Below are 72,089 nucleotides of genomic sequence, written 5' to 3' on the forward strand. Positions count from 1 at the left end.
ACAGTCACCAGATCTCAATCCAATAGAGCACCTTTGGGATGTGGTGGACCGGGAGATTCGCATCATGGATGTGCAGCCGACAAATCTGCAGCAACTGCGTGATGCTATCATGTCAATATGGACCAAACTCTCTGAGGAATGTTTCCAGTACCTTGTTGAATCTATGCCACGAAGGATTAAGGCAGTTCTGAAGGCAAAAGGGGGTCCAACCCGGTACTAGCAAGGTGTACCTAATAAAGTGGCCAGTGAGTGTACATCCGTGAAGACGTTTCGCCTCTCATCCAAGAGGCTTCATCAGTTCGTGCCTTTCTGACTAGACCAAGCTAGTCTGACTGGCTGGTGATGAGACTCAGATATTTAGCCTCTTTGGAGTCGTTATCAGAGCTATTGATGTCAATGGCTCTTTTGTGCTCCGATGTTTAGCAACGACAGTCGTTGGAGGTGTTAGTTTCGACTTCGTTAGTGCTCCATTCAGTGGTCATGACTCGTTGGAGCGGTTAGTGACTGACTGTTGTTCTTGGAGGCTAAGCTTTTTAGTCTCCTGGGTAGAGATGAAAGGACGGCATTGTAAGTGGGAGATAGGTGGTGTCGCAAACACCATAGTCCACGGAGACTCCTGCCTGATCTCGTCCGTCAACCTGTCCATCACCACTGCAAACAAGAAAGGGCTCAGAGCCGATCCCTGATGTAATCCCACCTCCACCTTGAACCCATCTGTCATTCCAACTGCACACCTCACCACTGTCACACTTCCCTCATACATATCCTGCACCACTCCAACATACTTCCCTGCAACTACCGTCTTCCTCATACAATACCACACCTCCTCTCTCAGCACCCTGTCATATGCTTTCTCTAAATCCACAAAGACACAACGTAACTCCTTCTGGCCCTCTCTATACTTCTCTGTCAACATTCCCAAAGCAAACACCGCATCTGCAGTGCTCTTTCATGGCATGAAACCATTGTATGGGGGACTAGGGTTGGCTAATCAGAATCTAACTTGCACACAAACATCAGGATACAGCCTAGGTTTAATATTTTCAAAATAAATATTCTGTATGTTGGTTAAAACAGGGAATGAAATTAGCGCCTGCCAAATAAAGGGTGACGTTAAATGTCTATGTCAAGTAAAAATTTCAGGTCACCTGCCTGACAATGCTTAAGTTAAGAATAGTTGGTGATAGTCAGATTCTGAAAACTGGAGAAAAAAACGTGGTGTAAACAAAGCTAGCACACTAGTCGACATCACATTAACTTACCTGTTGTTGTAACATGATGAGTCCTGATGAGTCGGCGTCTCTTCTTCTCAGGTGGACTCTCTTAACCCAGAAAGAGTGTTAGGTAAGGGTTATCCGGGGTTGGCTTCTTATCAACAAAGTGAAACGAGCAAACATAAAGAGTTTGAGGGGGCTTTTTTAAGTTTAAATTCTTTAGCCAATTTCTTTTCGCCTCTTCGTCTTGTAGGAGGTGGTGGAAAGTGTACCGTCGCTGACAGGAACAGTCTGGTTTGGTTTTAGGCTTATGGTCGAAGCACTCCCGTTTAAGCCACTCATTAAGTTTCGTCTGGTTGTACGTACAACCACGAATAGCATATGTTGTCCCCGAGCTCCGTAACGACATTTTATATGAAGGTTAGCAACTTTTATCGTCTTTTTTAAAACACGAACAGCAATAGCTGACGCTTCTTCAGCCAAATCTGCCGCTGTCGAGCACCGGAAGTATTACCTATAATAGTTTCCGCAGTGACCCCCCCCCCCCCTCAGGAAACTCGTGGATAGATTGGCTAACGGTCACGGTGTTTGGGCATAGAGTTCAGGGGACTTACATTATACAGATTCACGATCCGTTTTCTTAAACCAAATCAAGGTTAAAAACAGCGGAATTAACTTTTACCCGACCCACTATCGGTTAGGTTGTATCAGTGAGAAGTGCGCGGGGGAAATTGCCAAGCAGGAGGACCGTTCAAGATGGCGGCCTGAACGGACCGTCGTTGCATCGCTGTGCGCCAGACTTTTGAAAGACTCGTGGAAAGCCTGCTATTTTTCAAGTTTAGCTGCTTGTTTATTGTTCAAGGGAGACTCTTCACTCAGCGCACAAAGATTTTATCCTGAAATGGGGGGGAGGGGGAACCGTGTGATCTCGTCTCTTTCAAGTGACGACGATAAAGCTAGCTTAGCGTGTGCGCTAGCTAGCGGTGACCGTGATTATGCACGAGACGGAGGTGATTTGGAGGTCCGTTGCGTAACGGAGGAGGTGCCGTCTCTGCCAGCTACTGCAAGTTAATCCCCGGCGGTGAAGAAAAAAGCAGGATTCTACGATCCTGTCACCTCGTCCCTGGTCAGTGATATCCACTCTCAACTTGACAGCTTAACAAAGCTTACCAACAACAGATCCGACATGGCTGAGGGCAAAATCTCCGACCTGAACAACAAGGTAGATTGTGTGGTTGCTGACCTTAAGGCTGTCACCGCGAAGATGTCTAAACTTGAGCAGCGTGTCGATATGGTGGAGCGGCACGTCAGGTTTATGCAGAAGAGAATGGGTGACCTAGAATCCGACTCGAGAAGGAGTAACTTAAGGCTAATGGGAGTCCCCGAATCTGCCCAAGAAAACGTTCGCCTTGAAGCAATAAAGATTCACCAAGTTTAAGCTTGTGGATGCCATTGACACTGTTCATCGCCTTGGGAAGAAGCGACAGTCCACTGATGATACCAGACCCAGAGGTATCATTCTCCAGTTTGTGGCTGTGGCCTGAAGTGCGGAGGGCTGGTGCAGCGGGGAAGACGGCGTTCTTCGTTGGGGTCAGAGCTTTCATTGACGAAGGCGAGATCACCCTAACTGGATGACTACGTGTGAGGTTCAGTTTCTACCTCCTGTGAAGCTCCCTCCTAATAAGGTGATTCACTCTCTCACTTTACAAATATGGAGGGAAAATTGCTACGATCAGATTCATTTTAGTTAATGTTGACAGTTTATCACTTTGATATATGGATCTACTTGTATGTTGTTGCAATAAGGAGCATTTTATTGTAGAAGATCTAATTACCTTACCCACATTAAGAGTATAACTTGGTTTATACACTTATTTTCAAAGAGGTATTTTTCACATAATTTGAAACAGGTGCTGCGTTAGCTACTGACCTATTTTCCAAGTTTTTAAGCCTTTTCTACATCTACACAAAAGAGATTATAATCAACTTTTGTTCCCTTTTTATATAGTTTTTTTTTTGTTCATGTCCATTTCTATTCTCTCTTTAAATGCCAGGGGGTTAAGAAATTATGTAAAACGTAAGGCCTTGTTTTTATTTGCCAAACAGCTAAAAACGGATTTTGTATTTTTTTCAAGAAGTGCACTCACTTGCCAAAGAGTGTAATTTTTGGAGATCACAATGGGGAAATGACATTTGGCTGTCCCATGGATCAGAGCATTCTGTGGGGGTATCTTGTTTAAAAAAAAGTTTTGGAGAAGACATTTTGCATTCCGACTGACACTTATGGTCACTTTGTCTGTTTGGTTGTCAAGGTTGATAGCATAATTTTGATTGTTGCCAATATCTATGGTTTGAATTCTAAAGCGGGCAAGGATCCGCTACTTGAGTCTTTGGAAGGTAGACTGGCTTATTGGTTAATTAAATTTCCTGATGCTTACTTACGGATAGGGGGTGACTTCAGTGTCGTTATGGATGAAGGTTAGTGATAGCTGGCCCCAGGTCATCTCTCAAACTCCAATTCTACATTAAAGCTACTATGAGCAGGTTTGACTTAACTGATATATGATGGGATACATTTCCGAATAGTAGGATGTACACATGGAGCAATAAAGACTGCTCCTGATGGTCACGTACACAGTAAAAAACTGAGTGTTAATTTAACATTGAGAGTGTACAAATGGACCTGAAAGGATCTATTTGTACACTCTCAGAGTGAAATTAACACTCAGGATTTTACTGTGTATAGACTTCTGTCTTGTCTCTAAAACTTTGAATAAAGACAGTATTGCAGTCAATATTTCAATAACACCATTAACAGATCACAGAGCTGTAACCATTAGTATTAACTTTTTCTCTGGTGAATATGGATTAAAAAATTCTCCTGGAAAATTAATAGTTCCCTATTAAATCACAGCAGTGTAAAACAAGAGCTTGAAAATCTTATTACTCTCTACTGCAACAAAGCTCAAAGAGAAGGATTTTTTGGAACTAATTGGGAGCTCCTTAAATTTAAAATTTGTAATACTTGAGGAATTGTGGCAGCCTGCTAGCTAAATCCAGGCGAATCTCAGAAGACAAAGTTATTTCAGAAATCACATCCCTGTCTAATGTCCCACTAGAACATTTATCTGAAGAGGAGAGATTAAGATTAGCTGAGTTACAAGGCAAATTAGATGACCTGTATAAAATGAAAGCAGAGGGAGATTTTGTAAGATCTAGGCAGAAATGGCTAGAGCAAGGTGAGCAAATGTCTGCATATTTCTTTAATTTAGAAAAATCACAAGCCAAGTAATTCTGTCCTGCAGTTGAATATTGCAGGAATGGTTACTTATAATAAGAAGCATATCTCAAAGTTTTGTTATGAATATTTTTCTTCTTTATACAAATCTATGTACAATGGGGATATGTCAACATTTTCTAAATATTTAGATGGTGTAAATTCAATTACCCAGGAGGATAAGTTAATTTGTGATTCTGCAATTACTGTTGGAGATGTTATAGATGCCATAAATCATCTAAAAAATAATAAGTCACCAGAGGAATGATGGAATTAGTTCTGAATTTTACAAGCTTTTTTCTGAGTTGCTAGCTCCATTCCTTTTGAATGTATTTTTAGAGAGCATTGCAAAATCTACACTTCCTACCAGCATGACACATGGTGTAATTTGTCTAATACGTAAAAAAAAGAAAAAAGATTTGCTTATAATTGACAACTAGAGGCTCATTAGTTTACTCAATAATGATTATAAACTGTTTGCTATTGTGTTTGCCAAGAGTTTAAAGGTGTTCTGGACTCCGTTATATATGAAAATCAATTTGGATTTATGAGTAACAGACACATTTCCAATAACATAATACTGGTTTTTGATCTTACTGATTGTTCTGAACTGATTGCTGATGATAGTTTTATACTTTTTCTTGACTTTTATAACGCTTTTGACACAGTTGAGCACCCCTTCATTTTTTATTGTCTTGAAAAATTTGGATTTGGTACATACTTTTGCAATGCAATGAAAACCCTCTATGCAAATTGGAACAGCTCTGTAAAATTAAGTGATGGTACTACTCAAAGATTCTGTCTAGAAAGAGGCTTACGCCAAGGCTGTCCGGTCTCTGTTTACCTCTTCCTTATTGTTGCACAAGCCTTTGGTCACTATATAAAATCAAGTAACTTAGAAGGTGTCTCTATTGCAGGTAGAAATATTTTATTAAGCCAATTGGCAGATGATACAGCTTCATTCTTGAAAAATGCTCTGCAGGTAAAGCCTGCAATCAAAATTATTGAGGTATTTTCAAAAGCTTCAGGTCTCTGTCTGAATTTAAATGAATTACATTGCCGTCATTCAGGCGACGCTTTTATCCAAAGCGACTTACAATAAGTGCATTTAACGTAGGAAATCAGGAGAACTACTAGTCATCAGCGGTCATAAGTGTATCTTCTCTCTAACCAAGCATCTAAGAGCAAAACCAGTGCTAAAGTAAAAGCGCGAGAAAGATTTTTTTTTTTAATGAGTGAATACAATAAGTACTACGAGCAAGTAACAGGGTAGCAGTTCTTGAAGAGGTGAGTTTTCAACCTGCGCCGAAAGATGGGCAGCGACTCCGCTGTCTTGACATGAATGGGGAGTTCATTCCACCACTGTGGGGCCAGGACAGAAAAGAGCCGTGACCGGGTCGATTGGCAGCAGGGGCCTCTGAGTGACGGGGCAACCAGGCGTCCTGAGGCAGCAGAGCGAAATGGTCGAACGGGGGTGTAGGGCTTGACCATGGGCTGGAGATGGGAAGGAGCTTTCCCTTTCACTGCCCTGTAGGCTAGCACCAGAGTCTTAAACTGGATGCGAGCAGCTACTGGGAGCCAGTGTAGGGACATGAGAAGGGGAGTTGTGTGGGAGAACGTAGGGCAGTTGAACACCAGACGAGCTGCAGCTTTCTGAACAAGCTCCAGAGGTCTGATGGTCGACGCCGGGGCGCCAGCAAGGAGGGAGTTGCTGTAGTCCAGTCGGGAGATGACCAGAGCCTGGATGAGCAACTGTGTCGTCTCATCGGTGAGAAATGGGCGAATCCTCCTGATATTATAGAGGAGAAATCTGCAGGAGCGAGCTACCGATGCAACGTTTACAGCAAACGACAGTTGGTCGTCCAGAATCACACCCAGATTCCTCGCAGTCCGAGTTGGCGTCGCCACGGTGTTGTCAATGGTGATGGCCAGGTCTCGGTGCGGGCAACCTTTCCCCAGGAGGAACATCAGCTCTGTCTAGTCCAGATTGAGCTTCAGCTGTGACGTAACCTCTCTTGATGATATACCAGTCAAAGAAAATGTTAATTATTAAGGCATTCTTATAACCAAGGATCAACTAGACAGATGCACTCTTAATTTTAGTTCAATGATTAAAAAAATGGAAAATAAATTAAGTCGCTGGTTACAAAGAGATCTGTCCTTGAAGGGACGTGTCCTATCAAAAGCTGAAGGTATTTCTTGGCTTGTTTATGTTGCATCCTCTCTTTTCCTTGATAACAAAACTGCTGAAAAAATTGACCAGTTGCCATTTAATTTTTTGTTGAAAAATCATATACATTACATCAGAAAATCTGTAGTTATCAATTCTTGCAAAAATGGTGGTCTTGACTTTTTGGACTTCTCTACCTTGAACAACGTGTTTAAGATTAACTGGTTAAAGCATTTTTTGAAAAATGACTCCTCCATGTGGAACGTATTTCTCAAATTAGTTTTTAACCAAATTAGAGGGCTCCCCTTCCTATTGGTATGCAATTATAAAATGAATAAAATACCAGTTAAACTCTACAATTTTCACAAATAGGCTTTACTGGTGTGGAAATTAATTTACAAGCACAATTTCTCACCACAACGTTATTTTATCTGTAATAATGGGGATATCTTATATAAAAATAGGAGTATATTTCTGAAGAATTGGTTTGACAGAAACATTTTTTTGGTGAGTCAGCTGATTACCCCAGAAGGCCATCTTATGAACTACAATGAATTCATCTCTCATTTCAATTTTTCTGTCACAATGAAGGAATTTGCTCTGATAATGGGGGCTATTCCTAATGGTTCTGTAATTTTGTGCAAGGGTTTAGTTCAAGAAGATGTTTCATTGGTTAATCCTGCTGATTCTTCTTGTGGGAAAATGTGTTTCTCACCATTCTGCACGAATAATAACCAAGCTATTCGCTCTTTGTTTCAGAGTGAGGTTGTCACGAAGCCTTATGTCACTAATTATTGGAGCAACTTTACTAATAATATTCCTTGGTCAAAAGTGTGGTCATTGACTCACAAATACTTTATTACTAAATAAGATAAGAGAGGTTTCCTTTAAGGCGGCACGCAGGATCACCTCACAGCACGAAGGTCCTGGGTTCGAGCCCCAGGGTAGTCCAACCTTGGTGGGTAATCCCGGGTCATCCTCTTTGTGGAGTTTGCATGTTCTCCCCGTGTCTGCGTGGGTTTCCTCCGGGGGCTCCGGTTTCCTCCCACATTCCAAAGGCATGTAAGTCAGGTGAATTGGCCATACTAAATTGTCCCTAGGAATGAGTGTGTGTGTGTGTGTGTGTGTGTGTGTGTGTGTGTGTGTGTGTGTGTGTGTGTGTGTGTGTGTGTGTGTGTGTGTGTGTGTGTGTGTGTGTGTGTGTGTGTGTGTGTGTGTGTGTGTGTGTGGTCGCTGTGATGGCCTGGCGGCCTGTCCAGGGTGTCTCCTCACCTGCTGCCCAATGACTGCTGGAATAGGCTTCAGCTTCCCTGAGAGCAGGATAAGCGGTTAAGATAATGGATGGATGGAGGTTTCCTTTAAAATTTTACATAAATTTTACCCTGCAAAGCATTTTCTCAAGAAATTTAAGGCTGATATAAATACAAATTGTTCTTTTTGCTCAGCTCATTCAGAAACTGTGCCCCATCTTTTTGGCATTGTCAATATTCTAGGACCCTACTGAAAGATGTTACGAAATGTATTAGTGACTCCTTATACATGAATTTTGCATTGTTTTGTGAGTATATTATTTTTGGATTCTTTGACTATGACAATAAATTTGAGGAAAGAGCATGTATCATAAATCTATTGATCATTCTAGCTAAATTCTATATACATAAGTGCAAGTTTACAAACCAAATACCCCTTTTTATTGATTTTTATAAAGGTTTTGAACAGTACATAGAAAGTTTTAATTCCAGTGCCAATAAAAAGGCCCAAAAACTGTAATGGCATGTGTTCGCTGTAAAATATGTATGTAAATGAATTGCGATCTTAGCTGTTATGTCTTAAATGTTGTTTTCTTTTCCTTTTTATTATTTGTATTTTTTTATCTGGCCTACCCCCCTGGCATGTTTGTTTGTACTGTAGTCATTTGTGTTGTAAAAATGTAACCTGTGTACAACTCGTTGTTAAAGTCAATAAAGGGGGGGGGGTGGGAATTGCCAAGCAGCAGAAAATGGACAGTGTTAACCAAAAACCCAGCGGGGCTGTGAAAAGAAAGGAAAAATAAGTGAAAGAAGCGGCAACAATTAAAAAAAATGTCCCACTAATAAGTAGGGGTTTTTTGTTTGTTTGTTTGTTTGTTTGTTCATTTTAGCTAAACAAAGTGAAGAAGAGGGCATTCTAATGGAGGATGTCGAGCGCCTAACATCGGTTGCAGCAATGCACAGCCTCAGCTGGCTAGCAACGAAAATGTTAACCTGGAAGTCTTTGCTCCAGCAGCGACACACTGCCTCTGCTAGGGAAAAGGACGAAAAACGGGAGAAGAAACGGACAAAGACAGGAATGACCAAAGAGTGGAAAGTAACGTTACTTCAAGCTCATTTGCAGTGGCAGGTCCCATCGTTTGTGAATTACGTTGCATCACTACATGGGCAATTTGCTGTCTTCGAGACATTTGCCTGGGCTGTCACGGTTGTGACACAGACCTACCAGTACGAGATTCACCACGTGAGTAAAAGAAGAGCCTTCAATGATGAAGCAGTCGACAACAAAGTCGTTCTCACTGGGAGTAAAAGTTCTAAGTTGAGACATTCAATGTGATTGTTGACAGTTTGCTCCCAGGACTGAACAAACGGCTGGATGCATACAGACATAAATAGTCACTTTGGTATCCTATTTGACATGGACTGTGATGACACTGATCTCCACAAACAGGCTGATGCTCTCTCCTCTTCATATCCAGCTGACTTGGACAAGACCTTAGCTGATGAGCTGAACCAGTTTAGGTCTTTTGTCAGCACTGAGCAAGATAAGACTCCTGCAAACCTATTGCAAGTTGTGTTGAGGAATGGACTCCAGACAACCTTCCCCAACGTTTTTGTTGCACTCATGCTTTTTTCACACTGCCTTTATCCAAAGACGAGAGAGAGAGGACATTTTCACAACTGAAACGGATAAAAAATGAACTCAGAACAACCATGGGTCAGAAAAGGCGTTCAGTGCTCTCTTTGATGGCCATCGAGTCTGAGCTTGTGAGGGAGCTGGATTTTGAGGACTTGATAAAGTTTGCAAAAAAAAAACGTCAAGAAAGAAGAACTTCTAAAGGTAAGAATCGTTTGATTATGTTGTCTGTGCATTGAGCAGCATTATCTGTTGTGGTTGTGTGTTGCTGTATATTTTGTGGATGAATTTATTTGATATACTGTTTGCACAACATGTGTATTGCATCACTGTGGTGTAATGCCGCTATATTAATTTGGAGTCAGTTTGTCAAGATCATTATATTGTAGCGAATTCAGGGGGTAGCCAGGAACCGCCGCAGCCAGAATGTGAACCCAGGTCACCCGCACTACGGGCGACTACGTTAACCGGTCGACTAAAGGGTCCTACCCATTAGCCAACCAGCTAGTGAGTCTACACATCTATGGTCATTACACTACCCACCTCCTTCGGGAAGCGCGTCCCCGCGCTTCAGCATATCAGCTCCCTTGCACCTCTGGGCGCACTCGCTTAGGATGGCCTCACGGGCTCACCATCCCACTTCTGACACCAGTGTAGTGAATTCAGGGGGTAGCCAGGAACCGCCACAGCCGGGATGCGAAGCCAGGTCGTCCGACTACGTTAACACGACGACTAAAGGGTCTGACCCGCTAGCCAAGGGCTAGCGAGTCTAGTCATCTGTGGTCGTTACAATATGTTGTTTTTTTTTCTTTTTTTTTTCAGTTTTGTGTGAAGTTTCCTAGCTCACTTAGTGAGCCTTATTTTGAAACCTGCATTCAGCTGTGCTGTGTGATTACCTTAGGATTGCATTATTGTAAGCCTATTCCTAGTCAGTCACATTATTATGTATCAGTAATAACTGGTGGTGTAACTGGTGAGAAAGAGTAATAGAAGCAAGGTTGAGAGGAGAGGTGACGATTAGCAAGCAGCAGTATGGTTTCATGCCAGGAAAGAGCACTACGGATGCGATGTTTGCTTGAGAATGTTGATTGAGAAGTATAGAGAAGGCCAGAAGCAGTTACATTGTGTCTTTGTGGATTTAGAGAAAGCATATGGCAGGGTGCCAAGAGAGGAGGTGTGGTGTTGTATGAGGAGGTCGGGAGTTGCAGAGATGTAGGAGTGGTGCAGGACATGTATGAGGGAAGTGTGACAGTGGTGAGGTGTGCAGTTAGAATGACAGATGGGTTCAAGGTGGAGGTGGGATTACATCAAGGATCAGCTCTGAGCCCTTTCTTGTTTGCAATGGTGATGGACAGGTTGACGGACGAGATCAGGCAAGAGTCTCCGTGGACTATGATGTTTGCGGATGACATTGTGATCTGTAGCGAGAGTAAGGTGCAGGTTGAGGAAAGCCTTGAGAGGTGGAGGTATGCACTGGAGAGAAGAATGAAGGTCAGTAGGCGCAAGATGGAATACAAATGCATGAATGAGAGGGAGGACAGTGGAATGGTGAGCAAGGAGTGAGGTGACGAAGGCATATGAGTTTAAATACTTGGGGTCAACTTTCCAAAGTAATGGGGAGTGCAGAAGAGAGGTGAAAAAGAGAGTGCAGACAGGGTGGAGTGGGTGGGGAAGAGTGTCAAGAATGATTTGCAACAGAAAGGTACCAGCAAGAGTTAAAGGGAAGGTTTACAAGATGGTTGTGAGACCAGCTATGTTATATGTTTTGGAGACAGTGGCACTGATAAAAAGACAGGAGGCGGAGCAGGAGGTGACAGAGTTGAAGATGCTAAGATTTTCACTAGGAATGACAAAGAAGGACAGGATTAGGAATGAGTATATTAGAAGGACAGCTCAGGTTAGATGGTTTGGAGACAAAGCAAGAGAGGCAAGATTGAGATGGGTTGGACATGTGTGGAGGAGAGATGCTGGGTATATTGGGAGAAGGATGCTGAATATGGAGCTGCCAGGGAAGAGGAAAAGAAGCAGGTGGCCAGAGAGCAGATTTATGGATGTGGTGAGGAAGGACATGCAGGTGGCTTGTGTGACAGAGGAGGATGCAGAGGACAGGAAGAAATGGAAACAGATGATCCGCTGTGGCGACCCCTAACAGGAGTAGCCAAAAGTAGTAGTAGTAATAACTGGTGTGCTGTGTGCTTGGGTGGTTTTCCATGAACACAAATATTGCCATAGTCTAGAGCAGTGTTTCTCAACCGGGGGTCCGCGGACCCCTAGTGGTCCGTGATGTAATTGCAAGGGGTCCGTGAAAATAAAATATCTTTAAAAAAAAGATCCTATGACATTTATAGAAATAGGATTATTTTACTCAAATGTGACTGAGACCTTTATCTACCTAAACTATAAAGGGTAACAGGACTTTTTTCTCTAATTACATCTGTTTCACAAGTGTAATTTATTGTATTTTAATAAGAGATCTCGCTCCCGTTTGCATTGTTAAAAGTTACTGCTTAAAAATTCTGTTGTTACATATATCTGAAAGTTACTGAATACATATTCTGTTTTGTTACATATATCTGAAAGTTACTGCATAAGAATTCTGTTTTGTTAACTATATCTAAGTTACAACTGAAAGCTCTTATTTTTGCCCCAAAGAGTGAATAAATGCTATAATGCAATTTAAAATGCAGTTTCTACTGTTTCTATCAAATTGCAACCCCCCTCCCCCAAGATCAGGTGGAGGGGTCCTCAGGGTAGATCAAAAATACGCAGGGGGTCCAGGACCCCAAAAAGGTTGCGAACCACTGGTCTAGAGTCATACTCTGCTTTGAGATGATTTAATCCATTGTTTCCTTGTTTTGTAATTTGTGAATGAAATGGCAGTACTTGGTCTATTGAACTGTATAGGCATACCTGCTCAGCTGTACTGTTTATTCAGCCTTTGACCAATAGGTGTATGATTATGGTCTGGTGGATTTGACGTGCCAGCTTGACTGGAAGCTCAAAATAATTAAGATGGGATTTAATTGCTGGGGCGTGGGATGAGCGTGGTGTGTGTGTGTGTGGGGGGGGGGGTATGAGCTTTAGTGCCCAGGGAACCCTGAGGTTACTAATCCAGCCTTTACCAAGGGTTTTGAATTTTAGGCTATTGCCAGTGGCCAGATCCCAGGCAAACTTGGTTGGCTGTCAAGGTAAATTCAAGTTCAATTTTATTATCATGTGTATTGGAATACAATGAAATTCTTATGCTTTGTTTCTCTCTGCCTCAACACAAAGGACACAAGGGCACACCATCCCTACACAACACATATTACATGTAATACAAAAATTTCAGCCAGACGGAATATACGTATCTTTCTGCAAACTTTGATTAGCCCTCTGGTATATAATTATGTAATAACTGTGTGACAGTGTGAACACACTGTAACATCGCAGTGATAAAGTGTCCTCTGGGGTGACCTTCCAGTGGACAAAACCTGGACTTTCTGTGTGCTGGTGCCCCACCGCATACAGCTAGTGCCCCTTTTATTTTTTCGGTGCTTGCCCCTAACACAGCCTGGTTCTCTACCTGTGCTTGTGGCTCATTACCACACCCGAGCAACCTCCACAACGCTACATGCTAAGCTTTTAACTGAGTTACAGCCATTCTCACACAAGAGGGCCGAGAAAACAGGCACTAGACAACATAAACAAACGGTGGTGCCTTTGCAGAGGCCCTGAGGACCAGGATGACATGGTGGCTTGTGACAGCCAAAAACTGTGCATTCCAGTGGTTCCACCTCAGGTGGGACTCAGTTGGGCACCTTCAGCAAGTGAGCCGTGGTGCTGTGCCACATGCACACAGACAAACTGAAACAGTAGAGCTTAAATGTGTTTTTGTATTTATAGCTTCATTATTTATTGCTAAACACAGACACTTTTTTTGTTCAATCGTTGTCTTTAATTTGTATCTTGACATTGTTTTTATATTTGGGTTTTTTATTTTAATTGACATTTTGCACACTTGTGCAGAAGAAACAGTTGCTATGTGGGCTTTTCAGTTCATTAGATTTTCTGTCAGTATATGATTTATATTTGCCTTTCGTATTTTAATTGAAATGTTGCAGACTGAGGCTATGGTCACACATACACGAATGCAGGCGAATGACCATCGCCTGCCGAGGTGAAATTCCTATCCTGTGCTTGAACGTGGGAATTGCAGGATGTGACGCACACGGAAATCAGTTTGCTGGTTTGTCGTCCGTTTGAGTAGTTGTGGTTTTCGGTCACACATGAGTGGTTGCTGGTTTTGTGATGGGAAACTGTACACTGACGTCCATAGAAAGATAAATGTTTTCACTCAATTTTCCCACTTGTGCATGTTGTGCATGTTTCATAGATAAATACTGAGGAAGAACATTGATGTACAAGTTATATTGGTATACTGCGAAATATAAACTGATGTTATTAATAAAATTTCCATTTAATTTACGTTCAGTGCCTGTCTCCCGACACTGCCAGCCAGGTAGCATCTCTCTTGTGGGGCTGTTTGTAGTTTTCATGGGCAATGTCATACAATACCGGCTGGTTAGACACAGCAACAATCAAAGTCTCCTCCATCCTGGCTCACTATGAAAACTACAGCCAATTACAGCCAAGTGGGATCAACCACACACACTTCTTTGCTAATGGATTCCCCGGTCAAAGTTCACCAAAGCTGAACACGCGACACGAAGATGTGAATTTCTCTCGCCACCGGAAGTTAATGTTCTATTTGCCCCTTTGCTTGCATAGAATGGAAGTGAACGGGAGGTGAATATTCATCAATGTTAATTTCGCACATGTGTGACCGTACCCTTAACAGAAGACAGTCGCTATCTAGACTTTTCAGAGCAATAGCTGTATGTCAAGTTTTTATCTTTATGTTTTTGTTTTTGTCCTTTTTATTCCAATTGTACTTGAAATGTCAGTACTTGAAGGTTACACTGCCACTTAACTTCTTTTAGCTGTTGTATTTGCACTACATTGGTACTGTGAACTTTACACATGTACTTCAATATTACACTAATACATATTATGTTATACAAATAACGATTCAGAATTGAAGTAATTTCTCATCGTTTGTTATGGTAACACTTGGCATGCAACATATGAATAACACTGCAGTCTACATCACAAGAGGGTTTATATCAAAAGTATACAGTTTAACCAGATAGTTTCATAAAAACACTGGGGCACATATTAGTCAAGACACAGCACACAATCTTGTCAAGGAAAATCATGTCCTCGCCTAAACATGGGAGCACCATGTTCACTGGTATGGTCTCACTGAGTATGGTGTACACATCCAATCAACCTCTCCTCATGGACCCTGCGGTGAGCTATCTGCCGTGTCTCCCCCACATATTTTGCATCCAGCTGGCAGCGTCCTCTTGTGAATGCAGGGATTCTCACTTCTGCGCACATTAGTCTGACACTGTCCCTGATGTCAAATCCACGAACCGACAACACCAAGTCTCCAGGCAATAGTCTATGAAGAAGGCCACTGTTCTCAGTCACATGCTTGTCACTGACACAACCTCCCCACCCTTTGGAAATGAAAGAGATAGCTCCCTGTGGTGTAATGCCAATGCGATACTTTATGGTGTGTTTGCAGTGAGAAAGCGTCTGTGCTCTTGCTTTCAGATTTGATGCTTTCTCAATGTTAATTTTAAAGCAGTCCCCAATAACTGCAACATGATTACCAAAAGCCTCCACAAACTGATGTGGCATGTTTCCTTTCAAGAAATGTCTCTCTGGCCAGTGCACCAAAGGCTGAGGTGTGTAAACAGTGTACCTATGGTGTATCTGAACGTGGTGGACACAGTCTTTTGGTCTATGCAGAAGAGGTCTGCAATGTGCTGGATTGGCAGATTCGGCTTTAGGCGCATAAGAATTAAGAGGAGCATCTGACAAGGAGAATGTTTTTGGAATGTCAACTGTCTGTGGTGGGCAAGAATCAGCACGCCCATCAGAAGAGCAAAACATGGAAGCCCAGTGTAGTACTTGACCTTCATGTCATCATCTTTCAAAAAAATAGTCATCCATCTTCTATTGGAAGAGCTCTTCCTTCGGTATCCAGTTCTCCTCCAATAAGTGGTTAATTTCATCCATCTCTGACCTCTCTCCAGCTGCATCCTGTGATGCTGCTTCATCCGTTTGTGCTGCAGGTGCAGTGTTGTTCCGTGTGGGAACCTGATGTCTCTTTGTCTTCCAGTTAAACCGCTCAGTGTGTGTTGCTTTGACTTCTGTGTGCCCGAAGTGTAATGAAGGTACCCAGTCAGGGTGACACTGTACCATTTCATAGGCTGGTTTGCCTGAAAAAGACACAGAATTTCTTTGATTAGCTGTGTAGCTATGCAGCCAGCTAGTTGTGCAAAGTTAGCTGTGTAGCTACAACCCAACAACACATGCCATATATACGAAGCTAACAGTTAAATGTGTTTTGATTATAACTTAGCTGTGTGAGACTAATGTGAACAAACTAACGTGTGTCGGGAAATAAACTTAATTTTCCCTAAAAGTGAAAAATTCAGCTTTAGCTTCCACCCATGCAGCAGCCATAGAAAGCAAACATTCCACATACAAAAACATACAAAGGTGTTACTTAATAAAAACATACAGCAAGGGTTACAGCTGCTACCCATGCCATGCGACGCCTTTTTTGTTAACTCGGCTGAGTTCCATTGTTTTGCTTCCAAGCTGGAAAGCTGTCTTTGGAGTCCCTGGGCTCCAAAAGACGCGTTCCCAGGGGCCTCATAGGATCATGACGTGGCCCTGGGTCCCGGGATATATTCAAAGACTAGCAGAGGTACCCGGCGTTGCCCCGGGAAAATGTTCTCACCAAAACAACCAACACCATTTGATCTTTACAATATAATCAACGATGAAATATAGGATAATTTATGATATGATACATGTGATAAACGAACCCTGGCATCGAGGCCTGAAAAATTCCTTCGATTGATATGACGTAACAGCGTATATAGCATCGAATGTCCAAAAGACGCCACATGTTGCCACAAAATAAACTCAATTTTGCAAATAAATCAAATTTTTCACTTGGTTTTTGAAATATTTTTCGAGCTGTGTCTTTTGTTCTACAGTGAATATTTCTGGAGTTTTAAGTGTACATACAAACATACAGTCTTGCTTTATATATACAAAGATAATATAAAATATAGCCGCAAGCGGTGATTAATGGAGTCCAAGCAGTATTGCAGCTGCCAACCAACACAATTTCACTGTTACTTTCACTTTCGTTTTTTGTGAAAATGGCGGGACAATTTTGCAGGTGGAAATGGGCGGGAATGGATGTGTTAGATTCGGGAGCTTTCACGGAATCAGAGGAGAAAATAATTTTTTTTAAATTCCGTGCAGAGCCTGAGATATGACCCAAAACGTAAATGTGCTTATTGTAGCGCCCCCATGTGTCCGATCTGTTTCATATTTGGTACATGGCTTCTATGTGCAACAAAGAATAGGAGGGTTTCCGTGCAACGTCATCACAGAGATGCGTGCGCAACTAGGGGGCAGAAAGCAGCTACAGCGCAGGGATTTTAACCAAGATAGAGCTCAGATACAGCAGAGATGACACGCAGTTGTGCAATAAACTGCACAAACCACTAAAAGGATGGATGGAAAATGTTCAATATTCTGGAATCTTAAACATTTTCATTGTTGAACCGCTTTGGTAGCTCTCAGAAGATTATGCCCTGGCTGCGCACGCACCCAGTAATGTTTGTAAACAGGAAACCTGTCTATAGAGGCGAGTGTGAATCTGGGATAGGCATTCACCCGCTGGCGAGCACTGTAGGAGAGGATGGCAATGAAGAGCGACGCAGATTTGGCCTGTGCACTGGGATGTTTTCTGGCAACTGCGGTCAGGGGCCTGTTCTTCTGGTGACGTTGCGGAAATCTTCTATCTATCTATCTATCTATCTATCTATCTATCTATCTATCTATCTATCTATCTATCTATCTATCTATCTATCTATCTATCTATCTATCTATCTATCTATCTATCTATCTATAAAGCAAGAGTGTATGTTTGTATGTTCGCTTAAAACTCCAGAAATGCTCATTGTAGAACAAAAAGAAAGGTATCTTTAGAATCAGCACTTTCCCAGGGCTGCACAGTTCCAAAAAATATTTCAAAAAACAAGTAAAAATTTTGATTTATTTGCGAAATTTAGATTATTTTGTGGCGATTTGTGGTGGCGGCAGCAGAATAGTAAGACATGCAATGTGGTTTACCCTGAGGTGCTTGAGCATTGAGCGATTAATACACATATTGGCAAAGAAGCTTGATGAATGGAATGAAAATTATGACATTTGATAATTTTCGTTAATAACGTTCATTTATTCGACAATCGTTTATCACATGTATCATATCATAAATTATTGTATATTTCATAATCGATTATATCGTAAAGATCAAATCGTGTTGGTTGTTTTGGTGAGAACATTTTCCCTGGGCAACGCCGGGTACCTCTGCTAGTATATATATAGACGGGTTTCCTGTTTACAAACATTACTGGGTGCGTGCGCAGCCAGGGGGCAAAACCGCTTTGGTAGCTCTCAAAAGATTGAGATGCATAATCTTTTGAGAGCTACCAAAGCGATTCAACAACGAAAATGTTCAACATTTTCATTGTTGAACATTTTCCACCAAATCCTTTCGGTGGTTTGTGCAGTTTGTTGCACAACAGCTGCGCGTCATCGCTGCTGTATCTGAGCTCTATCTTGGTTAAGATCTCTGTGCTGTGGTTGCTTTCTGCCCCCTAGTTGCGCACGCGTCTCTGTGATGACGTTGCACAGAAGCCCTCCTATAAAGCAAGAGTGTAGGTTTGTATGTTAGCTTTAAACTCCAGAAATACTCATTGTAGAACAAAAAGAAAGGTATCTTTAGAATCAGCGCTTTCCAATGATTGCACAGTTTGAAAATTTTTTCAAAAACCAAGTAAAAAAATTTTGATTTATTTGCGAAATTGCGTTTCTTTTGTAGCAAGTGCTAGCTCTTTCTTTCCGGTCCTCTAAGCCTCTCTCTTCTCTCTCGATTACCCAGGTGCACTATAACTCATGAACCACAGAGACACCGACAAGTCGATGATGTATATATATCTTTCTTATTAGGCGTTCAAGCAGCGATAGCTGCGGAACCCTGTTATTTTTCTGAGGATTATTATCAGGGGTCCAAGCAGCGATAGCTGCGGGAACCCTGTAGACAGGGTTCCTGTTTACAAACATTACTGGGTGCGTGTGCAGCCAGGGGGCAAAACCGCTTTGGTAGCTATCAAAAGATTATGAGAAGCATAATCGTTTAAGAGCTACCAAAGCGGTTCAACAATGAAAATGTTTTCCACCCATCCTTTTGGCGGTTTGTGCAGTTTATTGCACATCAACTGCGCGTCATCTCTGCTGTGTCTGAGCTCTATCTTGGTTAAAATCTCTGCGCTGTAGCGGCTTTCTGCCCCCTAGTTACGCACGCATCTCTGTGATGACGTTGCACGGAAACCCTCCTATATTTGCCTCCTTTCGGCGCTGTGTCCGCCATTGTCGTAGCTTCTTGGACGCGTGCTTACGATCTCGATCTGGCACCTAGGGAGTTGTTCCTTATCCGATGAGAGGGTCTAAGGACAGGATGTTGTGTTGCTGTTAAGCCCACTGAGGCATTTGTAATTTGTGATATTGGGCTATACAAATAAAATTGAATTTAATTTAATTTAATTTTTATAGAGTCCCGCTGCCCAAAGGTTAACGACCAGAAACGTCCCGAACACAGCTAAATAAGAAAATACAGGCGGTTCTGCAGATACAGACATAATACAGGATTTCTGCAGATACAGACACCGCCACACACCTTCAGTGGGTCATAAGTGATGATTAAGAGGGATTATTTTTGTAGGAGTCTATACATTAATTTTTAGGGAAATCCTTCTCGTTCTTAGATTGCCGATCACTTTTTTTTTTTAATGACGAAGCCAGTTATTTCAGCTTGCAACAAACTGTAGCGATCGGAGGGTGTGTCGCTCTGACTGTCGGTGGTTCTGTGCTGGGGTAGCACAAGGGCTCATGGGACTGTTAATGTTTGAGTTGGGATGTGTTGTCATTTTAGGGGTTTTGACTCGGACTGGGTAGAGGACTGTTTACTAACTGACTGACCTTAGGACCGTGACTTTGACTGACTTCGCCAGTTGTGACCTCTGGGAGGTGGGGGCGTCATTGTAATGTTGGTTTTGTCAAATGTTAAATGTTGTTATAAATAAAAAGCCACTCCTGTTGGTCGTGCAATGCATGAGATGCAGGTTTGGCATTAAAAAGGAAGCTCATCGCTGGTCATCCATTCTTCCTCGCAAGCTCGCCACATTGGTGTCAGAAGTGGGATAGGGCTAACGAATGGAGAGAAATCCAGAGATTGGAGCGAGACATTGAGTGGACCTGTTGGCGCTTGGAAAACCTGACGTGGCAAAAGACGTAGCCTGCCAGAAATTGAAGTTTTCCAGCCCATCCTGATGGTTCCAGTGCACCGTGGCCCCACCACCCCCTAGAAGTCAGAAGTGCCCATACAGGGGAACGCCCGCTGACCGCCACCACCGACCACCTTCTGGCGACCAGAAGGGGTGCTGCCAACGAATCACCACCACTCATCCCCACGCCCAGCCTATCTCACCCCGCAGTTGCGCATAGAACACTAACTAGCCAAGATGCCCAAGTACAACGGGATGACACAGCTAGAGCCACACCTCTTGCAAGTCCAATTCGCGGCATGGCACAGTGGACAAAGCAACAAAGCAGCTGCCATTCACCTGGCCCAGGTGTTGGAGGGTTTTGTAGGTGCTCCTTGACTTGGCCCCAGCAGAGCAGCGGGATCTCCAGGCTCTGATCATGGCATGGGAGAGGCGATTTGGGCACTGACCAGAGCAGGGAGCAGTTAGCTAGCCGCCGCCACCAAGAAGGAGAGAGCCTGGGCATCTTCGCCACAGATGTGTAGCTGCACACCTAACATGGTTATCCACAGTTCAACACAACCGCCCAAGAGGAACTGGCTCGCCACGCTTTTCTACAGGGGCTCATGCCAGAGCGGTTGCACCAGCATGTCTGCTTCGCCATGCCCCAATCCCTCAGCAAGGCTCTCTGCGAAGCTGAACAGGCTGAAGTGGCGCTCTCCACATGGTCTACCCAGCAGAAGGCCCCCTGCTCTCCAACCGCACGTCGGGTTGACCCATTGCGATTAAGAAGAAGAGGCAGGAGAGGTCTACCAAGTTCGGCCTCCACCACAGCAGCCTCATCGATGGCCTCCAACATCCAGGTGACATCCATCCTGGCTGACTGACTGCTGCTTGCAGTGTAACGAGCCTGGTCACATAGCCTTCGACTGCCCAGCACTGGCACTGAAAGCCAGAGTCACCCAGCCAGTGGGGAAACGACGATGGAGTGGTCTAGTGAGGGGACTGCAACTCCAGTCTCCAGCCCCCTTCAAGGCTGATGCATGCTAGTTGGCTGCCTAGGTCACACCAAAGAACTGTATCTGAACTACTAACTCGACGGTTAACCCTGCCGAGCCGTGGTAAACACAGGGTCTACCATTTCCCTGGTGCGACCTGGCATCTTCCTGAGCACCACTGGCCCACTCTCAGTGGCATCGTCACTAACCAACACCCAGCTGATGACGGTGACAGGAGAAAAGGCTGGCATGAGTGGGAAGAAGTCACTGAAAGTCCAGGCTGGAGTCCAGGAGCTGGTGCACGGGTTCCGGCTCACCAACATCTAAGACCCATGCATCATCGGCCTGGACCTGCTGATCCGCTGGGGAGGCTATGTTAATGTGTCGGGGGCAACCATCATCCTCGGCAGGAAGGCTGTGGTGCTCCAGTCAAGCCTGTGGAAGAACAGGCCCAAAGACCAACGAGCCAGTCGCCAAGTAGCCACCACCCCGCGGTCACAGAACCCCTGTGTGGCATTGGAGTGCCGCTACTGTCAGCGGCAAGAGGAACGGGGTCAGATGACACCGACGGTGGCACTGTCCAGACTGCCAGCTACGAGTAGAGGTGGTTCCCGTAGACCATGCAGCAACTGAGGCAGCAGCAGGAGGCAGACATGACCCTGGCGCTGGTGAGGGGCTGGCTGGAGATAGGGCGGAGCCCCAAGTGGACAGAGGTGTCAGCGCTGGGGCCCGAGGTAAAGGCGTACCACTCTCAATGGGGCAACTTTGAGCTCCACAACAGGTTGGTGTACCGGAGATGGCAAGCTCCCAGACGAGGGAACAACCTCCTGCAGCTGTTGGTGCCCCATGTTCTCTGTCCCCAGGTTCTCCAGCAGGTCCATGGCTTGGTGGGGGCAGGGCACTACGGGAATGCCAAGACCCGCCACCTCCTCAGGGGGCAGTTCTACTGGCCTGGCTGTCGATGAGACATGGAGCTACACGTGCACTGCTACAACTCCTGCGCCACCTAGAAGGGACCAACCCAGCGCTCCCACGCCCCACTGCAGCAGTATTTGGTGTTCGGGGCCCCACGCAAGCCTGAGATTGCCAGGAGAAAAGATATGGACTACTTCCAAAGACCGAGGGACTGCCTGCAGGTAGTCCACGACTACTCCCTCCGGGCCCAGGCCATTTCTGGAGCACGACGGAAGAGGACCTATGACACATGGTGCCTTGGGCAGGCTTTTGTGCGAGGGGACAATGTATGTCTGTGAATGTTCTCATTCATCCAGGTCATGGTTAACCAAAAGAGTTGAATCAAGTGCAACTGGACTTGGTATATATCCGTGAAATATATGTATACATGGTATATATATATATACATATGTGAATATATGGTATATATTCACGGATATATACCACGTCCAGTTGCACTTGATTCAACTCCTTTGGATGGGCAAGGTATGGGTGTTTTGTCCCGTTCGCAAGATGGGGATTTCCCCCAAACATTGCAGCCACTGGCAGGGACCTGGCGAGGTCATGGGCCGGCTGTCTGAAGTGGTGCTGCACCAGAACCGACTCTCCCCATACTGCCCCCTTGCTCCACCTGTTGTCTGGGGGGGGGGCGACAGCAGCACCCCATGCACTGATCAGTGTGACTCTCCTCCAGTTGCGCTGCGCTTCTTGTGAGCCCCAGGTGGCCTGTTCACCAGCGACGGCACCCTGGGCATCTAAGGGACTGTGTTGGTTGATGGGGCCGTCGAGGATGACTGACCCCTCAGATGGGGACTGTGTAGCGACCAGAGCAGGCGGTCATTCTGACTGTCGAAGATTCTGCGCTGGGGGAGCGCTGGGGCTCATGGGACTGTTAATGTTCGAGTTGAGATTGTTGTTATTTGTGTTGTTTTTGCGTGGTCGGGTGTTCTGTTGGGATGTGTTGTTGTTTGGGGGTTTGACTGGGACTGGCTAGAGGACTGTTTACTGACTGACTGAACTTAGGGCCTTGACTTGACTTAGACTGACGTCGCCTTGTGACCTGGGGGGGGGGGGTCATTGTAATGTTGGTTCTGTCAAATGTTAAGTGTTGTGATAAATAAAAGCCACTCCTGTTGGTCGTGCGGTGTATGGGACGCAGGTTTTGCATTAAAAAGGAAGCTCGTCTCTGGTCATCCATTCTTGCACGCAAGCTCGCCACAAAACTAACATTGCAAATAGTATAAAAAAGACAGCACTGGGAGCAAATCGGCGGGACCTTAATTTAAAACTGAACAAATTTGTACATTTAGTTAGCAATCCTGGAACAGAAGTTAACCTTTACGAGCCGCTGAGTTCGTGTTAAGACGACACAAGCGAACGTTTGCGGCGAGACTGTGACTTGAAAGGGGCGTGTCTTGGCGTCGCCGCTTGCAGACGAGTGTGATCGGCGGGCTGCGCCTCCGCTGTTTCTTTGTCCTCCATCGGCGCTTCGACTCCCAGCCCGGCTCGTACGGCGCAGGCCCGAAGCAGCGCAGCCGCTCTGAGGTTAGTGCCCTACCGCGCAATCTCCATCCATTTCAGCCCCGGCGCAGCCGCATCACCGAACCCGGCAGCGTCCGGGGGGTGAAGGATGTAGATTGTGCAGACGCCGACGGGGAGAAACCGGTCCGTGTTTTTGGAGAGATACGCGGCTTATTCCGACAATGATTATTCTCGGACGGGCTCTGTTAGAGCCCGGGGTGGCGACGGCGGTTAACGCAAGGCCGCTTGGGCCTGTTTAAGCGTAGTTTGGTCCGTCGACATGGCGCGTATTCTATGCTAGGGGGTCTCTGCGGTTGTGCGATAGCGCGTTGCCTGTTCATCCATACTGCTGCACTCGCACACACACGCACACATACGCACACACGTACACACACACACACGGGGGGGAGAGAGGGAGAGAGAGGCGGTTTAATGTAACTCGTGGTTACAGGTACACTCCGTTTTATTAGCGAAAGCAAAGCAATCAGAAGTGTAGCTAGCTAACCTAACTGGCTAATTAGCCGAAACTAGGGCATGGCTAGCTTAGCCGCGTATCTACAGTTAGCCAGGCGGACAGTCTGTTGACGTTACAGATACAGTGCTAGCATTTATAATGTTACTGTCATTGTTTCACTCAGGAGGTTACTGTAGGGAGTTAGCGTTAAATGCTGGCCAAATGCGACAGGGACTTGGCTAAAGCCAATTTAAAGCGTGGGCCATAGATACTAGTCATTTTGTATGATGTTTGCCAATACTGTCTGTTACCAGCGGTGAGCCCCACTAGCTGGCTAAGGTGATAGATAATGTGATGTCCATGGGGACATGGGATGCAGTTGTTACTGTCAGCCTCCAACACAGTGGTTAGCCCCCTAACCAGATATATAAGTGGTTAATCTCACATCCTATTCGAGATAATCTGGCTCCAGAATTTGTGCCATATTAAAATGGGTTTTCAATTTGAACACTGCGAACATGAATTTGTCAATCTATGTTGACTTGTATGCGTGTCATAAAAAATCTGTTATATTTATATCCAAGTGTCTGTATTGTTTGTTGTGCAGTGACTCCGTTTAAATTGAAAATAATAATTATAATATGGATGTTTGAAAATAATTGAGTTATCCAGTTAGTCCATGAGATGGTGCGTTTCATGTCCTGTGAACCACTTCACTCTCACTTTGTTCTGAGTTTGTAAATGAATGAGTGGCTGGATAGAGCTCTCTGATTCTGCTGTTAGAATATCATTTATTTACCTTCACATACAAAGATAGAGCACGCTAAATTGCAACTGCCCATTATACAAACTTCCACACTCGTTTATCATAATTTGCGTCTCATCAATCTTGACTGTTTAATCTAGAATGCTAACTTTTTAAACACACTATGGGTTTACTTGATGTAACTTTATTGTTGCCATTATATTAAACTACATTGCATTCTTGTTTGAAAAAAATCTTTGGTGCACAGCTGTACAATGACTGATCAGTTATCAAGAATTATGCCAGTCTGTCCTTTACACATTTATATGACGTATTTGAATAACTCAATGTATAGACCATGTTAAAATCAACACCACAAAATACAACTGCAAATAAACCTCACAATGAAGCAAATTTGAAGTCCTGCAGAGGTAGCTCAGTGCAGTGGTGCCATCAGGTACCTCAGGCACTATGTGCAAAAGAGTCATCAGAACAGTTTAAATGCAGTATTTTATCCTCAGACTTAAAATCATGCACACTATTTAGGCTGGCATCTGCACAATCTGAGACCATATCAATGCACTTTGCTGGATGGCTTAACAGCTGTTGTGAAAGCTGTGTATGGTCATGGCTGTCTTTTTATTCAAGAGATGAGTATGAATTTATCTCTATTTTCAACTCCATGCTCACAGTCCACAATAATCTGTATAATTTAAGATTCCGACAACTTTATTCATCCCATAAGGGTAATGCAGTTCCACAATCTACCCAGACCATACACAAACTCACAGACAAGTGACAATCATCAGTATGTCAGAGACAATAGATCAGTACATGGGCACTTTGCAAGATACCTGCAATATTTTGAAGATTGCGTCTTACAATATTGAAGGTTGTTGCGATAGTTCTCTTTTATCAGAAAAACTGTCTTTCGAGATCAAATATTCTCAGTGAGAATAACTTGGAGGTGGACCTAAACATGTTTCCTGTTTTCTCTACCTCAATGACCCACTCTAAATCAATTAATGCAGCCAGCCAACTGCATATTTCACCCACCCCTAATGTATGCTGCAAATTAAAGAGTTCTGATCATAAACATCTGTAAATTTGCCAATAGTAACACAATGCAAGTACTAACAGTAATTTTGTATTTGCATGTCTTGATGCATGCTCAGTAATCCAGGTAAGAAAATCAAAGAAAGTTGAATCATTAGTTGAGCGGTTGGTTCAGATGTGTGGACGACGCCTGGGTTAAAATTAAATCTCAAGACGAATTTCAACGACCACGTTAATTGTGGTCGTTGAAATGTGAACAGTCCTATCAAGATCACCAGGGAGGATGTGAAAAATGACAGGTTAGCCTTCTTAGACTTTGAAATTGCAATTGGTGGTGGGGGACATTTCATTGTTGATGTTTAACGTAAACCAGCACATACTGATCAGTACTTAAGGTTTGACTCTCATCATCCACTGGAGCACAAACTTAAGAGTCATCAGGATGCTGTACCACCGAGCTGACAACGTCCCCACCAACACAGCGGCCGGGGAAGTCGAGAAATCCCACATTAATCAGGCATTAGTTAAGTGTGGTTATTCTAACTGGGCATGTCTGTGAATGTTCTCATTCATCCAGGTCATGGTTATCCAATTCTGAGTCTCATCACCAGCCAGTCAGACTAGCTTGGTCTAGTCAGAAAGGCACGAACTGAGGAAGCCTCTTGGATGAGAGGCGAAACCTCTTCACGGATATATACCAAGTCCAGTTGCACTTGATTCAACTCCTTTGGATTCTAACTGGGCATTTGTCAAAGCCAGGAAGACGCCTAAACGGTGCACCAGCCGATCGAAGAGAGGAGGACAACAGCTGCCTAAGTGTAAACAAGTGGTGATTCCATATGTGGCGGGAGTGTCGGAAAAGTTGAGACACATATTTTCTAAACATTGTGTCTCAGTTGCTTTCAAACCCCAAAACACGCTGTGCCAGAAACTGGTCCACCCAAAGGATCGGGTCCCCCAGCACAAACAGAGCAATATAGTGTACTCTGTCAAGTGCCAGGAGGATTGCCATGACTTGTACATCGGGGAAACTAAACAGACGCTGGCCAAGAGGATGGCACAACACAGGAGTGCCAACGTGTCAACTGATTAAACTTTGTTTGATTTTCTTACCTGGATTATTGAGCAGGCATAAAGATGTTTGCAGAAGATTTGGGGATGTTTGCAATCACGGCATTGTAAGATGTCAACAAATGCGCAAGGATTAGAATGTGCACATCCTTGAAAGAGAGGAACGCTGGTTTGAATGGGGAGTCAAAGGGGCCATCTATGTGAAGAGGGAATGACCATCCCTGAACCAAGTGGGGAGGTCTGTCGCCATCTTACAATGGTGTGGTTATAGCTATTCCCAAATCCTCTGTGAATAGTACACAATGTAACTAGCTAATGGTCATGGCAATTTGCATATGAAACCGGTCGTTGTTGTCGGTCGTTATGCCACTGTATTGTTTATAAAGGTGGGGATACCTGCAGTCAGTTGAGACTGAAGAGGTCACTTAGATGAGTGATGAGACGTTTCTGACAAGAAACGTTGTGTTCAGATGAACTGATTCAGCTTTCTTTGATTTGTGTTTGCATTTTTAAAAGAAATTTGCCTTTACCTCGTTAAACATCCTCATCCTTTGGAAATCCAATAAAGTGTGGCTATGAGACATTTTGTTTCTACTTAAACTGGAAAAGATAAAGCTTACAATGAGCGGCTCCTCGGATAGATTTTATTCTCATTAGAAGCCATTGATTAAATATGTTGATTGCCTCCCTCCTGGCGAGGTGGCGCCATAGAAATCGGGCTTGGGCCGGCCCGGGATGAACGAATACCTTGTGGCTTGCCCACCACATACACAGCCAGCAGTTACCCAACCTCATAAAGCCCAAAAAGACCATTAAAATGGCTCAGATGCTTGCACAGTAGTTATTCTTTTATTCATTTATTCGCTTTATTTTTTATATTTTGTTAAAAGAAACACTCAACGGTAGGGAAAGTGCTCAACAAATAAGGAGCAAGCTTGTACTGTCTCATAAAGAATTTACTTGACTCACAGGATTTTCTATATATATATTCTAAAACATTTTTGCTTATTTTGTTTCCTTTTTCGCATTTATATTTAACCTCCTGTAATGTGGTTTGATTCTGTTCTAAGAAGGGGCCTGCAGGGCAGGGTAGGAGTAGATAGTATGTGGGTAAATGGGATTTGGGGACGTTAAAATATTTGAAAATATCAGTCTTTCACCTGTAATTGTTCAGTTCGATTTGTTTTCCTTGAAATAAAATTAATTTAAAAATAAAAAGAAATTTGAATATACTAAAAAGTGAGGCATTGTTCTGTCATTTTCTCCATTTAGTGGGTGGAGAAGAGTGTCAGGAGTGATTTGAGACAGAAGGGTACCAGCAAGAGTTAAAGGGAAGGTTTATGAAATGATAGTAAGACCAGCTATGTTATATGGTTTGGAGACAGTGGCACTGATGAAAAGACAGGAGGCGGAGCTGGAGGTGGCAGAGTTGAAGATGCTAAGATTTTCACTGGGAGTGACGAAGAAGGACAGGATTAGGAATGAGTATATTAGAGGGGCAGCTCAGGTTGGACGGTTTGGAGACAAAACTAGAGAGGCAAGATTGAGATGGCTTGGATGTGTGTGGAGGAGAGATGCTGGGTATATTAGGAGAAGGATGCTGAATATGGAGCTGCCAGGGAAGTGGAAAGGAGGAAGGCCAAAGAGGAGGTCTATGGATGTGGTGAGGGAGGACCTGCAGGTGGCTGGTGTGACAGGAAGATGCAGAGGACAGGAAGAAATGGAAGGAGATGATTCGCTGTGGCGACCCCTAATGGGAGCAGCTGAAAGTAGTAGTAGTTGTCATTTTTTCCAGCTATCTTTGACTCATTTTCTCTGTTTATATCCTATTGTTTGTTGCTGCAATGACCCAGATTAAAATAATAAAAATCGTGACAATAATAGATTCTGTGGTAGGTTAATGGGCAGAGCTAGAATATTAGATGGAACATTACTTATGGTTCAGATATAATTTCTTCCAGTTATATGACCTTGTAATCTTTCTCTTCCCCTCTCCTTCCAGTGAGTGTTGTCTGGATCAACAGTCTAGACAAGGAGGCAGGTGATGGAGGAGCACACGGTTCATCAAACAGAGCACATGACCACCATAGAGGCACACGCTGTCAGCCAACAGGTCCAGCAGGTGCACTTCTTAGATGAACAACCAGAAAAACTTGACTGTTTTCTCTTGCCCTCATTAGCACTAGCTAGCTTGGAGACCAAGTTATTTTTTGTTTACAGGGCACAGTGGCTGGCATATCCCAACTTGTATTTCTTAGCAGCCAGCTAAACCTTTAGAGCAAAATACACACTCTGATGTTAGTTAGCTGACAGAATAGCTTGTAGTGCCATCAAACCTACTCTTTCCTACTGGATGCACCCACCTCATAAATTAAGGGGGAAAATGTTAGTCCTCCAATATCCCTCACCCATGAAAGCATTTCTTTCATTATAGACGGGTTTCCTGTTTACAAACATTACTGGGTGCGTGCGCAGCCAGGGGGCAAAACCGCTTTGGTAGCTCTCAAAAGATTACGAGATGCATAATCTTTTGAGAGCTACCAAAGCGATTCAAAAAAAGGGGTCACATGTAAAGGCATGTGACCCCTTTGGAATGTTCAACATTTTCCACCCATCCTTTCGGCAGTTTGTGCAGTTTATTGCACAACAACTGCACGTAATCTCTGCTGTATCTGAGCTCTATCTTGGTTAAAATCTTTGCGCTGTAGCTGCTTTCTGCCCCCTAGTTGCTCACGCATCTCTGTGATGACTTTGCATGGAAACCCTCCTATAAGAATAACATGTACGAATTGCTTTGGGATGTAGGTACATGTGGCCACCTTCACTGAGACAACCATGATGAGTGCTGAGGAGGATTCCACGTCCTCCCCCGATGACGACCCCTATGATGACACTGACATCTTGAACTCGGCTGGTACGGATGAGGTCACAGCTCACCTGGCTGCAGCAGGTGAGTCTAGCCAATGGGTGAAGTAGAGTATTTGGCTTGGTGGATTTTTATGCAAGCGGATCAGTAGAGGAAAAATTACATATTAATCTAGAGTTTATATCTTGCCTGTTGCTGATAATCATTTCCTTGTCTAACTTAATTAAAATTATGCGCACTAACCAGCTAGCTGATGAAGGCTTGATTTAAGTGTCTAAGTCCATGTAAAAGTCAAACTGTTTAAAACTAGGATACCAGGATCACAAGGATAAAAGAGCAAAAACCGCAAGTCTGTGTTTCTATTTTGGAATATCAGCATGTCCACTTATTCAGGGCAAGTCTTGAAAAGTCTATTCATCATTAGCCCTGCAGCCTGGAAGACCCGTTCAGGTAAAAAACCTGCGTAGTTAATGTAATTTGTGATGATTGATCGAGATGTTTTCGCAACAATAAACACAGGCATCCCAATTTATGTCTCTTATACCATGCAATTCCAAGAAAATTCACTGTGCAGCAAGATTAAGGATGGCATGACCAAAAAAGGGTTTTGAGTACTCTCTGTCCTCAGATCTTGTTCTCCTGGAGTTATTTTTGTAGATTATGTTGTAATCTTGCATCTGTGCTGACTTGTTCCTTGTAATGACTTTGTTCAACCAGCAGGCGGGGTTCATGGATCACTTAGCTGAGGCTGAATTCCTAATAATGTAACCGTTCGCTAAAAACTATTTTTGCATGCATCTTCCTTACACATCTCATTTCTATAACACACAAAATAGGTTTTAGAGTGTTTGTTGTGAGGTTCAGCTAACATGCCAGCAAGTGTCATTCAAGAGATAACAGTTGCCTGACTCAACTGGATCATCTCAAATATGTATTTGAATTCCACTTCACTCAGATACTGTGTAGAAGAAAGGACGAGTATAAACTCACTAAGCAGTATCAGAATACACTATATAAACTACTGCAAGAACAATACATACCAGAAAAACAAAGAAAACAGCTGAGGACAAAATTCAGACATAAACTATGCTGTGAAAGCTGATGATTTATCCGTAGCTATTTTAACAGACAAGTCTGTTTCTGATTCTCATCAGGACCAGTGGGCATGGCTGCTGCTGCTGCTGTGGCAACCGGTAAGAAACGCAAGAGGCCACATATCTTTGAATCCAATCCTTCCATTCGCAAGAGGCAACAGACTCGTCTGCTAAGGTCAGCTTCCCACTGCTCAAAGCGGCTTTCCCAAATTCCCACACCATGATATAGTCATTTCACTAGAAGTTTATATCAATTTGAATGCCTGAAATTAGCTTCTTGTTGTAAAATCTGTTACACTGCTATTTGCTAAGGGTAGGAACTACCCTGAGCTAATAAGTATTGGTGTTGTACTTATATTCAGGAAACTAAGAGCAACGCTTGATGAGTACACCACTAGGGTAGGCCAGCAGGCTATAGTGCTGTGTATCTCCCCCTCCAAACCCAACCCTGTCTTCAAGGTGTTTGGCGCCGCCCCTCTGGAGAATGTAGTAAGTGTTCAGCGCTTTTAAGTGTCCTGGTGAAAGTAGGCCACTATTTGTAGGTCGCTATTATTTATGTATGTATTTCCTAATGCTGTCTGCAATGCTGATATCTTAGTTCTTGCACAAGTCCAAATGATAAAAGATATCAACTTTATACTTTTATCATCCAAAGGCAGCAGTATTTGCATTAAAAATTTAACATGCCATTAATTTTGATACGCTTTATATAACAATAATGACCATAATTAAAACGTAATTTAATTGCTATAAACCAAAAGGTGCTTTTACTTAGTGTTACCCCTCTTCAAAGTTCTTTGTCATTTATTATACTTGTTAAGTTTGCAGCTGAATTGCATTTATGCTTAAACCTAAATTGATACTTGTGAATTTGCTGAATTATTGCTTGCCTTGTCCCTCTTTGCATGAGTGTCATTTTCGTTTATGTGCCCCACCTCCCTTTCAATTTATCCATTTTGCTGTATAGTATATCTCTTCCTTCTTTGTCTCAGGTACGGAAATACAAGAGTATGATGTTAGAGGACCTTGAGAATGCCCTGGCTGAACATGCCCCTGCTGGGGGCGAGCTGGCTTCAGAGCTGCCCCCCCTCACTATTGATGGCATCCCTGTCTCTGTGGACAAGATGACTCAGGTGAAATTGAAATCTGTGGCTGGGTGTGAAAATCAGCCCAAGCCACTAGAAAAAGAGTTTTTTGGTTTTTTTGAGCGGTGGATGATCTTTAACTCTGCATTCGAAAATCTTTTCCGTAACGTTCTCTGGTGAGACTCCACATGACATTGACCTATCTGTTTTGACCAACTTCACCATTTTTTTAAAAGATTGCATTCATTCAAAAATCCCATTTTGGTATCTAAACGGCTTGTGAGGGCTGCCACCAGAGGGTGTCAGTGGACCATAATTCAAAATCAACCTTGCAATTGTGGGCTTAACAAGTGTGAGCAACAGCTTAGCTAACTATATGGATCAAGGTCAAATGCTTGGTTTTAGCTATTTTAGTACCAGCGCTGTCATTTGAGCCTTTGGTTGATGTATTTTTATTCCATGATTATTACTTCCACATTAAGATTCACTTTGATTCTGAAGGACAGCATCATTGTGTGGGCTAAATTGGAATCCAGACATGTGATTGATGTTTTACAGGAAATACATTTTCAAATGCATTCAAGTGTCTTCACTAAACCAGACAGGGTGTAGTAACACTGATCAAATAAGAGAATGTTGCATCAACAGTAGAATAGAGTCTATAAGAGAATGGAGTCAAGCACATTGACTTGGGGACACACCGCAACATGAACGCTGCTGGCAGCCGTAGCCCTGTCTCATCTCAAGGGAAGTCTGCTTGTTTACTCCACTATCCCAGCTCTGTTGACGCAGTCATTGGATCATTGTCGGAGCAGCAGCATGTCACTGGCCCTCCGAGACAGCACTCAGCGCTCCGGGATCATGGCAGCCAATCCGAGAGCCAGATGGGTCCTCAGGGCAGGTGCTTGTTTGAACCAGGAAGCAACAGGCTGCTTGTTTGTAGATTTGAGGATGAGATTAGCAGCAGTAACCTGTTGTCTCACTTAGCTCTGCTAGACTGGGTAGAAATCGTGTCGGGTTGGGGGTGGTGTGTGTGTGTGTGCGCGTGCCATTTGTTTCGAAAGGATGCCTCCCAATCCCACTGGTAAAGGTTGACCACACTTGGGTTTTTGACAGCCATTAGAGGCAGGCTTAACCTGGAGTGGAAGATATAGTCTGTGTCAGTCAATGATGCTTTTGTTGATGTAAAGAAGAGATGACTTATCAAGCAGACATTTTTTTGGTTCTCTGGGACTTCATCTCAGCGGTATCCCAGGAGAAGCGCTCCTTCAGCAGTCACTGGTTAGTCCAGTGTATGGAGCAGTGGTAGCAGATGATGCGGGGGCTAGCCTGAGCCCATAATTAACCCCCATCATCCCTTGTCAGGGCTAGGGACACGGCAACATAGCTGCCTCGGTAGATGCTGATTGGACCATCACATGGAGGATTAGGATTTGGGGTGGGGAGGTGGGTGTGAGGACAACATGCCACTTAACTCTCCAGCCACTGTAATTAGGCCATCTGCCCTCGCACGCATATATCAACACTAGGGTTGGGTACCGAACCCGGTACTTTTAGGGTACTGACCAAATTACATTGGTACTACCGAATACCGATTCACATTAAATCAATCAGTGCCAAACTTCGGTACCTTGAGAGTGGGTTGTGAATTAAAAGAAATATTGATAAGACTCCTTATGAGGCTTTTTAAAAATCCCTCCTAGTTTACCTTAAGTGCGCATCTGGATGAGAGAATATACGTTAGAGAGGAAGGGAGAGAGCGAGACTGTTACCCCTCCCCTAAACCTACAGCTTGTTCAAGTCCGACACCGTCAGAGCAATGGTGAGCCGAAAACAGTCTCAATTGTGGTTACGTGTTTCCAAACTTGACGCAGACGACACTCACGGCAATATTTGTGATACAAAATTAAAAGCTCATGGCGCTGCGCAACCGCCGCTGTGGGCTATGCGTCGCAAACTGTGGTCACTCGCTCATGGACGACCTGAGAGGGACGTTTTAGTAGGAGGCAAACGGGCACTCATTAGTCTTTGATATGTTAACTATGTGCTTCTCAAAATTTCCGGGAATAATAATTAACTAAAATGGAATGAGTCTGTCTTTCCTTCGATTTTTCTCGACAACCGTTCATCTGATCGACTTAACACTTGGCAGGTGTGCATGGGTCTGGATGCCTGTGTTCGCTTACTTTTTTTTTTTTTTTTTTTGGGATTCCCCCCCCCCCTTTTTTTTTTTTTTTTTTCGTTTTTCTCCCCAATTGTATCCGGGCAATTACCCCACTCATCCGAGCCGTCCCGGTCGCTGCTCCACTCCTTCTGCTGATCCGGGGAGGGCTGCAGACTACCTACCACATGCCTCCTCCGATACATGTGGAGTCGCCAGCCACTTCTTTTCACCTGACAGTGAGGAGTTTCGCCAGGGGACGTAGCATGGGGGAGGATCACGCTATTTCACCCAGTTCCCCCTCCCCCTGAACAGGCGCCCCGACTGACCAGAGGAGGCGCTAGTGCAGCAACCAAGACACATACCCACATCCAGCTTCCCACCTACAGACATGGCCGATTGTGTCTGTAGGGACACCTGACCAAGCCGGAGGTAAAGTAAAATGGGGATTTGAAGCAGGATCCCCGTGTTGGTAGGCAACAGAATAGACCGCCACGCTACCCGATGCCTGCTTACTTATTTTTTACAACTGAAATTAACATTTTTGTTATTACAGAGAGAGGAAAGTACCGAAAAACAGGTACCATTGAGTACCGGTAACGGTACCACTATCGGTTCAGATGTGAATGGTACCCAACCCTCATCAAAACACATATCCACATAGATCAAGCCACAGGTGGAATTGCACAAGCTAAGATAGTTGGGTAGTAAGGCAAGTCATGTCTACTAGAATGGCCACTGCCCACTTTTATTATCTGTTATCAAATGCAAATTCAGCTGAAGCTCCCCCACTTTATTTTTTATTACTTTGTCCTATCTGTTGTACGTAACGTGGGTGTGTGTGTGTGTGTGTGAGTGAGTGAGTGAGTGAATGAAGGGGGTTTGGGGGAAGGGGGGATTTATTTCTCTTGGAACCAAATTTAGCCCATGATGTCAAGGCAGACAGACGCTGCAGTGCCTCATTGTGCAATATAATCTCTCCAGTGATGCCTGCATATTATCAGGACACTGAGGACATTGGCACTAAACCCCACCCCACCCCGGGTGCATGCATGTATGTGCATTTTTGTGGGTGAGAGTGCATGAGCACACTTGCTTATTTGTTCTGGAAGTTTGTGTGATAAAACTACGTGTGCACAACTGCGCTTTATTAAAACAGGTTGTTGGCACACACAAACACATGTGTGTTGGGGGGGCTGCTTCAGGGACAGGAAAAGAGGGACAAATCAGATGATTGTTTTCCTATTTTTCATAATTCTAGAGACCACTCACTTGGCATACAAGGCAATCAGCCTTCAGTTGTGCTGTTATTATAATCTCTGGCTGTGATAACCTTCACTCAAGAAGTCACCCTGCTGCACTGCTGCTGTTTTGTTGTTCATTGGTAATGAACTATACTTAAATATTGCAGGCAATCTCCCATTCAATCAATTGAAAATAAAATAATGTAAGTTAAGTTTTCATAGGTGTAATATTAAAAAAAAAAAACGCTAAAAAAGAGGGTGGCACAGTGGTTAGCACTGTTGCCTGACAGCAAGAAGGGCCTGTGTTCAAATCCTGGGCCGTCCCAGGTCCTTTCTGTGTGTAGTTTGCATGTTCTTCCCATGTCTGCGTGGGTTTCCTCCCGGTGTTCCGGTTTCCTCCCACCATCAGAAAAACATGCATGTTAGGGTTAATACTCCTGCCTGTGCCCCTGAGCAAGGCAGTGGAAAGAAGATCTTTTTCTTCAGCGTTGTGGGGGGTGTTTTTTTTTTTTCCTATAGTAACACATATCCTGCATATATTGAAGCCTTTGGTAGGACGGGCTTACAGTCATTGTGTCAGATCACCCTTGACGTTCCAGCGGTGTCTGTGTATTGGCGCAACCTGGAGCCACATCCATAGATCGGTCTGTTAATTGACATGAGTGAGTCGTTCTCCTTTTAGAAAGTGTAGGTCTATTTGTGGCTCCTGTCCGACCTCAGCACCAGGTGTCTGATCAATACACACCCTCCACGTCCTGCTTGAGGGCAGGTGAGTGTGTATGTGTCTGTCTGTGTTTACTGATTTTCGTGTCCATATTGCTTCTTTCCTCTCAACCCTTTTCTCTCTCTCTTTTTATCACCCTCTCCTCAGGCCCAGCTACGAGCCTTCATCCCTGAAATGCTGAAGTACTCAACAGGCCGAGGCAAACCGGGCTGGGGCAAGGAGAGCTGCAAGCCTATTTGGTGGCCTGAGGACATCCCTTGGGCCAACGTACGCAGTGACGTTCGCACAGAGGAGCAGAAACAGAGGGTAGGAGAGAGAGAGATATGAGAATAATATAAAGATGTGATACACTGCTTTTCCTCTGTTGAGGTGGTAAAAGCATAACTAAAGATACACAGTTGTGGCCCTGGAGCTGTTAGGGATTAGGTGTCATGCTCAAGGACACTGCAGCAGTTGGAAGAGATAAAGGAAAATGTAACATTTAGTTTACTTTTTTTTTTTTTTTATCAGACTGACTCCCAAGGTGAGACTAAATCACACACATTTCCTGGGCAAAAAAAGGTAATTGCTAAAGAAAACCCTATGGTAATCATTCTTTAGGCAGTAACCAGCCAAGCATTTCCCCAACAAATGGGCAAGTTGAGGATTTTGATTCCTGATGTCCCATCTTCCACATTCAGTGCTTCTTCTCTACTCTGAACTACTAATTTATCCTTCCCTAAATGACTGCATGGTGGTCTTCTTTCCCTCTGGTTACCAGTAATGGGAAGTATAAATGATGCTGGAGGATGAAGGCACTTCAACCAAGGCTTTTAGGAAGTTTTATGAAGTGTGAGGAAAAGGACTTAAATACCCATATCCCAGAAAACTTGACTCAGTTCTTGTGGACACAAAGTGTACAACCAATATGATTTAAACCCTAATTTCACCATTATTGCTAATAAACCATTTTTTTTCTATTCCAGGACTGCACTTTATGTAAAATGTTTGTCGAGTTATTTGGTGTATCAATTCCTGTCGGCATCTTCTCAGGTGTCATGGACACAGGCGCTACGGACCATCGTAAAGAACTGCTACAAACAGCATGGCCGGGAGGACTTACTTTATGCGTTTGAAGACCAGCAAGTAACAACGGCTACCACCACCCAGCACCACCTGGCCACCACCCAGAGCATCGCCCACCTTGTGCCCTCACAGACCGTGGTACAGACCATCAACAACCCTGATGGAACAGTCTCACTCATCCAGGTACCTTTCTGCTGTTTTTGGTTCATTAAGCCCTTGAGAATCTTTTTTTGCGTTGCAGGGAGCTCTCTTCCAAATAGATGAGGATAAATATGGTGTACATGTCACAAGCAAACATGTTTTTGCAGAATGCAAAATACACCATGTTGCATTCCGATGTTTCTGCAATATTGGAGCGTACTCTCAGGTCCTCCAGGTCATATCCACCCATTCTTACCCTGGATTGTCACCTTGCCCTGTACTAATGATCCCAAGAGCTATGCCGTCCGGAGCTTGGCTCCTTGTAGGGTCACCCAAAGCAGATAGGCCAATGGAGAGGTTCCAGATAAAGCACGAGCCAACAAAGACCTCAACATCGGAACTGGCAGAAGACAGTGCCAGTGAAGGTGGATGAAGGGTGCAACAGAGGGTGGTCCCCAATCATCTTGGTTCTCCATACCATTGGACTCTGGCCACCTCCTGCCAAGGACTGTGTGGTGGCTGCAGTCACATCAGCCTCTCCACATAAAAAGCTGTCACGCGCAGGCGTCCTCCTGCAAGGATATCCACAAGGACCTAGAAGGAGGACAGTCATACTTGACCCTGAGTGACCACCGATGATGATGATGATCTATCCGGATTCTTTTTCTTATAGTTTTGTAAGATTTTCATGATCTGTCCATTCATCTCCTCCCTTTCTTCAGCTCTCTCTCTCTCTCTCTCAGGTAGGAACAGGGCATACAGTTGCCACCCTCGCAGATGCATCAGAACTGCCTGGCGTAACGGTGGCACAGGTCAACTACTCCACTGTGACGGATGGAGAGGTAGAAAACACATGCTCCATATACCCACTATATCCATTGCACTCGCAGATTCATCAGGGATTAATACTGCACTGGTGTACTCTAGTCATAAAGTCATAGATCTTTAATATCTAGCACTCTTATCTAGAGAGCTACATTCTAAATCAGTTGTGTTGTTTTAGACTACGGTCACACATATGCGAATGCAGGCGAATGACTATCTCCTGCCAAGACGAAATTCGTATCTTCTTGTGCTAAATGTGGGCACTGCAGGATGTGATGCACGCGGAAATCAATTTGCTCGTTTGTAGTCCGTTTGAGTGGTTGTGGTTGTCTGTCACCCATGAGCGGTTGTTGGTTTTGCGACAGGAAAATATACACTGAAGTCCAGAGAATGATAAATAAACGTTTTCATCTAATTGTCCCACTTGTGCATGTTATCATGGTTCATGAACAAATACGGAGGAAGAACATTGGTCTACAAGTTATATTTGTATACCATGACATATAAATTGATGTTGTTAATACATTTTACATTTATTTACATTCAATGCCTGTCTCCCAACTCACTGCCAGCCAGGCAGCATCTCTCTTATGGGGCAGTTTGTAGTTTCCATTTGCAATTCATGGACAATACTGGCTGGTTAGACACAGCAACAATCAAAAGTCTCCTCTATCCTGGCTCACTATGAAAATTACAGCCAAGTGGGGGTCAACCACACACACTTCTTTGCTATTGGTTGAGTCTGTGGATTCTCCAGTCAAAGTTCACCAAAGTTGAACTCCTCGCGAAGTGAAGAGGCAAATTTCTTTCGCCACTGGAAGCGAATGTTTTATTCCCCCCTTCGCTTGCATAGAATGGAAGTGAACGGGAGGTAAATATTTGCCAGTGTTAATTTCGCTTATGTGTAACCATACCCTTAAGCTTTGGGCACTTCTGGGGATAATGAAAATTATTGAAGAGGGGTGTCCGGATAGCGTAGCGGTCTATTCCGTTGCCTACCAACACGGGGATCGCCGGTTTGAGTCCCCGTGTTACCTCCGGCTTGGTCAGGCGTCCCTGCAGACACAACTTGCCGTGTCTGCCGTCAGGAAGTTGGATGTGGGTATGTGTCCTGGTCGCTGTACTAGTGCCTCCTTTGATCTGATCATCTGAAAATTATTAAAGAGAAGAGTAGAAGAGCACTTTGTCAGTTTTTACAGAGGGGCAACTGAAATTTATCTTTTTTGCATATCCCACCTCTCTGTATATGCACATACATCCCTCCACGTATGCATTTCTTCAGCGGGATCACAGTCCAGGGTCAGACACAATCCAGTGTCCCTGAAGCAGTTTTTGTTTTTTTCTGGGTTTTTTGTTTGTTTGTTTGTTTTGTTGTTGTTTTTTGGAGGTAGGGTGGGGTTCAGTGGGCAACATAGATATAATACCGGCCAACCTCCAGTCATCAACTTACAGCTGAAATACACCCTCTTGTCGGTACCAGGGATTGAACCAGCATCTTTCTGATACTGGTCCGTCTCTTTACCTGCAGCATGCTGTAATTTCTATTGGCTCTCCACAGGCTCAATCATACCTGATGGTATTTATGCCTTGGGAGGTGATCAAGGCACCATACTTGATTTTTGATTAATTGCATCTTAGAAGGATCTTCCCACTTCTCCCTAACTCATGAAAGGGCGTTTTTACACCATGCCAAATGTAACGGTAGCATGCATGCTGATGGAGAGATCGAGATTGAGGTGAAGAGATGGAGTGTGACTGTGTGTTTCATTTTGTTTTCTCATTCATGCATTCAGTAGGGACCAAAGTGCAACTGAACCTGTCCTTTTCAGTCAGGGTGACGTTCTGTCAATTGGTGTCACACGTATCATGATTCATGTTCATACCACAATACCAAGTTGTCTTTACTCCTCACCAGATGGTGTGTCGTGCGGTACCGACGGACGTGTCGCCACAGATTATTGTAAGCAGCAGAGCCACTGCATCATACTTCCTTCAGAGCTTAGACTACCGCAAGTGTTTGTCACGGGTCCACGGCAATGCCTGTTTGGGTGACAAACATTTGACGTAGTGTAAAAACGCCCCAATTCTACCCATGACTGTTTTTTGTTTTTTTTTAATTCCCCACTTTTTTAACTTCCTCTCGCTGCTTGAGCTGATTTCTCACCCATGACTGAATCCATCTTTTCTTCTTTCTGAAATGAAAAGGTCTCTTGGTCCCTTAGGGAACTGGGCTAATGTATTTCTTCTTCCACTGAATTTCATGAAGCGCATGAAAAAAAAAACACAAGACATCGTTCGCTGCGCAAACAGCAAACAAAATGACGAGTGTAGCTCAACGTTCAGTAGTGTGAAGTGCATGGTTCAGCACATGCAGTAGTGTTTCCCACTTGATCTCATCCGTTTTTGCTTTTCTCTATCACTTTATCTTTCATGCATCCATCCCCTCTCACTCCATCCTTTCTCTTTCATCCACATGTCATGACCCCCTCCTTTCACTTCCTCATTTTCCTCAAATCCCCTGCCCCCCCAAAAAAACAAAACATCTCACCTGTCACCTTTGCTCTCCAGGTGGAGCAGAACTGGGCCACCCTCCAAGGTGGCGAGATGACCATTCAAACCACTCAGGCCTCAGAGGCCACCCAGGCAGTCGCCTCCCTGGCTGAGGCCGCCGTCGCCGCCTCCCAGGAGATTCAGCCTGGAGCCACCGTCACCATGGCACTCAACAGGTGATGCCAGTGGAAGGAGGAGAGAGGAAATTGTGTGAATAGGTTCCCCTTGTTATTGTTTCTTTTTTTAGGAATTCAGGGCCCAAGGGATGAGAGAATTTCCAAATGGAGGTCAATCAAATGGGTCGTTATGAAAGGTGAAGTTAGGCTTTGCTGAGACTGGAAATGCTGCATGTTTGGAAAGGGTTGAGATGATGAGACGGTAAACTAGTAAAACTTGGAAGTGATAAAACGATGCACGAGGCGAGTACAAAAGTAAACTTAGTCCTTTATTTATAGTCAGATTTTTTTTAAAAAGAAAGGGGAAGAGAATAGACAGATAAAGATGGAAAAGGATAAAGTTTATTGTATTGCCAAAAAAAAGGTTTGGGATGGAAGAGAGCCAGGGATTGAAGGGAATCGGGTCCAAGGAGAGGCAAGTTAGAAGGAAGGAGGTTAACAAAGAGAAGTGATAAACTCGTTTGAAGTCAAGCCTTCACATTGGCATACTTTTTAAGTCCATGATATTTGGATTCATGAATGACTACTGAACATTGCTTCTTTGTATGTACTTGGGATCATTGTATTTTAGTCTGATAGCTGATTCAACCGAGGATATACATACATATGCGTGAATATAAGGGAGGACAGTGGAATGGTGAGGATGCAAGAAGTAGAGGTGACGAAGGCGTATGAGTTTAAATACTTGGGAGCGTAGCGTTGCGGTCTGTTCTGTTGCCTACCAACACGGGGATCGCTGGATCGAATCCCCTGTGTTATCCCAGCTTGGTTGGGTGTCTTTACAGACACAATTGGCCGTGTCTGCGGTTGGGAAGCTGGATGTGGGTGTGTCCTGGTCACTGCACTAGCGCCTCCTCTGGTCTGTCCCGGCGCCTATTCAGGGGGAGGGGGAACTGGGGGGAATAGCGTGATCCTCTCATGCGATACGTCCCCTGGTGAAATTCCTCACTGTCAGGTGAAAGAAGCGGCTGACAACTCCACGTGTATCGGAGGAGACATGTGGTAGTCTGCAGCCATCCTTGGATTGGCAGAGGGGGTGGAGCAGCGACCAGGATGGGTCAGAGAGCGCGATGATTGGCCAGGTACAATTGGGGAGAAAAAGAGAGGGGGGGGAATCCCCAAAAATAAAAACCTTTAAGAGTACATTGATACAGTTACTGCTCCATATGATAAAACTCCACGTGCCGAAAAATGCATCAACATGAATACGTTGGCTCAGCATTGATTGCACATCAGGCTTGTTAAATGTTCACTTACACAATCCCTTAGGGTCTTTGGTAACCAAAGGAGGAGCAGCCAGTAAACACTGTGTGGCATGATAGGAGTCCATAATTGCACAGGTAGCGCTAACGCCTGGAAGGCCATGAGAATGGAAAAACTGTCAAGGCAGGTCACCGGGGTCCTCTGGAGACGAGAGTCAACCCATCCTTTCCTACTTCAGCACATAATTAATTGGCCTGCACTTTTTATAGAAGCTATCACACCATGCAGAAGCAGTTAATTGATTGTGAGTCAACTATATTTAAGTGCTAACTGCCTGGCTTAATTTTGCTTGGCAAAATAACAAGGGTAGCGAAAGTATTAAATCCGTTTTGCTGATTAGTGCAAGCCCGCTGTCAAGCGGGGGTCAAAAGGTACAGATTACCACGGCCCAAGGCCCAGTGTTGGCCCATGCAAAGGTCTATGGTTGACCCTTAAATGGGATCAAGTACAACAATTTATTTACTGACTTGTACTACAATACAATTTATTTGTATTTACAGTCATTCATTCATTCATCATCAGCCGTTTCTTCGGGGTCGGGTCGCGGTGGCAGCAAGCTAAGGAGGGCACTCCAGACGGTACTCTCCCCAGTAACACCCTCCAGCTCCTCCTTGGGGATCCCAAGGCATTGCCAGGCCAGATTGGACATGTAGTCCCTCCAGCGGGTTCTGGGTCTACCCCGGGGTCTCCTCCCAGTTGGACATGCCCAGAAAACCTCCAAAGGAAGGCGCCCAGGAGGTATCCTAATCAGATGCCCGAACCACCTTACCTGGCTCCTTTTGACGCGAAGGAGCAGCGGCTCTACTCCGAATTCCCTATGGCTGTCCAAGCTCCTCACCCTATCTCTAAAGCTGAGCCCAGACACCCTATGGAGGAAAACCATTTCAGCCTCTTGTATCCACGATCTCACCCTTTTGTCACTACCCAAAGCTCATGACCATAGGTGAGGGTTGGAACAAAGATTTATTGATAAATTGAGAGCTTTGCCTTCCGGCTCAGCTCCCTCTTTACCACAACGGTCCGGTACAACGTCCGCATTACTGCTGATGCTGCACCAATCCACCTGTCAATCTCCCGCTCCATCCTACCCTCACTCGTGAACAAGACCCCGAGATACTTGAACTGCTTCACTTGAGGCATTTATATTTATATGATAAATAAACTTATTGTCATCATTAATACACATTTCAACTTGTCATCTGGTACCCCCCCCCCACCCCCCGCTGTTATTGTGAAAACAGTGCGGTCTAAACACTGACCAATCAGATGCCCCGCCACACTCACACCACTAATGTAAAACGAATTGCTGCCTGATAAGCTAAAGCAGTCAAAATGCCTCACCCAAAATCGGGCCGGTTGCACAAAACACCTTAAGTTTTCCCATCAAGTATGAGACTTGAGGCTTAACTCTCCTTAGCTGAGGAACTTAATTAAGGGTGTTGCACAGAATCCCTTAAAAGTTTTGCCTAGTTAAGGAAAAACATTAAGGGATTTACTGCATTGAAAGAGATTTTACAGCAGTACAATTCTAGTTTCCATGGAGACCATTTGCTTGTACTCACCCTTGTGATACCTTTTATCGCCTCACCTGTTCCTCACAAAGTCAGCCTATAGTAAAAAAAAAAAATGGAAGAAAATAATAATAAATTAAACTTAGATAGCGCTTTTCTAATACTCAAAGTCACTTTACAATAAACGGGGTGAAACAAGACGACAGATAAACATAACACAGACATACAGGGGTGGATGGGAAGGGGGGCTACGAGAGGGAGAAGCGGCAGCTACACACGACGCCAGCAGTACTCTCTGAAAGAAAAGACAAGAAAACCAAATGGGTCAGAGGAAGAAAACATTATACTTCTGGAGGAATACAATAAAAGAAAGCACATAATAAGAAGGAAATTTTATCCATCCATCCATCCATTATCCAAACCGCTTATCCTGCTCTCAGGGTCGCGGGGATGCTGGAACCTATCCAAACAGTCATTGGGCGGCAGGTGGGGAAACACCCTGGACAGGCCGCCAGGCCGTCACAAGACCCACACACACACATACACACGCATTCACACCTAGGGACATTTTAGTATGGCCGATTCACCTGACCTACATGTCTTTGGACCGTGGGAGGAAACCAGAGCCCCCGGAGGAAACCCATGCAGACACGGGGAGAACATGCAGACTCCACAGAGATGACAACCCCCGCAAGGTTGAGCTATCCCAGGACTCGAACCCAGGACTTTCTTGCTGTGAGGCGACCGCGCTAACCACTGCACCACCGTGCCCCCTGCACTTGGATACATCACTGACATTTAAAAAAAAAATTTTTTTAGTTATTAAATTTGATCCACAAATAATTATTTTATTATTATTGTTATTTTCATGGTTGCAAACTACCTGGGCATTGATTGATTGTTGATATTCTTTATTAATAAATTGATCTTCATATTGTACGGGCACTTGAATCCTGATGTGGGTCCCGTCTGTCACCCCACACACTTTTGGGAAGCCAGCAACACTGAAGACTTGAACCACCATCTCATCCTCCTCTTGTTTTGATCGGAACTTTACCATGGTGTTCAGCAGAAAGGAAAGGGCGTTTGAAACTCGGCGAATGACGTGGCACACCGGTGACTTGTGGGCATGAAATACCTCTCCTATTACTGACTGGAAAGATCCCGTAGCATAAAACCATAGAGCAATAATTAATTGCAAAGGGGCTGGATGAGCACAGCTGCAGAAAGTAGAACGATCCAACTCTAGATGGTCGGACAAATCAGGAATTGAGGTTCTCTCGGTCACGGAGCACTCTTCCCGGGTCATTTTCTTCATTTATCACCATAAACTCGACAAGAGTCAGAGGTACCTTAAGTTTTCTTCCTTACTTTGGTTGCTTAGGTCTTTTGCGCAATGGTTTAAATTAACTTTAAGGGGCTCTTTGAGTATAAGACCAAGATGAGGAGAAAACTTTAAATACTTAAAGTGATCATTTTAAGGAAACTTGGAGGAGAAGACTGAAAGGTGTTTTGTGCAACCGATTTTGATTTAAGGAAACCTCTTAACTTCAGGTGTTTTGTGCAACCGGCCCCAGTGGCTCAAAAAAGAAAAGCCGCGGTATACAGAGAAGAAGAAAATATGAAAACTATATACACTCCACGATGAGCCAGGAAAGGCTCAATGGACTCAGCATCCTCTCCGTTGAGAGAACACATTCAAAGACGGGACTACAAGAACATTATTGGAGATTTTGCTGCAAGAAAAGTCTGGCAACTTGCATTTGGACCTAAACACTAGTCAGCAGCACATCCCAACAAGTGAAAGGATATAGCTGCAAAGATGGTTATGATACAATGAGATATACATGTGGGTAAACCTCTGTTTGTTATGATCATTATTATTATTTCAGTTGACAGCCATATACTCTATTCAGTATTTCAGTTCTGCACACAATTTGACCAGTACTTTGGTTAATGCAGCCCTCAAGATTGAATTTGATCAATGAAGAGTAAATGTATTTGTTCACTCAAGATTTGATCTTATGGTTTAATGCCTTGCAGTAATTTCTTCAGTGTTTGATTTTAGTTTTTTCTAATCATTCATTGGAGGGCATTTTTTTCCTCTTTGTTTTGTTTTAAGGTAAAAGGAGGAATATAATTTGAAAGAAAAAATGTTCTCTGGTTTGAAACAACTGACTTGGCCTTTTTTTGCATTATAATCATATTGAGCATATGTATGCAAAACAGAGCATGGCCTGGATGGGTCCATTAACACTGGGTTTGGAAATGGTTGTTAGACTCCATCTGTGTCACTACAAGGTTAATGGCCAAGAGCTTATTTGAAATTGCCCGTGTTTGTATTAGAGCAGAGGGTGGGTGGGTGGGTGGGAAGGGGTGGTGCTGGTATGGGTGTCGATGAGGAGCCCAAATTTGGAAAATTTTGTCCCCCCTGTCCATAATTCCTAATGGCTGGTCTGGATTAGTGAACTGAATTTTGCAAAGAGAGCTAGCGATGACAAACATAGATCTTTTGACCGTTCGTGTTTGAAATGGTGTGTTGTAATGTCGATTTCTTTCTTCCAGTAAGAAGGCTAATGTCTTGGGAATAGCAGCTGCTGTATGCTTGCTACATTTCGTTACCCAGGCGCTAGCTGGTGGCATACTGAAGTAGTGCCGAGCTGGTAGTGTTAATTGCGTATAGGTGTGTCCCAATGGGGCTTGTTACCTGTACCCACCAGAGTCCCCCTTCCTCCTCTCACCCCCCCCAGCCCCTCCCCTTGCTGTTTACCTCCAGTGAATTACACTCGAGCCGTCTACTCTGCAGGCTGCAGAACATTATGTCCTTGTTTTCTCTGTTCTGGAGGGGAACAAAAGATTGAGGTGTCTTTCCCTCCTGCAGTGTCTCTGTCGATGCTCTCGCTCAGCTGCCTACCCGGTTTCCATCAATATCCCTCCGTTCTCCTGCCCCCCCCAAGATGTGTTCATCAACTAAAATGCGATTGCCTCAGCTAGTTTATTCTATGGTTGAAATTGGGACAGTAATTCTACCGGATAGGTCTCCTGGTTATTAGAGCAGCTTTGTTTGAACCTTAGCACCTGTCTCCTGGGGTGAAGTGGAAGATCCTCCATGAGACCAGGCAGAGAAAAGCTTCTTATGGTTCTTCCTCTCCCACCTCAGCACCCCACATTTCTCTAATAACCTCTCCTTTAGTGAACAGAGTGTGTGTGTGTGTGTGTGTGTGTGTGTGTGTGTGTGTGTGTGTGTGTGTGTGTGTGTGTGTGTGTTTGCTCGCAAGTATGTGTGATGGTGTAGCATGTGTAAGAGTACAACATTTCCATCAAAAACTGTCTTAACAAATGAAATTGCACATGAGGCAACTAGCCGGCATTCCCTTCCATGCGTTTCTATGTATTACCGTTCTCATTCATATGTGTTGACAGCAAAAGTGTATTTGCCTCATTTGCACATACTCTTATTTTGTGTTTAAATGTGTGTGTGTGTGTGTGTGTGTGTGTTACAGTGAGGCAGCGGCCCATGCTGTAGCGACTTTGGCAGAGGCCACTCTACAAGGCGGAGGGCAAATCGTACTGGCAGGGGAGACGGCAGCTGCTGTTGGCGCTCTTGCTGGGGTACAGGATGCCACAGGTATGAATCCCTGCAACAGTTACACATGATATACCACACAGTGAGGCAACACAAACAACACTGTATTTGGCAGCAGGACAGCAAATGAACACAGTTGTTTCACAGAGAGCAGTATCGTTCCTGATCAAAAGCAGTTGTCCATAAAGGGACATTCCGCTTTGGAGCACATTTACAATTTTACCTTATGAACCATCATGTGAGTTAACGCACAATTCATGAACAACTAACTACAGTAATGCACGTTATGCTCCATTTCAACCATGCCCTCTGTTGGTTGCTTTTGTGTTTATTATTTCTTTTGCGCTTACTTAAAAGCCTGAATGTTGTTGGTCATCAGATTTTTGTGGCAGCTTATGTTTGTGAAGTTTGTGTTGACTGCCACATTCATAAGAGTGTGCATTTTAAAATCAAAGTGAGTCATATAAAATAATTCGTGATTTTTCATTTTACATGTTATATGACTAAAAAGAAAATCCCAGTCCCATACTCCTCCCCTCATGTTAAGTTGATAAATGCTAAATAACATGCATCAAATAGCCCAACTCCTGCACAGGACCGATTTTTATCCCTGTGATTTACAAGGAAATTAGATGGGAGGCAGATTGCTATGCAACAATACTATATCACACAAAGACTACAGAAAAGTATTTTAAAAATAAATTAAAGAGAATGAGTGCTTCTCTTTCAAATTGTAAGGCTTTTCTAGCTGATGGAGTCGGTAAGTCTATATTGTGTCTTTCATCAGTTCCACGTTGCTCCGCTGCACCTTTTAACATTTAACAACTGGAGCTTTGCACTGCTATACTCGGTGAACACTTACCAAAATCATCCAGTACTTTTACATCACATTGAAATCAGCTGTTCGAATCGATGAGCATGCAAATCATAAACGTTTAAAGGCATCGGGAGTTTTTGTTTTTGTTTTTTTGTTGTTTTTTTTTTTGAGTTTGAAGGTTCGAATGACCGTTCACTCAAGAGGAGTATTGCTCAGCAGTTTATTAGCTTGTCTGTATTTTAACACGCCAAACAGAGAAACACGTACAGTTAATTTAGTTTTGTGTTAGTTCAGTAGCGTGATTAAGTATTGGTGTTGGTGTGTGTTCTTTAACCACCGGTGCTTCTCATTTGTTACTGGGTGTAAGCCTCCTGAGGTACTCTGGATCCACTGTGGTGTGGCCTGTGAGCTGGTACATACTAATCTACTCTATGCTGATGTGACAGATGGCTCTGTGTGTGTGTGTCTGTGTGTGTCTGTGTGCGTGCGTTAGGCGTTAGGGCTGGGGCAACTCATCGACGTCACCGATTACGGAAATACATTGATTTGCATAACATGCATCGGTGCGTCGCCATGAAGTAAGACGGCTGCGTCCGGTCAAAGCATGGCTTCACCCCGAGAACAAACTGCAACTAAAACCTCGCCCACGATCATCTTAAGTGTGGGAGTAATTTGGACAGAGACCTGACAATATGGGGCGCTGTAAGCTCTGCAGATTGGAAATGGCTTATCCCAGCAGTGCAACTGCGTTGCACAAACTGCTGCAGCATCGCTGAGCGCGTTGCCAAGGCGGCGACAAGACGGCATCGTAAATCCTGTTTGCTTTTTGTCTCCACCCAGGCATGATATATTCAGGTTATGAACACACTGAACGCGTTTCTGTTAGTAGCAGTCACTTAAATAAAATGGATTTTTGTAAATATTTTTTCATCCGCCCGCATGTTAAAAGTATCTGCACCGCTGCTGTTATCAGGGCTTGAGAGTGCGACCAAAATTTTTAAGAGTGCGACTGAAAAAAATTATAGGTCGCACTGGTGCACCCGATGCTGCTCAGGTGAACACTGCAATCTCTTTCGCAAGCGCAGCATCTCTCTGTGTTCTCCTGATGGTATCGTGGTCTAAACCAATAAGAGACAGAGCTCGGGCGGGTCCTTGCCTCTGATTGGCTGTTGTCCTTTTCACTGCTCTAAGTAGTGTCAGTTCAAAAAATGCGAGCGACCTGAGCAGGCTGAGCGCCAGAGAACTTGAACAGGAAAATAATAGCCTATAGGTCTACGAGACAAAATGAGTGAAAATGAAGAGAGGTAGAGCCATTGAAAGTTTTTTCATTAAAAAAACGAAACCTACTCCTTCAACCAGCCCTACTGTCACTCCATCCATCTCATCTACCGAGAGTAGGCCTACATCCAGCCAAGACACGGAGCCCTCAGCCTCGGTGACGGTCCCTGGGAGAATGCCAAGCCCCGGTCCTTCCGTGATAACTTCAGACTCGGAACCAGAGGAGACAACCGAGTCTGAGATAGAGCCCGGCCCCGAGAATCAAATCAAAAAGCCCAAAATATATTCTTTCAGGCGTGACTGGTTAAAACAATTTCCCTGGCTGAGGTACAACAAAGAACGGAACGCAATGCACTGCGTTTACTGTCGGGAGTGTGGTCAGAGTATGGCCGGTAATAGTGCGTTCGTCGGAGAGTCGACAACGTTTCGGATCGAGACATTAAAAAAGCATAACTTGTCCAAAAAGCATACTACATGCCGTGACAAGTGTGTAAATACAGTGGCCCCTCTCCCAGCTGCATCTCAGCGTCAGGCTGTATTGATCAGGTCCTCGGAGGAATCAGAAATGATCATAAAATTCAATGTTGCATACAACATTGCCAAGGAGGAAATGCCGTTCACAAAATTTAAGTCAGAGATCATTCTAATGAAGAAAAACGGCTTAAATGTCAACCCAGCCTACAGCAATGACAAGGCATGCGCGCAATTTATTGGTGTAATAGCCGACACACTGAAAAATAAGACAGCTGCGGACGTTGGAAACGCCACGTATATGTCATTTATGTGGCAGCAAGCGGAGACCTGCTATAAGACTTTGGAGGACTTGAGCACTTCTTATTTTCAAATGTTTTATTTTACTTGAAATGTTTAAATCTAACATGTTCAATTTCAGTTCATTGAAGCACTTTAAGCACAAACACTTCTATTTGGAAATGGTTAAATGTTTTAAATGTTCAATTTAAGCTCAGTGTGGCACTTTAAACACTTTATTTTTCTTTATACATTCTTCATATATATATATATATATATATATATATATTCTTTATATATTGTGTTTAAAATAAAGACAAGCTTTTTCTACACCTTATTGTTTTAAAAAATCATTCACATTATATGACAGAAGAGCGATAAAAAGGAGACCTTTTGCTATTAATGTGGGTGCACCTACATTTTGTGCTGGTGCAACTAAAAAAAAAGTTAGGCGCACCAGTGCAACCAATGCAAAAAGTTAGTGTAGAGCCCTGTGTTATGGCAACGTAATGTTCCTCCATGTGCCATCTGACGGTGTTATCCGGCCATTTTATATTTTCTGTTTACTTTAACGGCGATGTTTGAGTGAGAAAATGGCTTAAAGTAATGCGGGTCCGCGATGGTGTAGCGGTCTAAGCATCAGCTTTATGTCGATGTAGTTGCCCACTGGGGACCGGGGTTCGCGCCTCAGTCTCATCAGATCCGACTATGGCCAGACTCGATGAAGCAGCAAGAATTGGCAGCGCTGTCTTCGGGAGGGGGCGGAGTCGGCTTGTGTTCGTCACATGAATGCGTCTCTGTGTGTGTGGGGGAAAAGCAGTGGTTCGGTCTGAATTCGCCTTGTCACGGAAGTGGCGAGGCGTCTCCTTCGAGACTGCCGGCCGGAGAGATGCGGTTGGCAAATGCATGCAGTACGAGGGTGGGTGTTTGAACTAAAATAGGGAGCGATTGGCCACTAAATGGGGAGATAAAAGGAAAAATCAGAAATAAATCTTTATAAGAAAGTAATGTTACAGACATTTGTTATGGTCTGTAAATCGTTGTGATTTTTCTCCTTGCCCCACACTGATGCAAAAATATATTTGTCATTAGTCCATGTGTGGTGTTGTATTGAACTCTGTTTCCCCGCCTAGATACATTTCCCCCTATGGAAACAGGTTAGCTATCGGTTAAGCATTAGGTTGAGGTTAGATGAAGGTTAGGTTAAGGTTAATCAAGGGTCCGGGTGGCATAGCAGTCTATTTTGAATCTCCATGTTACTCCCGGCTTGGTCAGGCATCCCTACAGACACAATTGGCTGTGTCTGTGGGTGGGAAGCCGGATGTGGGTATGTGTCCTGGTCGCTGCACTAGCGCCTCCTCTGGTCGGTCGGGGCATCTGTTGGGGGGGGGGCTGGGGCTGGGGGGAATAGTGTGATCCTCCCACGCGCTACATCCCCCTGGTGAAACTCTTCACTGTCAGGTGAAAAGAAGCGGCTGGCAACTCCACATGAATCGGAGGAGGCATGTAGTAGTCTGCAGCCCTCCCTGGATCAGCAGAGGGGGTGGAGCAGCGACCGGGACGGTTCTGAAGAGTGGGGTAATTGGCCAGATACATTGGGGAGAAAAAGGGGCGGGGAAAAAAAAGGTTAATCAGGGGTCCCAGTGTTGTATGGAACCCTGGCTAGGGGGAAACAGATCTCGACAGGGAAACAGAGTTTGATAAAACACCGGCTGTCGGGGCTCAGAAATATACCTCTATCTCACCGTGTTTGTGTTTCCATGACATAACCAAAAGAACATTCAAATTACTCCAGTGATGAAATAAATCCATGTCATAACCATTTTAACTTTCAAGTCAAGTACTTCGGTAAAAATACTGATATTCCAGTTCAGGGAAAGGGTTGCTATGACATAGTGATTAAATTAATCCGTGTCTTCATTTTAAGAGAAGTTAATTGAATAAAACTTTGAAATATTAATGAGACAGTTTTTGACATCTATTTTGGGTAAATGTATTGTTATATTCATCGAGTAATAAAAAATAGTTTTTAGAATAATTGATGATAGTTGTTAGATTTATCAACAAATCGGAAAACCGTTAGATTAATCGATAAAAAAACTAATCGTTGGGTGCAGCCTGTGTGTGTGTGTGTGTGTGTGAGAGAGAGAGAGATAGCAAAATGACTTGTTCTTTTAATGATATCGTTGCTACGTGACCCTGTCATCAACCTCCTGTATGCATTTTGCATGGCCGTGGGTCGGCTCACTTCCTGAGCTGTAGTTTTTGTGTGTCAGATGCTGATTGGCTCGCATGTTAAACACAGGTACAGAACATCGAACTCTTCTTAACCGGTCACAACTCTCATGCAAGCATACTGTCTTGATTGTCAGATGGAGTTTGTAGGTCATTTTGGATTAAATCGGAGGGAAAGAGAGGGCGACAAACACACACACACACACACACACGTACGCCATTTGTTCAATCATCCAAATGAATACAGGCCTTCTCAAAATGTCTAAAAGGGGAAACCAATATCCTGGCTTGCATGTGGAAAGATGAGGCACAGAGTGAAGGGTAGGGAAGGCGCCATATCAAAATGAAGTAAGAACATCAACTGGATTGTTGCTAATATGAGTCTACACATACATGAGTGTGCACCCTGCTCATATTGCGAGCAGGGTGCACATTTTCCCAGCTCAGTGACTCCCATTCAGACAACATACTTTTTTTACTGCTGCATAATCAAATTTCAACATCCATTTTGTTTTGTTTGTTTTTTATTTAGCAATCATAACATTTACATGTTTGAAAGTTGCAAGTGTCAGGCTTAAATCAGAATACTTTTTTATGATACTGACAAACCTAAGGGCAGATAAGTAGGACTGAAAAAAAGTTATTTGTACCCTCCATGTTTCTTTCTAGGCCTTTATATGTGTGTGTGTGTGTGTGTGTGTGTGTGTGTGTGTGTGTGTGTGTGTGTGTGTGTGTGTGTGTGTGTGTGTGTGTGTGTGTGTGTGTGTGTGTGTGAAGACATATATATATATATTATGTATTTTATATATATACATATATATACGCATAGGATACACACTCATCTTGTCAGGCTGTCTTTTCTTGTTTTTGATCTTTGTTCGGTCTAGAGGGGGATGCGTGTATACCTAGACACAGTACTTAGAGTATACTAGCCAGAGGGTATGAGCAGGTCCCCGAGGGCTCCCCTCCTAAAGAGCTTTGATTCACTCCATTATCAGTCCATGGTCTAATCACTGGGCCACCTGTCAGCCCACTGGGCCAAGCCCCCCCCCCACACACACACACACACACACACATATGCTTTCAGTCATACACTTGGATATAAGACCTCCCAAATTTTCAGAAAGGCATATTCATATACTTTCAGGCACCCACAAACACACTTTTAAAGTCACACACACACTTGACATGTCCTCTCACTGTCCATACCCTGCATTAGTAGGATGAACATCACAGAAGTGAAGCGTGTATTTAAGCAGCAAAGCTGATTAGCTAGTATTTCATCCACAGTTAAGGAAGTGGTCATCAGGACCTGTTTTCCTAACCATGGGACAATATGGCTGCTCGTTTCCAATCACACAAATTCACACAGAGTAGGAATCCAATTTCTCAATGAGTAGGAGAGGATTTGTTACAAACTACGGTTCCGTGTCTCCCCCCCCCCCCCCCCCGAATACAAAGACCATGTGACTCTAAAACTGTCCATGGAGACGGCACCAGTTCTTAGAGGAAGGGTGGTGGCACCTTTAGGAACAGTTGGCAGCCTTTCCCAATTCTTACCCTCCCGATTAAAAGAAGAAACCGCTATTACGGACTGGAGCTCCTCACAGATGTACAATAAAGTTATTCAGATGTAAAGCTACGGCACTTATTTTTTAAACCTTGCTTCGCTGGCTAGTTGACCAGCCATTTTGCTGCAGTAGCTCAGCGAGACAACCAATGAAGCTGCCAAGACCCCCCCCCCCCTCATTATTGACCTTAGCTAATCACTGGAAGGCTACGGACTGGAGAGCACCGTTTGAAGTGCGCCGGCCCAGGCAGCACTGATTGGCTTTTGTTGGGGACCCTTCACCGACACGGGCACACATGCATGCCCACAAGCATATACACACATACACCTTAGGCAAGGCCACACCAGGCGTGGCCCTTCATGTCATAGTAATGATGTTTGAGTGGCCGGTTCGAGGTACTCGACTCGGTAACCATGCAGTGTCTGTGCCTCACGATGCTGGGCCCGTGCCCAAAGCCCTCGCTCCATAATCACTGCAAGCACAATTACCTGCATCAACACAACAACGCAACTCTGTCACAAAACGCTGACAAGTGGGCTTGGTAGGAGCCTACTTTAGTGGGGCAACAACTACACGCCAACCTGACGAGGAACCCGACTTCCTGAGATGCAAAATGCACAGTAATGATGATGCATGATTTATTTCTGCGTCTTATTTCTGGTTTGTTAGCATTAAGAATTACTATTAACTAGTGCTGCACGATTAATCTAATCGCATTTACGATGTCGGCCTATGCAATTGTATAATCACAAAAGGCTGTGATTCAATTGAAAGATAAAATGTGCGTGTGTGAACGTCTTCTGTTTGTGTGCAGTCTGCATATCTACGCCCATAATTAAGAGATGACCAGTCAGTCTCTGTTTAGGCAGTGAAGCCCGTACAGTCTACAGTCACATGACTATCCGGTGTGCTGTGTGCAGACCAGAAAGAAGGAAAAAAGTAATACCGATAGGCATCCGGTTAGCATAGCGGTCTATTCTGTTGCCTACAAACACAGGGGATCGCCGGTTCGAATCCCCGCCCGTGTTACCTCCGACTTGGTTGGGCGTCCCTACAGACACAAGTAGCTGTGTCTGCAGGTGGAAAGCCAGATGTGGGTATGTGTCCTAGTCGCTGCACTAGCACCTCCTCTGGTCGGTCAGGGCACCTGTTCAAGGGGGAGGGGGACAGCATGATCCTCCCACGCGCTATGTCCCCCTGGTGAAACGCCTCACTGTCAGGTGAAAAGAAGCGGCTGGCGACTCCATATGTATCAGAGGAGGCATGTGGTAGTCTGCAGCCCTCCCCGGATCGGCAGAGGGGGTGGAGCAGCGACCAGGATAGTTCGGAAGAGTGGGCTAATTAGCTGTGTAAAATTGGGGAAATCCACAACAACAAAAGGCCATCGGAAGCGCGTGCCTCCAGAGGCGCGAGGGAGCTGATATGCTGAAGCGCGGGACACGCTTCCTGAAGGAGGGGGGTAGTGTAACGACCACGGATGACTAGACTCACTAGCCCTTGGCTAACGGGTTTGACCCTGTAGTTGACTGGTTAGCTCAGCTGCCTGTGGTCCAGGCTATCCGGGTTGAATTCCCGGCAGTGGTGGATTCCCAGCTGCCCCCTGAATTTTCTACATTCTTGTCCATGCAGATATTCTGATCAGCGCCGGTATTCCTTTTCTGCTGCCATTCTTTTTGCACTGCCACCGCCTCGTCGATTTTGTCCAATTGATTCTGTCCGTTTGCTTAGCAGCTTCAGCCCACAACAGTCTCTACCCTGCTCTCATCTTACTCACTTTGTCTTCCTTAATTCTTTTTGGACACTGTGCTTACCCCGTATTGTGATTTACTTTGCCGTGCTGGCAGTTCGCTTGCTCTTACCTAACTTTACTCCCCTCCATATTGCAGTTGTCCTTAACACAACTTCTAACACCTCTACATACTGCAGTATCATCTCCATATTATTGAGCAGCAAAAACATCTAAGAGGAGCTATGTCATATGCCCTCCCCCTGTAACACATACTCAAGGCACACGCTTTCCGGCAATTCCCCTTCAAAAGTCAAACACACAGAGTTCGAGCCAAGTTACCCTACTGCGTAAAAGCTACGCCGCCAGGATACAGAGTTCCACTGTGTTGGGGTTTTAGTGTGCGTAGGGGACGATGTCTTGGCTCACATTAAATGGGAGCAGGCTTGAGCTTCCGCTATTCCCCACGCTGACCTTTTTGCCTCGCCTGGTACACTCTTGACAGCTTGTGGGGTGGGGCAGAGGCCCATGTGGCTGCAGCAGTAATCCCCAGGCACAGAGACGCACACACATACACGTACAGGCAGCTGGGCACACGGTAAGTGAGCGGGCTGAGGTTCAATTGGGCCATTGTTCAGAAATGCCGTCTTTGTAACCTGGCCGCAACTACTACCTGAACTCAGCTACCATATCAGTGCCCGTTCGTCACATGTTAGAGAAAAATAACCTTCACACGACGACACGTGCTAGGCTGCTTCACCTCCGGTCAAACAATAAATTGAAGGAAGATGAGAGATTTGTGAATTAATTAAGATATTTGTTTCATTACAACACAGACTTTATTTATTCTTTGTTTTTATTATTTATTTTTTTGGCATTTTTTACCTTTATTTGATAGCAACAGTAGAGAGAGAGAGACAGGAAAGACAGGGGAGAGAGGAGATGACATGTAACAAAGTGCCTGGGCTGGATTCAAACACAGGCTGCTGTGGTAAGGACTCAGCCTTTTGTGGTATGCGCTCCACCGGGCGAGTCACCGGGGCGCCCCCACAACACAGACTTTCAATCAGAGAGAGGTTTTTTTTTTTCCCTCCCCTTTTTCTCTCAAATTGTACCTGGCCAATCACCCTGCTCTCCGAGCCATTCCGTTCTCTGCTCCACCCCCTCTCCCGATCCGGGGAGGGCTGCAGACTACCACATGCCTCCTCTGATACATGTGGAGTCGCCAGCTGCTTCTTTTCACCTGACAGTGAGGAGTTTCGCCAGGGAGACGTAGCGCAGGGGAGGATCACACTATTCCCCCCAGTTCCCCCCTCCCCCCCCCGAACAGATGCCCCGACCAACCAGAGGAGGCGCTAGTGCAGCGACCAGGACACATACCCACATCCGACCTCCCACCCATTTGTGTCTGTAGGGACACCTGACCAAGCCGGAGGTAACATGGGGATTCGAACCGGCGATCCCCATGTTGGTAGGCAGTGGAATAGGCCACTACACTACCCAGATGCCCGAACCAGAGAGAGGTTCTCATGCTCAAAATAGATTGGCATCCAAGAAAAATGCTAAATAACACTACATTGAAGTTTTCCTTCACATGCATTTGTAGTTTTGAACATGATGTGTAAAATTGTTATTATAGAAAATTATTGTACAAAATAGACTTTGGCTTGGAGTCCTGTTGTAATGCAGTTCATTCTACTTACTTGTCTGTAACCCTTTTAGGTATCTCCCTCTTGTCCCCAGGCTTGGTCCAGATTCCAGTCAGCATGTACCAGACAGTCGTCACCAGCCTCGCCCAGGGTAACCGGCCCGTCCAGGTTGCCATGGCACCTGTCGCAACGCGCATCGACAACACAGTCACGCTGGACGGCCAGGCGGTGGAGGTCGTGACCCTCGAGCAATGACGCTTACCCATGTCTCCACACTGAGCCTGCGCCGGTGTGCAGCGGAAGTAGAAGGCACAAAATGGCCGCCGTGGAGATTGTTTTATCCAGACATCACGCTGTGTACAATGTAAAGTATATTTTTTAGATGTACATCTGCAGGGGAATTAACAGACTTATCAATGCATCGTGTTTACTATGTAAAGATGTTGCTTTTTATTTTCAATTTAGCTTTTTTAGTTCTGTGATGTTGACGATTGTGTTATGAAGATTAGTGTTTAGTATTTATTTCTTTGGCAATTAATCTTTCTTAAAAACCAAGACGAACCAAAAAGCCCAGGATGATAGCCACCACTGCTTTACTCTTACAATGTACCCATCACTGTCCTGAAACTTTGTTTCTACGTGTCTGTGTTTAAGTGTATGTTTTTATAGAATGCATTTATCAAGCCAGTGCCATAACTTGAAATCAGTTTTGTTTTTGTTTTTTTTGTTTTAAAATTTTTTTTCACACGATCCCGGATCTACCTTTCACCCTTCCCTCCTCCGCCCACCTCTGAACTCTCTGGGCTTTTGAGACCACATCCCTGCTGTGTACACATTTCTCAGATGAGAGAGAATCCCTAAATGAAATGTTATTTTGAAATACTGTCGTGTGTGTGTGGTTATTACCCCATGCTGTCTCACTGAAGCACACACAACACACACACACACACACGCCAAGACTTGAGAAGACTCAGGATATGGATTAGGGTGTTTTATTCAGCCAAGTTGCCAAGTGGACCTCTCGAGGCCGACCTTTTGTCTACCGAGTCCATTTATTTTCACAAGCATGGATGAGAACAACCCCCTCAGAGGATTACTTTTTAACATGAACTCCTTTGTACGTCCCTTGTAGAACTGGATGGCCCGCATCATTTTTTGTAAACCGGGGGGAACGGGTCGTCGGGCGACGGGAGGAAGGTGTCTTTGCAGTGTGCAAATCATTTCTTCAAAGCGTACAACAAAAGAGAGCGATAATTTGCTTTTCCAGGATTTGTTTCCCTTCACAGCTGCTCGGACAAGTGGTTTTGAAGTTCACCGAAACCTCTGCGTGAGATAGGCAAAGAAATGGATGAAATGGCTGCTGTTCACTCGCACCGCCTGGGTTGCTTACCTCTTCGTCATTAGGCGATCGTTGCTCTTATTGGACATCAGTGCACATCTTGTAAGGCTGACATTTCACACTTAACTTTTGCCTTCTTGAGGGCGCTTTGTAGATGCTCAGCGTAACATTTCCTGCTTTTATGGAGGACTGACCTCGGCCATGCGTCAATGTGTGAATGTCTTGCCAAAGAAACGGGCGCAACTTTTCACATCGCTCCTCTTCTTTTCTTTTTCGACTAAGCCATATTTCCTCCCATGCTGATACGGCAACGGCGAAAAGCCCAACGACCTCCCCGTCTCCTCTACACCTCCTTAACCTCCCTCGCTCCCATGCGTGACAGACAGGGGCCTGATTACGTCATAAACCGAGTCGGCCCGCCCCTCCCCCCCCCCGCTTTAAAGCCGCGGATTTGTTAGCTGCGCCCTTCTGTTGCAGCGCGCGAGAGAGATCCGGGCTGTAATCTGCCAGGCGTCACTCAGGTCCCGCGCTTGGTCCCGCGCTTGGTCCCGGTCTTCCTCCAGATTAGTCGGGGCAGGTTGCGTTCATACAAATGGAAAGATCCCGTCTTCCTCCTTGTTTTATGTTTGCCCTCTCTACCGACCCCCCCTGTCATTTCCAGACGACAAAGTTGAGAGAGTGGCGTGTGGTGGCATGCGTGGTGTGTGTGTGTGTGTGTGAGGTCTATTATTACACACACACAACTCATGCAGCGGCATGCATTGTGTGTGTGTGTGTGTGTGTGTGTGGGATATTTTGTGTAGTAGTATTTGCAGCAGCAGCAGCAGCGGGAAGAGGAAGAGACGGGATTGTAAATGCGTGGCAGACGTGAGCACGTGGCACGCCGTCACTACAGATTAAGGACGCCTTATTAGCATGTTTTCTTGGAAGCAGGCCTACTCTTAGGTTTTGTCTACCCCCCCCCCCCCTCTGTGTCTCTCTCCCTCTGTGTCTCTCTCCCCCCTTCCTCCCTCTTTGCACCACGCTTCCTTCCACTCAGCCGCGCTTACATAAAGTGCACTGAAACCGTCCAGCTGCATCTGAGAAGCTGGCCCGGAAGGCCTGCCCGCGTGCGATTCGTTTAGGACGCCTTGACTTGATGAGGGCTTTGCTTGATAGCTGGACCTGCGCCGCCTCCAGGGCGGCGGGGCGGGGGGGGGGCGGATTTGTGCGGCAGCGGCGCTGCCGTGTGGTCAGCAGGCAGGTGAGGCGATGCAAAAAGGCCCCGGAAACGGATCTGGAAGGTATCGATTATGGAGGTTTTTCAAATGGACTGAAATGTGGTTTTGGGTTTTAAATAATCCCCCCCTCCCTTCTCCAGCGAGAGACCAGTCTGGGAACGCAGAGCCATGTGAACAAGGACGGGTGTAGAAGAAATGTGCACAATGTCAAAATTAACTCCCTTTGAAATAACTCCGGATATTTTAAGGAGTCGATAAGTCCTTGGTTGACAAAACAGTAAAACCTTATCAGACTGGATCCACCCCCCCCCCCCAACAATGCTTCTTATATACAGTATTTTAGAGCGCAATTCATTTTATTCACTTGTTTTTTAAAGTTGTTTTCCCCTTCAACTTTTTGTGGCAGAAGTCAGTCGTGCATCTGACTCCGTTAGGTCGCTAGAAAGACCTTTTAGAAGTCCTAAACGTGCACCTGCTGTTCAGACCTGCACGGCGGATCAGTCCAGGCACGGCCTGCACGCCGCCGTCCATCCAGCAGATGGGAGAGGCCGGCGGTTCAAATCCCAACAGATTTCGCGGCCCCGGCTTTGTGACCTGGACCCGGAAGTCGGGGCCTTGTTCATGAAAGAGTCACCAGTTCCGTTTCCCGTACGACCCGGTTCTGGCTTGGTTTTCGTTTGTTCTTCAGCATTCGTTGACCAAACTCATCAGGCCTTCACAGAGCAAGTGGAAGGATGTGTTTCTGTAAGCCCTCTGGGGAGCAGGCAAAGCCTCCTGGACTCTGCTGGTGGGTCTCCGCTCTGCAGGTTTGCTCTCGGCACGTCCGCCCAGCAACCCGGTGCAGGACTGAGACGCACATCACGTGGCCTTGCTGAAGCCTTGTAATGGAATAGGCAATCTGTTGATGGTTGAATAATGTGCTCCGTGCTGGACTCCATCTTGGTCTCGGAGAGTAATGCCAGAATTGCTTTTGCCGTTTCAGAGGCGACAGAATACCCCACATTATATTACCGCACGGTGCATCAAATCACACTCGCCGAAGCCCCGTAAATACTTTTTATTTATTAGTCCTTAATCTGCCGTTTACCACGTATTGGTTTCCTGCGTCTCTTTTTATTTAATCAGTTTTATTTTGAATCCGGCCGTTCTGTTCCCATTCGGTCTTCTCCACCCTGGTTTATTCAGTCTGTGTCCTTACACGTGTCATTACCTTGCTTTTTATTTGTGCGCTTTTGTTTAATATAAATGCACTGCATTGCATTTTGACGTCTGAAATCCGCTTTATAAATAAAGTTTGATTGATTGACTGGTTAATTGATTGGTCGAGTGATTGATTGCACACCTCTCATCACACCAATTGGCTCTGGACCTAATTGGCTGCTTTTAACGGTGCGCTACCCTGGCAGACAGGTTTGCGCCGTGCGCCGGGGGGCAACATGGCTATAGTAGTGGAGGATGACTGGAGGCAGGGGAGGCCGGGCTATTGATTGACCCAGCGGACGAGGCCCTCGCGGCGTCTTTGGTGTCCTGGCTCCGCAGGAGGCGAGGCGAGTGTCTAAGTGTGTAGGTGTGCGTGTGTGTGTGTGTGTGCGTGCGTGTCGGGGGGGGGGGGGGTTGGTCATTCTTGTTGCCTGGAGTCGTGCAGGCAGACTCTAGGGCAGAGCTTTAATCTCCACTAATCGTTTCTTAATACACACGCACACACCAGCACATACACACACACACACTTGGAGCCCAAGGCCCCCCCCCCCCCCCCAGCTCTAACACAGGATAATCTCCTACCACTCGTCCTTAGCATGGTGCTGGAGCCACGGCCTGATGACAAGGAGACGGGCTACATAACCCATAATGTTGCATACAGGACTCGGGGGAAGTGATCAAAATGTGTCTGCCAAGGGGCCCGCTGACATTTTACCAACTACTGTCTGCCGGCACGCTGTACAGTAGAGCTCATAGAGAACTGGATTTGACTGCCGTTCTACAGGGCGTGACACGTATAGGGCGGCATTTTAGCCGTTGCGGATAGTCGTGGTTATGTTTGCTATCGTTAGATTTAGATTTTAGATGCTAAAATTTAAATACCAGTCTGATCCGCGGTCGCTTTATGTTTGTCGATGCCAACAACGTAACCCAGCTTCAGTTATCTGAAGGTAAATATTTAATAATAGTCTTTGCAGGTACAACACATGGGCAAAAAAGTCAAAATAAAAAAAAAGCTTTACTCTCGTTGGCCGTGCGGTTGCAGTCTGCTCTCCTGTGTTTCGCCATCAAACTAAAGACTAAAAATCCTGAATCTAGATGTAGATGATGCTATGTCGGCTCCATGCAGAGCTCCCCCCCCCCGCCCCGCCCCGTCTGCCTTTTCTCTAATCTGGTAACATGAAAAGCTGTCTTGCTGGTGGATCTCCTCTCCCCACAGTCCACTAACAGTATCCTCACCTTCCTGAACTCACACCTCTGGCCACCTACGGCCCAGACACTGCGTAAGAATGATGGATCCTAATCTTATTTCACTAATGCTCAGCAGCCGGCATTAGGACACAGGCAGAGCACTGTCTCAACCCGACTCTACCCACCCAGAAAACCCTGTGCGTGTGTGTGCATGTGCACGTGCACATGCATGAGAGAGAGAGAGAAAGGGGGGGGGGCAAGGGGACTGTGAGAGAGAGGGGGCTGAAAAATGCGGTGTAACCTGAGATGCTCGGCCCATCTGGAGAAGGCCCTGCATTGACGGGTTATCCCACAATGCACTTTGCTGCAGAGAGTATCGTTACAGGGAGTCTGACACAATGGACCAGTCTTTTTGAAAATATTTATTTGCATCACTGATACGGGGGGTGGGGGTGGGGTGGGGGGATTCGTACGATGAAACAAAAATGTCACGTATAGAAAACTCAACAGTTACATTGCCATGCAATACGAAAAGAAGACACTTTCCAGCAGTCACATCCACATCGTATGCTCAAACCCCTTGCACACGTGGCGTCTGGTTGCATGTGTCCGACAGAATACGTATATGTACGTATATATCGTGTTATGGCTTGAAATATGAGAGCAGTCAGCGGCGTTGAGTCCGTCTGAATCTGTCGTCTATTGAATGACAGCCTGTTCGCCGAGCTCCTTTATGTCGGCTAATCGGACTTTTTATCACCATCACAATCTCGGCCCTTCTGTTCTCTTTCTGTTTTAATGGCCTGACCACATAAGAAAATAAAAATCCTCTGTGTAGGTCCTATGACAGTGTCAACCGCAACGCAGATCAAATATAGCTAGCCTGGAGGGAAGGAAGAGGTGGTGTGGGGGTGGGGTGGGGGGGGCAAACCAGTAACAATACAAATCATATTAGCCAAAGCTGAAGTGTAGGCTATAAAGCAGGATTTATGCAAAGGCAGATAAAGTGGTTTTAATCCCCAGATCCCCCTGTCACCTACATTAACAGACCCTGACCCAGATATATGGAGCTCAGCATGTTGCAGCTTTCCGAGCCATATTGTAGATGGACTGTTAGAGCAAACCGACCTCACATCTGAGAGGCACTCGCTTGCTCCCCACCCTCTTTCCCAAAGCAGGTTTGGGAACAGAGAAGAAGGGGGGAAAGAGCTGCATTGAAAGAGGAGGGTAAGATGACACCAGCACGGTTTGCTGATTATGCCTCGGAGCCGTGAGAGTCACCCCCTGTCGGGTGGTGAAGGCAGAATAGGTGACCCTTTATATGAAGTCCATGTCGGCGGGCCGGGGTGACATCTGCCGCAGATTCGCATGCCATTACTGTGCTTATGTGTCTTCACTTTGCCTGTTCAATGTGATGAAGACTCTGCTTCAACACCATCTGTGTAGATCTGCTGCAACACCAACCCGGAAAAAAAAACGTCACACTCTCATCATCAGCGATGAATCACAGTTTTCATGCACTATTCCATCAACAGCAGAGTCCAGATCACCTTGACATAACCAACATGGGAGAAACTGTTTGCTGTTGTTAGCTTTGATGCTAACAGGTTGCAGTGTCCTTTGCAGGGCCAGGAAGAGATACACAAGGCAGCATTTTGTGCACTGCAGATAGTCATTGTTGCATTTATTATCATTGCATTGGAAACTTTTAAAGTCAAAATTGGAATACATAAGCTGGGTAACCCGTCTTCACTCACTGAAAAAAGACACCCTGTTTATCAAAGCCTTTACTGCGACCTGCAAACAGCCACCCGTGTGCTTAAGAAAGAGGGATCATGTCCGAAGAATATAGTGAACAACACACCTGGATCGTATAGCACGCAATGCAGCTGCAAATACTATTATGCATGTACTATTATGTACGATATCCGGACCAGTGCACTGGTTATCCTTAGAAGCGTTCCTGGAGCTTTGAGACTGGGGTGTGCAGGGGAGGACCTCAAAGTCTCACCCCACCCTTCATCACCAACAGCCACTCACTCACTAGCCTATAATAAACCTCCACCGAGGGGGTTTCTCCACTTGACAGGCGTGCGTTGGATGAAAAGCTGGTTTTCTCCTCTGCTTTGGGCGCTCGGCTGGCTCGCTCTGCAGCAGTAGTTGGCAAGTCTAGAACCACCGGATCCATCTACCTCACCAGTGTGAGTTCTACCATTGCCAAACACCGCCAGAGAGCTGCAGGCCCATCCGCATGACAAGCGCCGGGCTTTGCATTGTAGAGTAAATGAAGTTGATAGATGAAACCCACAAGCATTAGACACTAAATATGACTTTGAGAAGATGTCAACATATCACAAGGTCTTATTCTAGGCATGTATTTGTGCATTTTGTGCACTCATACACTAAACTCAGGAGTCTTCATTATTGTCTGGTTGTGAACATCCTTGTAGACAGAGAAGTATAGCATGAGACCAGTCAGCAGGATGTCTTTCAAAAAAATGGCCAACCATCGAACCTATTGAATTTTCTGTCTGACCAATCAAATAACGAGGTTCATATTACATTGCGCAGAACAACTAGAAATAGAAAATGACCTACATGGGGGGAGCAAGGAGAATTCAGGGATCAATCATAAGCAACTGCCATGTAATGCAATGTTAAAGGTGGTGCCAGTACAGTAATGGCTGAAATCCCAGTCGATAAGAAGGCGACGGAAGTCTATCTTGTCCTATATTGGCACTACACATAATTGCTCAAAGTATATATACAGAAGCAAAAATGTGCTAGTGCCAAAATGGGCAAAGAAGAGAAGTTAAGCCGTGGCATCCCCAATGCAAGGAAGTGTTGCTATATTAGGTGGTTAGATAGTGCAGAGCTACAGCTAGAGAGAGATCTCAAAGTACCCAGTAAGAGGTATGGGACTCGGCTCATGCAGCCGAAGCAGAGTCATTACATCATATTCACCCCACCCACAAGCACAGGAGGTGGAGGAGAAAAGGAAGACGAGACAGTCAGACGCACTGGACGGGCATCATCAAGTGGTTCTTTCTCTGCTCTGTTTATGGCCCTATGGTAATTCACTGATAGTGTGCTTTCACAGTGAATTCTACCAGTGCCATACACAGAACAGGAGTCATCATCACCCGGTTACCACCGCCAGATGGTTAGGACAGCCGACCCAGCCAAACCAGACTACACCACCAACCCGGACAAGGATAGCAGAGAGAGAGAGAGAGAGAGAGAACATGGGTAAAAAGAGACAAACATGAAAGAAGGAGTGAAGGAGAAGGGCGGCGATGGAGAGGAAAACATCCGTGACGGTGGATATGTCCACACACAGTTGTAGTGACGCAGGTTGGCCAAAGGCTTACTGCACTGCAGTGGGTTGGGCTAGACTTAAGGTAACAGGCCAAAAGCCAGCGTGCCGCCATGTAGGATACTAACTATAACAGTCTAATTGCTTTCTGCTAATCACTTAGACTTCCCTCTTTAGATTTCTAGAAAAAAAGGTGTGTCCATTAAGGTTTGAAACCCAGTGAAACCGTAAAAAGGTGGCAATGCACAGGATTTTCTGCCCATTAGTTTGCACAGCATACGTTACTGACAAATGCATGGACATTGTTCTTTGGCAATGCTTTGTAAATATTCTTCCAACCGCATTTTTTTAGTTTTGTTGGAAACGCTGGCAACCCTGCAAGTGTATGGGATTATTCTCCCATACACTTGCAGTGCATGCCAGAATCCAAGAAGACCTTGGCCATATGGTCCTGAGCTCCTGCCTCCTCATCCTGCAACGAACATCGACGTTTACACAACTGCCCACATCTTTATTGGATTCTGGTGATTTATTCAGGGGATGAAAACACTTCCCATCCCAAACATCACTCGTTCATTTCTGACCACCAAATATGGAAGAAGTGGAAATCCCGGTGCTAGACAGAGAGCTTCAACAATCATCTCCAGCAAAACGCATCGACAAATGACATCAGTTATCACCCCAGTGATGGAAGGAGGACGCGTTTTTCAAGCCAACACTGGGGTTCATGTCTCTCTGGGCACGTCAGACCCGTAACACTGGTTACATTGGTCTTTGGGGATCCTCGCAATGCTTTGTGGGTAACTTCTTTAGACCCTGTCCTGCCAATGGTGTGTTACTGTATGAAGCTCGTCTGGACAGATTACTAATTGTTTCAATGGCCCACCACCACCGTCCTTCAGGCCAGCATGTCAAAGCGTGTGTCACACAAACTTTAGTTTTGTCCTCCATCTTACCTCTCTTTCTAGCCAGCAAGCTGCAATCTGAGACGGTCAACCTTTGCAAATTATAACAGGACATGTGTGGCACAGAAGCAGGGGAGGGCATTCGTCTAAACCCATTTTAATCCAAAAAAAATTAGCTACGAAAATATAAATCAACAAGATCCGCTGATTGAGTTCAGCATCGTTTCAATCTCTGAAGGTCAAAGAGAAGCTGTTGTAAAAGACTTGCTGAATCTAACAACAATCTAACAGCACAGACCGGTCCACGGCTAAACCAACTGGCAGCATATTTGATCAATGGGCATCCGCCCAGATGTCCTAAACAGTGAACAAACGGGCATCTGTTGTGTGTTGGCCCTCATCTGAAGCTAACGCAGTGAGGTTAAGATCAGCGGGGGCCGCAAAACCCTTTGCCATGACGTCTTTGTGTTGAAAACCAGACAGGGAATCTCAGGTAGCTCCTTAATCTGGCCACGTAATCCAGGCACCAAAGAAAATGGATGCCACTAGGCTCCACCGTGATGAAACCCCAGACACGGACACTGCGACCACTTCTCAGTGTGAACATGTGGTCAGAGGCATACACGTAAATGCAAACAAAACAGAGCCGATGGGAAAAATAAACAATATATGCGGCTGAATTCTTATTCCAGGACATTTTCTGGACTGGACTCGTCTCAATACGAATGCCTCAGCTTGAGTAATGTCTGACCCCTAAGGGGTGTTCCCAAAAGCAGTGATGCAAGTAAGGATTTTGGTGTGAATCTGGTCTTTCCTCTGAGAAACGAAGCAACCCTCTCTGCTTCTGTGCTGGGTAGCGAGTGGCCGCACCCTTCACGGGTCTGCCTTCAGCCCTGAGCCAGCGCCCTGCAGCATGCGGCTCCTGCTGCTCCCAGCGATCAGACCGTGTGTGCTAAGTGATTCCTCAGACGCCCCCAAATGGCTCCCTGAGCAAGCCCCCCCCCTCCCATTGCCATTTCCTGGACAAATCAATACCACTAAGACGCCAAGTTGAAAAGAACCCGTGTCCTTTTAAGGTTTGTCTTCTTCTCTTTTTTTTTCTTTTTAAACCTGAGATATTTGAGAATATGTCACTGTTTCCCCTTAAAAAGAGTCTCTCTTTTGATAAGGCAGTATTATAAGGCCTCCGTCGCCCCTGGCTTCACAACACGCATGTGTGAGGAAATTCATGTTGCTAATTCTGCAAGATCAGATAACGCACATGCAAGAGAATAATGGGTGTGTATCACAGAAAAATAAAAAGGGCCATTATGGGAAAAAAATAACGGGGCAAAAGAAAAACAGGAAAATTTGTCGTTATCAACTTCTGTTTGAACGGTTCTGTATGGGTATCTGACTGAAGGACAACATGCCAACATTTTTTTTTCCAGGTTCATCACCAAGGCCACCAGTCAAAGCACATACGCAATATTTCACATCTTATAATTAGCCTTTTAACGTTATACGCCCATATCGATATCAGAATTTAAGCATTAAAATCGTTTGTATAAAAACATTATCTATTCGTTCATCAATTTTCATTGAGATGTTTAAATTATTTTTATATATATATATATATATATGTGTGTGTGTGTGTGTGTGTGTGTGTGTGTGTGTGTAGGAAAAAAACTTTTAATACAAAATATATATCTTAATTTAATTATCACTATACTATCCATGCCAATTGTCCAGTCTGCAGACTCATCTACCCCCCTCCATCACTGCACATATGAATTTATCATCACACTTAAAGCTACTGGGAAGGTAGATAGGTGGCTTGGATGCCTTTGTGCTGGTCAGCAATGGTTAATTTGACCAAAGCCCTTCACTCATAATCGCATTTGTGTGAAGACGGCGCGTGTGTCCAGTATTTTCTCTCGGAGACCGTCTGAATGAACCGTCAGCACAGGTCTCGAGACTTGCGGACAGACAGACTGTCCACACTGAACGGGGACAACAGAGGCGCGAGATCGTCCTTATCATCACTATCACTATTATAACTGTAGTTCATTATTATCGTTATTATAGGATTGTTGACGTATTTTCATGTAATAATAATAATGATAATAATAATAATAATAATAAACACACAACTAGACGCCGAAATGTCAAAGATATGCGAATTTAGACGAATTTCCTACTTATTATTATTACTATTATTATTATTATTACTATTCCCATTATTATTATTATTTTCTGGGAGTTTGTGGAGAGGAAGAGTCGATAAACAGGTGCAAAAGGGTTTTTATACACCGGCACCTGCTGTCTCCGCTAATAAAGCCACACGGGCTTCCTCTCCGGTCCCACATCCACATTAGCGTGGTCACGGCGGCGCTGGAATGAGCGCGTGAATCCGATGGCCAAATTATTGGTGCGACGTCGTAATTCGTTGCTACGTACCGTTCCTGTATGGGACGGTGCGTGCGCGCGCGGGTGGGGGGTAGTAACACTACGAAGGGTTTAACAAACGCAGACCGAGGCCTGCTGCATTTTAAATAAAAAAATCCCCCATCGTTTAAATTAACACTAAATGAGCGGGCTAAATGTGTGCGGCTCGCCGCAGGTTCGATACCGTGGTGGAGACGGCGTGATTCATCCCTACCTGTTGTTGCTCAGAGGCTCCTCGGAGACGGCGACACGCAGCCGGCGCGGGCACTTCTGCGGCACAAACAACCCGAGTCTGAAATGGGCAAACGCAGCGTTTTAGCCTACACCCAACCTACACCCAACCACCACGCAGCGCGTCACCGCTGCTCCCCGAACCCCACATGAGCTCTGCTGCGCCTACACGCACACGCACGCACACGCACACATACACACGCACACATACACACGCACACGGCGCGCGCGCAGCGAATTCAACTTCTCCCACTGCGCTTCTACTGAAAATGGTTCCCGGCAGGTCCCGCTGAGCCGAAACCCCCCTCACGTGTGTGTGGCCCGTAGCGAGGCTGCGGCGCTAATAGCCATGAAACAAAGAGGATCCAAGCGGCCGTCCTCAACTTCCTGAGTATCAGATGTCGTTCTCAACCCCGGTCTCTCCCTGCCGGTCTCTCCCTCTCCCGGGCCCCCCTCCCCACACCCCCCTTCTCTGCCGGTCTCTCCCGCCCACCGCGTCAGGCTCCAGGTGCGCGGGCCGAGCCTCCTGTCGCCTGGCTCCTCCGTCCCGACTGCGGCTCGCAGCTCGGCCTGCGTGCACGCGGGGGGATTTGCCAGTGGAAAAGATAATTAGTTAGTAAGCATCTTACCCGCGCGCCGCCGGAGTAATCCCGCCCGCCTCTGTCTGCCGCTCTGCCGTGTCACCGGCCCAGGTGCCGCTTCTTCTTCTTTCTTTTTTTTTTCTTCTTCTTTCTTTTTTTTTTTCGTTTTAAGGTGGAGCTCTCGGGAGGCAAGGTAACCTCACATGTGCTCCGGTTGTGACTGGAGGATTCTGGCAGCGTGAACAGATGAGGATTGGGGTTTGCCTCTCCGGATTAAACCGTGTCATGGCGAATACATTTGGTCCAGCCCCTCTTTAGTCAATTGCTGAACATATACATATATACAGTATATATATACAGTATATATACAGTATATATATACAGTATATATACAGTATATATATATATATATATATATATACACAATATATATACACACAGGAAAATGAATATGACATCTTTTGTTTGTCCTGTAACTCAAGGTCATGGGACTGATGTATTACTTCCTGTGACTGTAGTGCATTATGACATAGTCCTCAAGGCCAGGCCTGATGCCGGCCTTGCACAGGGCCTTGTTCCTGCGTGAGGAGGCCGGTGGGACTTTACCTTGTCATATACATTAGAGGAGAAAAAACATCAGCATTGGTGTAAATGTCTGGATGCTGCACGCAGCATGTGGCAGGCCTATACCCATGCATGAGCAAATTACACCTGTTCTGTCTGTCTGTCTGTCTGTCTGTCTGTCTGTCTGTCTGTCTGTCTGTCTGTCTGTCTGTCTGTCGTGTTTTTTTTGTGCTCAATTCAATCATTTTAACTCATCTCTCTGCATCTTACAGATTTTTTTAAGAAAAAAAACAGAGCACAACACTGAGACTGGAATAAATAACATTCAGCAAATAAATAAATCCTACAGGGCTGGGCGGGGATCTGTTCGGTACACCGGTGTCAGAACATCACACACGACATAGATGGGTGATATATTTTCAGACATGTTTGGTGTTGTCGCATCTCCCCAGCCCCAATTTCCAGGATTAAGCTTCTTTTTGTGTGTGTGTGTGTGTGTGTGTGTGTGTGTGTGTGTGTGTCATGCTGTTGCCTGCAGTTCTTTGGCTGAAATGCTTCGGGATCAAATGACCACATCCAGATGGCCAATGATTATCAAGAGCTCGACTGCTGCATTTCATATAAATAATAAAAGAAAAAAATGTTCTTTAACACACACACACACACACACACACACACACACACACACACACACACACACACACACACACACACACACACACACACCAGTGGTTGCGTAACATTTCCTGTTAGAAACAGACAAACGCCTTTGTCATGCCAAACCGAGAACAGCATTTTGTAGTGTGCCATAGAAGAGCGCGACAGCTCCGCGACCCCTGAAGCCTTCAAGCCAATCAGGTGCCCCCGCTTGTATCATAGCAACCTGCGTGCACGTCTACATGAGTCATTAAATATCATCAGCACATACTACCTGAGGTGGGAGCGAGATGCAGGCCGGTCCTGATGCAAGTCTCTGGGCCTGCAGGCCTTCGGTGTGGCTCCTCGTCCCCCTATAGGTCTGCCACGGTAGACCTGTACAGCGCATGGAGAGCCGTGCAGCACACGTGCAGACCACGGCGGGCCGAGGTGTGTCCTCACTGGGGTCTAGGACGCCTAATATATATATGAGGGGGAAGTGGACGATGGCGAGCCAGAGTCCATTTACCGGCTGTTGATAATTAACCAGATTACCAGATGGAAAGAAAACAACACCCCCGGTGTAACGTGTAGACGTGGTCTGGCTGCCGTGTTGGGTTTCAGAGTGAATAGCGACGGTGAAACCAAAGCCGGTATCAGGCGGTGGCGCGCCGCGGCTCGGCGGGCCTCTACCTGGTCTCCACCTGGAACCGTCGCAGGAAACCCGACCCGGGATCATCTGGGTGGCGGGTCGAGGACACGAGCGGCTCCGATTAATATTTAAAACGCTCATCTCGCGCCACACGACGGGTTTTGCACTCGGCGCGTCGGAACCACCTGCCGAGCGCGATGGGACTCGGATGCGGAGAGGTCGTCTGTGCGCGCGCGAGGGGGCGGAGGAGGAGGAGGAGGCCACGTGACGGGATCATAGGACGCAGCGGATGAAATAATAATGCCTAATTAAGGTTGGGCTCGTTGTCTGCTGATGGAAAACCATTCATATGGAAGATGCGCCGAGGAGCTCCAGATAATAGACGCAAAAACAGTTGTCAGGGCAACTGGGGAAATATATATATTTAAATAATAAAGCAAAAAATTATATTTATATATATGGTACCGAAATATCTTTGATAAAATAAAATAAGATAATTTAGCTCGTGTAAAATAGAATAAAAAGAGAAATACGCCCGAAAAGGCGATTTTGCTGCTATTCGTTGATGTCGGTTTGTGGATGATTTAAAAAAAAAAGAAAAGGACGTTAAAAATAAAAATGAAAATTAAATAATAATATAGCAAAAGTTGAAAGCGGTTCATTTGTTGAAACGTTATAATGCAGCCGGCCTGGCTCTGCAT

At 45.1% G+C, this 72,089-nt stretch overlaps 1 protein-coding gene across 6 annotated transcripts; it reads left to right on the forward strand.

Annotated features, from left to right (window-relative positions):
• Positions 1-23,444: 23,444 nt before the first annotated feature.
• On the forward strand, positions 23,445-57,980 carry nrf1 (nuclear respiratory factor 1). 6 transcript variants are annotated; one of them, XM_056301627.1, is made up of 13 exons: positions 23,445-23,507; positions 28,812-28,931; positions 29,615-29,759; positions 30,830-30,944; positions 31,132-31,258; positions 31,762-31,902; positions 36,131-36,289; positions 37,016-37,231; positions 37,933-38,031; positions 39,930-39,974; positions 40,583-40,740; positions 47,018-47,142; positions 57,200-57,980. In XM_056301627.1, exons 2-13 carry the CDS (start codon positions 28,854-28,856, stop codon positions 57,379-57,381), a joined length of 1,590 nt encoding a protein of 529 aa, XP_056157602.1. In that variant the 5' UTR covers positions 23,445-23,507; positions 28,812-28,853; the 3' UTR covers positions 57,382-57,980. The 6 variants fall into 6 exon arrangements, with proteins under 6 accessions (XP_056157602.1, XP_056157604.1, XP_056157603.1 ...); XM_056301629.1 differs by having other exon boundaries at positions 57,221-57,980; XM_056301628.1 differs by having other exon boundaries at positions 28,812-28,922.
• The last annotated feature ends 14,109 nt before the right edge of the window (positions 57,981-72,089 follow it).

Source organism: Lampris incognitus (assembly GCF_029633865.1).
Source record: "Lampris incognitus isolate fLamInc1 chromosome 3 unlocalized genomic scaffold, fLamInc1.hap2 SUPER_3_unloc_1, whole genome shotgun sequence".
NCBI lineage: Eukaryota > Metazoa > Chordata > Actinopteri > Lampriformes > Lampridae > Lampris > Lampris incognitus.

What these genes read in the sequence shown, in the direction of transcription:
- nrf1 (XM_056301627.1), top strand. Translation starts at nt 28,854, where the DNA reads ATGGAGGAGCACACGGTTCATCAAACAGAGCACATGACCACCATAGAG. An exon ending in CAGAGGAGCAGAAACAGAGG is followed by an intron (nt 36,290 to 37,015) that starts GTAGGAGAGAGA and finishes GCATCTTCTCAG; the next exon opens with GTGTCATGGACACAGGCGCT. An exon ending in ACGTGTCGCCACAGATTATT is followed by an intron (nt 39,975 to 40,582) that starts GTAAGCAGCAGA and finishes TTTGCTCTCCAG; the next exon opens with GTGGAGCAGAACTGGGCCAC.